Raw genomic sequence first — 72,089 nt, 5'->3', positions numbered from 1 at the left:
GAACTGGGTTGTAAGTAGTTAAAATAGTAAGAAAAAAATAGTGAATGTAGTAAAACATAAAAGATATAAGGTGATCCAAAGTAATTTATATTTGTGAAAAATTGTGTGTATATGTAATTTATTTTGAATGTATGTTGTTATTCCAACTACAGTTCTACAATGAGCTCATTGTACCCAGTGGCCCAAGACATGTGTGGTAGTGTAAATAGACTCCCAAACACGTCCTCAAACTAATCTCCACAGTCTGTGAATGTTATATGGCAAAAGGATTTTGCAGATATGATTAAATTAATGGTAGTGATGATGGGGAGATTTTCCTGGATTGTCCAGGTAGGCCAATGTAACGATAGCAATTTTTATAAGAGTGACATAGAAAAAGTCACGGTCAGAAAAGAAAGAAAAATGCCCACAGAAACAAGAGATTCGAATATTAAGTATAGAAGATGAAGAAAGAGGCCACAGTCAAATAATATATACAGGACTGCCAAAGTCATGATCCCACGGTTCCTGAGTCAAAGCCTCCAGCCGGGCTCTGTGCCGACAGCTTAGAGCCTGGAGCCTGCTTTGGATTCTGTGTCTCCCTCTCTCTTCCCCTCCCCTGCTCATGTTCTGACTCTCTCTCTAAAATAAATAAACATTAAAAAATGTAAAAAAAAGAACATATAGAGGAACACCAGGAGCTGAAAAAGATAAGGAAATGGATTGTCTCCAACGTCTCCAAAAGACGTTTCCAAAAGAAACCAGCCTTACTGGTTGGTTGGACCAACAACCAGTTGGTTGTTTCCAACGTCTCCAACGTTTCCAAAAGAAACCAGCCTTACTGACACTTTGACCTCACTTTGGATGTCTATCTCCCAGTTCTGGAGCAGAATAAATTGGTATTTTTTTAAGTAACTAAGTTTCTGGTGATTTATTACATACAGCAGCAATAGGAACCTAATACAACATATATTAAATATGTTTCTTACTTTATGATATAAATATTTCATACATAATTTTGTTAAAGCTATTTTTGTTAAATGTTTGACTATGCTTATATTAAGTAAGGTGACTTTGTAGTAATTTTTATCATTAATCTCAAACATGATTCAAACTACAACCAGTTTTTAATATATTATCTTCAGATAACTAAGAATATGTCATTTTTTACAAATACTATTTACTCAACAATTACGTTTTTGAAATTGCAGGAAATAAACATTGTCTTATTTAGGATATCAGATAATCGAATACTATAAAATCATAAAATATATAATCTATAACTAAAAAACATTATGACGTAAATTAATATACAACAGAATCATTTAGTAGCATATTAAATATAACAAGGAGAAACTAGGCAATTTGAATAATAAGTCAGAAAAACTTTACAGAGAAATTCACAGAGAAATAAAAGCTTAAAAGTTCCCAAGAGATGAAAGGATATGAAGAGTATAGTAAAATATCAAGCTTATTTTGTTTCCAGAGATTATGATAGTAAATAGATTTCAATCAATATTTTATAACTCCAAAGAATTTTACAAACTGAAAAGATAATGAGCCACATGTATAAATAAAAACAAAACAATGTCCTCCAAAACACTATGAACTCCTAGTGAGAGTTCTGTTCCTATTTAAAACATAACTCTAGAATAAAAGCATTGTACCCGATGCACGATTGCAAATTTTAGAGAAGCTTTCTTATATATGAAGTAAGTACTTAGTAAACTATCTTCTAGAATTATTTAGGTTACCTATCATATTTATATCAACTATTGCATTTTAGGGGTAATTTTTTCCTCAATATCATATGTTGGTTTCTGTATTTACTCTCATATGTGAAATACCAAAAAAACAAAAACAAAAACAAAAACAAAAACAAAAAACAAAACAAACAAAGAAAAAACTTTGCAAATTACGTAAAATAACAGTTTCATGACCATCAAGCAGTGAAAATTAGTGATTCCTAAGAGGCAGGAAACATAACTAAATAAGCTCTACAATTTCCCAAGCTTACACCTGAATTTTCAAGCCAAGTTTCAAGAATAGGAAACAGGCAAAACTAGATGGATTCTCTGAGATGAAAAAATGGAGATGAGAGTCAGAGGAGATCAAGGTCGCTAGAGATCACAGGGCAAACTATAGAGAGGTATTAGAAAGAGTAGAGATGTATAGAGAACTGGCTAACTCTAGATTTCAAAGGAAGAGTCAAGATTATTTGAAAAGATATATGCAACTGAGCAACTGAGCAACTGAGCAACTGAGAGCCTTTCGCCTATGGCTAGGAACAAGACAAGGATGTCTTCTCTCATAATTACTATTTAGCATGGTGCTGGAAATTTAGCCTCAGTAATCAAACAAAACGAAATACCAGGCATCCAAATTGGCAAGGAAGAAGTCAAACTTTTACTATTTTGCAAATGACATGATACTCTATGTAGAACCCCCAAAAGACTCCAGCAAAAAATTGTTGGAACTAACACATGAATTCAGCAAAGTTGGAGGATATATCAACGTGAGGAAGTCTGTTGTAATTCTATACATCAATAATGAAAAAGACATCAAAGTATCCAACACATGTGCAATTTCACCAAAACAAAAAGATACCTAGGAATAAACCTAACTAAAGATGTAAAAGACCTGTACTCTGAAAACTATAGAAAGCTTATGAAAGAAATCAATGACGACACAAAGAAATGAAAAAGCATTCCATGCTCATGGATTGTAAGAAAAAACATTGTTAAAATGTCTACACTATTCAAAGCAATCTACACATTTAATGCAATCCCTATCAAAATAGTACAGCATTTTTCACAGAGCTAGAACAAACACTCCAAAAATTTGTAAGGAACTATAAAAGACTCCAAAAGACAAAGCAATCTTGAAAAAGAAAAACAAAACTGGAGACATCATCATTCTGGATTTCAAGCTATATTCAAAGCTGTAGTGATCAAGACAGCATGGTACTGGCACAAAAACAGACACATTATATCAATGGAACAGAATAGAAAACCCAGAAATGGACCTATGAGTTTAGGGTCAACTCATCTTTGACAAAGCTGGAAAGAATATCCAATGGGAAAAAGACAGTCTCTTCAACAAATAATGTTGGGAAACCTGGACAGCGACATCAGAAAAATGAAACTGGACCACTTCCTTACACCATACACAAAACTAAATTCAAAATGGATTGAAGACCTAAATATGAGAGAGGAAACCATCAAAATAATAGAGAGGAACACAACATCTTTGACTGGGGCCACAGCAACTTCTTACTAGGCATGTCACTGAAGACAAGGGATACAAAAGCAAACAGGAATTATTGGGACTTCATCAAGATAAAAAGTCTTTGCAAAGCAAAGGAAACAGTTCACAAAACTAAAAGGCAGCCTATGGAATGCAAGAAGATATTTGCAAATGACATATCTGATAAAGGGTTGGTATCCAAAATCTGTAAAGAACTTATCAAACTCAACACCCGAAAAACAAATAACGCAGTTAAGAAATGGGCAGAGGACATGAATAGACACTTTGCCAAAGAAGACATCCAGATGGTTAACAGACACATGAAAAAATGCCCAACTTCACTCACCATCAGGGAAATACAAATCAAAACCGTGATAAGATACCACCTCACACAAGTCAGGAAGGTTAAAATTAACAACACTAGAAACAATAGGGGTTGGCAAGGATGCAGAAAAATGGGAATCCTCTTTCAGTTTTGGTGGAAATGCAAACTAATGGAGCCACTTTGGAGAACAGTATGGAGATTCCTTAAAAAACTAAAAAAAGAACTACCCTACAATCCAACAATTGCACTATTAACTATTTACCCAAAGGATACTAAATTGACTCCAATTTTTATAGCAGCATTATCAACAATAGCCAAACTATGGAGAGAGCCCAAATGTCCATCTACTGATGATTGCCTAAGTGGTATATATGCATACACATATACATACATCTATATCTATATCTATATCTATATCTATATCTATATCTATATCTATATATGACAATGGAATATTACTGTTTGTACTTGGTCTGTCTTTCTGTCTCTCAAAAATAAACAGAAAAAATATGTTAAATACAGACAGAGAAGATATTAAAAACATCTCATGATCAAACTTTTAGCAATGAAAATTGCAATGTCTCTACACTGGATGGAAATAACAATCAGACATTGCTTAAAAAAACAAACAAGGGGCGCCTGGGTGGCGCAGTCGGTTAAGCGTCCGACTTCAGCCAGGTCATGATCTCGCGGTCCGTGAGTTCGAGCCCCGCGTCAGGCTCTGGGCTGACGGCTCGGAGCCTGGAGCCTGTTTCCGATTCTGTGTCTCCCTCTCTCTCTGCCCCTCCCCCGTTCATGCTCTGTCTCTCTCTGTCCCAAAAATAAAAAAATAAAAAAAAAAAAAAAAAAACAAACAAACTGGTAAACTTGAAGATATAGCAATGTAACAATCCAAATATAAAGAGAGAACCCCCTCACCAAAAAATTAATTTTAACTGAGTTTCAATTAACTTGAGTGGAGTGAAATGACTCCAAGAAAATTATGTATATATGTCACTTGAGTACCTAAGAGAGAATAAAGGGCAAAAATATGAAAAGAAATAGTGCTTAAGATTTTTCCAAATTTGATTAAAACTATAATCCAAGAATCTCAACAATCTTAAGCACTAAAACACACACAAAAAACCTACATCAAGCCATAGCATGATCATAGACAAATTGCACAAAATTTGTGATAAAAAAAAAATCCTAAAAGCAGCTACAGAATAAAAATAATTAGGTATTCAAGAATAAATGTAAAGATGACAGTGTGTTTCTTGTCAGGTCCAATACAAGTGAAAAGACAAAGGCATAACATCTTTAAAATACTGAAATAAAAATATTAAACTATAATTCTATATATAGGAAAAATCTTTCAAAAATGATAAAATAAAAAATCCATTTCTAATAAACATTGAGTAACTAAAAAAAATATTTTATTCTGATACCATGCTATATGTGTGGACTTCTCTATATAACCTACAATTTTTTCAAGTTATGTCCCAAAAATGTGCACTTCTCATTGACTATAGTAAAATCCACAAATCTTTAGTGTACTTATTGATGAATTTTTACATGCACATACATTCATGTAATGGATCAAAATATAGAATATTTACATTCCCCTGGAAGGCTCCTTCACATATATTAGTGTTAGCCCTAAGTAAACAATCCTCTGGTTATCATCATACATTAGTGTTGCCTATTTATTCTTTTTTTATTTTTTTTAAATGTTCATTTATTTTTGAGAGAGAGAGAGACAGAGAGAGAGTGTGAGGAGGAGAGGAGCAGAGAGAGAGGAAAACACAGAATCTGAAGCTGGCTCCAGGCTCTGAGCTGTCAGCACAGAGCCCTCTGCAGGGCTCCAACTCACAAACCAGGAGATAATGACCTGAGCTGAAGTCGGATGCTCAACCTACTGAGTCACCCAGGCACCCATAGTGTTGCCTATTTCTGACTCCATATAGGTAGACTCATACAGAATTCATTCTCATGTGTTTGATTTCTGTAACTAAAATATTATGAAGTGACTTTCCTCTTTGCTTTATGTATACTTGTATGTCTGTGTATTCCTTTATTAAGAGAGGAAAGGGAGGGAAAAGAAGGGAAGGGAAGGGAGGGGAAGAGAATGGAAGGGAAAGGAAGGAAAATGAGAGGGAGAGGGAGAGGGAGAGGGAGAGGAAGAGGAAAAGGAAGAGGAAAAGGACAAAAGAAAGAAAAGGAAAGGAAAAAAGATTATCCATTCTAATTTTGATGGATCTTGGGTTGTTTGTAGGTGTTGTCTATTAAAATTATCATCTGTGAACATTTTATATGTTGTTTTGGTAGACATAAGCACTTCCTTTTGTTTTTAGTTGCATTCCTTTTTTTTAAAAGTTATATATCTAGAAGCAGGTCAGTTAGTTCATAAAATATAGCTATCTTTAATTTTCTAAGTGGTGCCAAACATTTGTTCCAAAGTGATTATGTCAAAATATGTTGTTACCAGCAATGTGACAGAGCCTTCGTTGTTCCACATGGCTGACATAACAGCGCATTAGGTTATTTTAAACTTTTCAGAGAGATGGAGACATTGAGAGACACAAAGAGAGACAGAAAGAGAGTGAGAGATTTAAAAAAAAAATGATTAACACCAAATTACAATCTATGTAAGACACAGAATTCTGAAAAGCTTGGACTAAGATAAGAGAACATCTTTTGGAGCTTACACATGTTGTTTCAAGTATGGTGAAAAGCACAGATTTCTTACAAAACAAGACAAGAATTCCACACACCAACCTCCGTGTTTCTTACATGCATTTATCATTTTTCCTCCACTTTGACTACCATCCAATACACTTTAACTCAGATTTTTGCATTTGTTTTTTTCTCACTTTTTTAGCTTATCCCAAGAACAATCAGATGGGAGATTATTGGTGACATATTCCTTATCCTAATGCTTTCCTTATAGCCAATAAAAATTACCTTTAATGATAAAAAAACTCTTTTATGCTATCAAAAACATTGGCTTCCTCTGGCAGCACAGCACTTTGTATACTGAAGAAAGCAGATCTTGGTGTAACAAATGAAAACAGACATGCGCACACAAAACCTTAAGAAAAGTAATTTCCAAAATAATACTTTGAGAAATATAGGAGTGGAAAGGTGCATATATAGATCCAGATAATAGCTGAGTGTTAAAGAATCTGCACAAATAATCAAAGGGTGAATAAATCAAACTCTTGTCCCAAATCTATTAAATGATATATTTTTCAGAAAATGTTTAATTTCATTTAATCACCCCATATTTTTCTCACATTATATAGCAAAAGTAAATAAGCAATTACCAACTACTATTGCAAGCAAAACAATTGAAAGTAAACACGATCTCATCAACTCTAATCTTTGTTTAGCCAAGAATAACTGTATGTCGTCTATTTTTCCATCTGCATTTGTCCTATGAAAAGATTAAAAGGGATTCATCATGTGTCATTTCTAAGCAATAGTCTTTTAAAATTACTGGAGATAACTAAAATGCACTTCTGTATACTTATAATAATTTTGAGAATTGTAAATAGTAAATTGAATTCTATGTCTCCCTCTCTCTCTGCCCCTCCCCCACTCACGCTCTGTCTCTGTCTCTCAACAATGAATAAATGTTATAAAAAATGTTTTAAATAGCAAACTGGGAGATAAGCAAACTTAATATTAAGTAAGTCTTTTCAGTATGTAGTGTTATAATCTAGCAAGTAATTCTCCTAAGCATGTGGCTTAATAGCAAGAGATAGTGAAGAAAGAGAAAATTATGGCTAAAATGTATCACATCCAGTGTTGTACTTTCTAAGAAAATATTTCTCTATTTGCCATCTTAATTTTATTGTTTCCATAGTTTGTAACAAGGTGTGTTTTATCATGTTTCCATAAAACATGTATAATTTTTTACCAACTAGAAATTATAAATTAAAATCCATATTGCCACAAATATGTGTACATCACGAGTTATTTTTAAAGCTCTTACTTTTTTTCTCTTCAAACAAGATACGTTATCTCTTCCTATTCTGGAACGGGAAACGATGAGCAATGAATGAAAATATTAGTTTTAAATAAATTGAGATTTATAACTTTTGAAATGCATTAAACAATTGCTATCTATTGATGCTATATAGTGCATATAATTTCTGACATATAATTTCTGTATGACATGTAAGTGTGATGACGGCCAAAAAAAAATTTAACTAAAAAAAAAACATACTATTTTAATGTTTAAATTATCATTCTCTTTATTTTTGAAACTATAAAATTTTCTGTGATTTACTTTCCGTCTAGTAAATATGAAGATGATATGAAAAACCCGGTTCAGAAACCTTATAAATGAGAAATTATTCCTAAATAAGTAAGTCAGCTACTAATTTTCAGTTTGCACCTGATCCTATCCTGTTTTCACAAAAAGGACAATAAATATGAGAACGAGGGGCGCCTGGGTGGCTCAGTCGGTTAAGCATCCGACTTCGGCTCAGGTCATGATCTTGTGGTCAGTGAGTTCGAGCCCCGCGTCAGGCTCTGTGCTGACAGCTCAGAGCCTGGAGCCTGTTTCAGATTCTGTGTCTCCCTCTCTCTGACCCTCTCCCGTTCATGCTCTGTCTCTCTCTGTCTCAAAAATAAATAAATGTTAAAAATAAATAAATAAATAAATAAATAAATAAATAAATAAATATGAGAACGATTAGTAGAAATAGTAAATTTGCAAATTAAATAAAATGAAATTATACAAATTCCTCTTATGTAAAGGTTTATCTAGTAGATTGGCGATTTATTAATTTCAGCACAATTGAGATACTATCTCTAAAACAACATTTTACAATATTTCTATATTGATCTCTCCACCATCTTTTCAACCTAGGGGAAATTAATGAAATTATTTTAAGTTATAAATGTATTAATACATGGGATATCAATTCTTGTACTTTTCACTTTGCACGGTTTTGTTTTGTTTTGTTTTACTATCACCTTAGTTGTTTTTGTCTTCCCAACATTACCTGATAAACTACTCTAATCTCACTAGATTTTCAGGACTCCATGCTTTGTGAACACCTGAGTAGGTTCATTCCTTGGCCCTCTGTTGACATTTCTTTATAATAAGTCCCTGAGAGAATTTGTACACTCTGACTGCTCACCTACCAGGAGACAGTTCCAAAACCTGCCTCCAGCCCAGATAGCCTCCTGTCACAATTTTACATTCAGTTCTATCTGTGAATATCTAAAAAGTAAAATCGTCATTTTCACCCCAAAATATGCTTCTTTCTCTTTTCTCGCCTACCACATTAATACCTCAAATATGCCAAGAACTTTTGTCCTCCAAAATTTCTTTTCAATTGATAGCTTCCACTTCTACAGCCAATTATCCTCGGCAGAGAGTAATTGGGTCATGCCTGGACAATCACAATAGAGTTCTTCCTAGTGTTTCTGTTGCTCGCATTTCTAGTATAGTCCCTACCGATCAGAATTTCTCAACTATGATTTATAAAGATATCACTAAATCCTACATTCCATAAAATATAAAACATACAAATTGGATTTCATACATTCAAGTTTTCCTGTTGTTCTCTTTCATCATCTGGATCCCTACGCGTTTGTCTTGTTTTTCCACATTCATATCTTGGTTTTGTTTAATAGACCAGTCATTTCGTGCAATCCATTATATTTGCTATTCTTTCAAGCAGTTATGTTCATTCAGTTTTCCCATATGCAAATCTCTCCGAGTTTTTGCCCTTTTACTTAGTATTTCCATTACAATTTGTGCTGGTTGGTTTGACCTTTGGAAAGATTCTGTGACCATCTCTGCAGTACTCTGAACCTACAGTGGCTTTAAGTGGACCATCTCGCTCTCAGGTAGAATGAAGCCTTGGCAGAAAATCAGCTGTCAACATGAGAAGAGGCCAGGATTTTGGTCTCCTCCACTTTCTATCTGCCAAGCTGCAGAGTGGACAATAAGGTGTTCTTTTGCTCACAGACTCTACTCTTGTCAGAGGTCCTTTCTGACACAAATACGGGTGTTGCCAGTTTCTAATGGTACCACTCCCTCTGTCAGCATGTAGAGTGGGGGTAATGATCCTCACTGGGCCCTGCCTCACTACTTGTTCCCGTCTTTTTTCCTGAGGAGTCATGGTGTGAATCAAAATTTACCTTCTTATTGTAACTTTTTACTTCTTTTCATAATAGTCGTTTTCTTTTTCCTGTCTGTGTTTATGAATTTTGTGACAGCTTAGATTTCTGTTATTTAAAATTGATACTATCTCACATCACATACCAAAACCAATGTCAGGCGAACATTATAATTAAGTAATAATCATATAGAAGAATAAAGATCTCCATCACTCTGGATAGGGGAGAATTCCTAAACAGACCTTAAGAAGCAGAATGAAAAGAAAAGCAACTATAACAAGAGAATATGTGTTATATGTAACATTTATTTAAAAGCTATCAACAGGTGAGACTACACTGGAGTGATCAGGGTTTAGGAAAGCAATTGCCTTCAGGGGAAGAGGAGTGCACAGTGATCAGGGTCTGACCTGCTGGCAGTATTCTATCTCATTACCTGGTGGCTATGCAACTGTTACATTTGTGACAATCCCAACCATTTACAAATATCTATCATATTCTTTTCTATGTTTCCTATACTTCATTTGAAATTTTAAAAATCTCTCTGTTATAATCACTGATAGGACAGAGCAGATCATAAAACCAGACCCCTGGACATGTAAAAGAGAATGCATTCAAAGCCAAGATAAAGAAAGAGAAAACAAAAACAAAAACAAAACTGGGTATAAATGCAGGTGGATTTATTTTTTGGAGGCAGAAGGAGTAGAGTAAGATCTTTAAAGAATTCCTATGTGGTAACTTTAGTTTTTGTGTTTGTGTTTTTTCTCCTAAATTAAGAGTAAGTTGGAAGTTCAGATGAAGGATAGTGAAATTTGTAAAGAACAGGAAAGATCTGACCATTGTGGGAGATAGAAAATTAAACATATACTAGCAAGTTACAATAGTAGTATAACAAAGAATCTGACTCATTTTTGATGTTTGACTATTGACAGCTTTTAAGCCACACTCCTCCCTCCTTCCCTTCTGCTTTCCATCTGCCAAGCTAATAAGGAATTCAGGGTACTCTCTTCTTTGACTTTGTGGGGAAGTCTAATCATCAGGTGCGGTCTAAACCTCAAACCAGATTCCTCTCCCTGACCCCCTGTGATATTTTCAGACCAGTTTCAGAGTCCTGCTCTGTTCTCTCCCAGAGAGCACAATTTTGTAAGTAATAAAACATCCATACTCTCTCAGTCCCTGTCTGGTATCATCCACTTCAACAACCAAACCAAATTTTGGATGTGGGAGTGGGAATTGGTCCCATCTCTGTGGGGTGATCATTATAATAGGATTGATGGGTAACACTGACAGCCTATGTAACTAGCTATGTAACACTGGTATACATGAAGCAACCATACAATGACAGTGGTCCCCATGGTCCCAATCTACGGTTTGGAATAAGAGTCACCTGTTTATGTATAGCTTAGAGGGCAGTTGAATTTGCCTAAAGTTAAGAATTTATAAGACAGATGGGCCAAAAGGACAAGCAGGCAGACAATGGAAGTTTAACCTAAACTTATATTTAATACCATCTAAAGACTGAGTAAAGTGAGTATAGAAATTGACTGATGAATACAGAAAAAGTAGAGCATCAGTGGAAAGAAGACACCACAAGGCAGAAGGCTGAACATTAGAGTATGTGCTATAGATAACAACTTCAAACAATGTACTATAGCTACCATCATCCTGAACTATTCCACCTCTAAAATATTACATTTAGACATCTGAATGCATAATAGGAGGACCGTATGATTTAATTTGATATTCTATAGATGAAATATGTCTAGATATTGGTAGCTACAGCAGCAAAGATGAGGTCATAGGAGATGAGAGATTAGAATATGAGACATGGGGATATTGGTAGATCAGTACTTTGAACTTTGACGTCATATGGCATAACATATTTAGAATAGATCCTCAAGTCTTTCAGTGTATGAAATGAGCAACCAAAACTTGGGCACATGAGAGTGGCCCACTTGAAGAGCAAAGGTCTCAGAGCAGATTACGTTAAAAGGGGAGTGAGATGGGGGGGGGGGTGGTCAAGGGAGTGAGGGAAGAAGGGACCTTTCAGTGAACTGATTCAATGTAGCATGGAAGATGAAAAATCTTCCTTTGGAAAGATACATGTGAAGGCAAAATTTGAAGAAAATAGTTTTCATTTGTGTTTAAGAATATTACAGAAGACTCTAAAAAGTTTGAGAAAATATGAGGGTTATTAGTTGATGAATGGTAGTTGTAGACAGCATTATGAAGGGTCTTGGAAGTTAAAAGTGATTTTGAGGATGGGGCACTAGTGTGAGAGGCCCAAAGCAGTGTGGAAATGGTTTGTGACTAATTATAGATGTTTATCTGTGAAAGCAAATTGAAGAATCCAGTCATGTAAACCATGAAAAGTTTAAATGGTAAGTTGCAATATGATTTAAATAAATAATTCTTGGCACACCGGGGTGGCTCAGAGCCTGGGCTCTGTGCTGAGAGCTCAGAGCCTGGACCTTGCTTCGGATTCTGTGTCTCCCTCTCTCTCTGCCCCTTCCCCACTCATGTTCTCTCTCTCTGTCTCTCTCTCTCTCTCTCAAAAATAAATAAACATTAAAATAAACAAATAAATAAAGAATATAAATAAATAGTCGTGAAAATAAAATAAATAAGTAATCCTGTTTCTTAGTGGATAGCAACTTGAGTGCTTTTGAGAATTCTAGAATAGCCACAAAATGTGTTCCACAATATGACAGTGGTGACATGAAATGGCATTCCTAATATTCAACAGAATGTATGTCCTCAGACAGTCAGGGTCTATGTCATTATTTCCTGGATTGTACAAGGAAAAAATTCACCGAATTTGAAGGGATTATCAGTAGCACATACAGAACTTCAGCCGGAGGGTTCGTTGTGAAGCTAAGACTCAGTATTTTAGTTTGCAGGATGGGCTCCTTGCCATGTGACATTAAGACAGTCTGGGAGAACAGCAGATACAGTGGAGGTAGTGATAAGGCTTAATATGATCTTTGTACTGCCAGAACCTAGCACAGACCCATTAGGTACATAAATGATTTGAGAATTCTAAGACGATTACAGATTAAAGAAATAAAGAAAAAAAAATATATATATATATGCAGGCTTGCTTTTATTATAACAGAAAAGCTTTATTTGTATTTCATGTTTGAAAAAACAAACCTGTCAGAATATTTTTGAAAATTTTTAAGCTTCAGTAGAAAGAAGAAAAATGAGTGGACTATAGTCTCAAACAGCAAATATTATGCTGAAATTTATTTTTATTTTATATATTCACACACACATGAGTGTGTATATGTATGTGTGTGTGTATGCACACACGTATATAAGTGTATGGTTCAGAAAATAATAAAACAACACTCTCTTTAAACAGTTTAAGATATATTTTATAACCAATGTTTAAAACTCCAAACTACGACCCAATCAAATCTTATTCCTCTCTCTTTTCTTTTTTTTTTTTTCCTTTTTTATTAAAGTTTATTTATTTATTTTGAGAGAGAGCATGCACACATGAGCAGGGAAGAGGCAGAGAGACTGGAAGAGAGAGAATCCCAAGCAAGCTCTGCACTGTTAGCACAGAGAGAGCGGAGAAATTCAGAGAGAGAGAGAAACAGAGAGACAGAATCTCAAACAGACTCCTCACTGTCAGAACAGACCCTGACATGGGGCTCGAACTCACAAACCATGAGATCATGACCTGAGCTGAAATCGAGAGTCAGAGGCTTAATCAACTGAGCCACTCAGGCACTCCTCCTCTCACTTTTCTATTCTGACTGACGCGTGAATGGTTCCAGCCTGGCTCTAGCTGACATCTCAGTTTTACATGAAAAAGTAGCAGTTGTCCCTTTGGAAGAAACTTGTCCCCCACTCAAGTACCTGAAGCATAGCTCATGCCTCAAGATTTCTCCTAAATGCCTGTTCCTGGTTATCTGGAAAACTTAATTTTGAAGGTGTCCTCTAGGCTGTTATGGCCAGCTATGCAGGTCTGAAAGCAGTTGCTCTATTGTTGGTGGGTAGAATTCAAGGATATTCCCATAGCACTGACCTGTGTTGCCCTTGATAAATCTGGTGATAGTTTTATTGAATCTTGAAATGTTGTCAATAGCCTATTTAGCTATTTGATCTGCTATTTGGAAAACTAAAGAGTAATTATTAAAGACATCTTTTATTGGATTCCATGAGCTGTGGGGGGAAAAATAATCACAGATACTGAATGAATCGCTTGAGTCTCTCATGTAGATACTCATGATATGGACCTTTTCTATGAAGGCACCTACAGAGTCAAGCTGTTGACAGAAACCACATGACTCACAAGGCCACCAGGGCAGCCTAAAGCCATCTTTGTACCAGACATGGCAACGCATTTACTATCAGAGACTGGGCACATCTAAAGGATTCCAGCTTTTAAGCGTATAGGCTACCACTGCCTGCCAGGCTTAGTTAGGATAGCTGCCAAAGTTGACCTGGGAGTCCTGCAAGGTGAGAGGTTGCGTGGCACAGTGCTTTATCTTTGCCGGCTCCTGGAAGATTGACCTTCGATCATTTCTTAGAACTATCAGTGGTGTGTCTGCTGTTGACAGCTTTTCTGATTAGTTTCTGTTCTAGTCTGATTAATCAAATTGATAGGGAATACTTAAAGGAATGATGTTTGGATAAATTCTATCAAAATAATGAATTCTCTTCTAGTCCAGGTACCATAAGGGTCAAAGGACTCCTTCATATTGGTGTGTTAGCAGTTATACTATTCGTCGGTCTGTAGAAGGTAAGATATGAACCAGAACTCTCTGTATAACCAAGAAACATGTCCTATAGTTTACTCTATGTATGCTAAAAAACTGCATTAACTTTCACATGTAATTTTATTTTTGCTTTTATTCTATCCCAATAGGCATCTGGCCATATTTCAGGTGCTTTCCCTTTCTATTTGGAAAAGAGCTCTGTTGGATAGAAGTGCTCATGCAGTTTCATTTCAGTGCCAGCCTCTGAAAGTGCTCCTTGGTGCTAAGGTAACCCAGAAAATAACTGGTAACACCCTACTCTCTGACTTTAGAAGGCATGAAATTCAGACTCAAAATCTGATTTTGAACTGCCACTACCCTGTGGTCATAAAAGTGTCTCCAAGTAGAATTATCTTCGGTAATACCTATCTATTACTAAAATAATGATGCAAATCAAGTAGCCATTAAGTCTTGTTGATATAAAACAACAAAAGTTTATTCAGCTCATGAGTCAATAAGATTGAGTATTTCTGGGCTATGCTTGTCTAATCTGATCTGTGCTCTCCCATATTTCTATAATCAGCAATAGTCCATTAAGACAGATATGCTGATAAATACTGGCTCTACTCACATATATAAGACCAGTCAGCTCTTGTTTGACGTAAGATAGCTTTAAATGTAACAACTGGGGCAATTGACTTCTATTCTACATGTTTTCATCCTTCACCAAAGTAGTCCACACATGTTATCATAGAAAAGGCAGAAAGCTCTAGTGAAAGCAAATGCAATCATTGAAGTGCTTTGTAAATCTTGCTATGTAAATATTTACTAATTCTTATTGACCAAAGCAAACTGCATTCCTAAAACTGGAGTCAGAATTGTATTACTACAAAATTATACTGCAAAGGATGTAAATACATATAGTGGTAAAGTATTGGAGCCACTTCTAAACTCCATTAAACCACCGTTCAGACATAACTATGTACTTATGAGTAGTTGTGTTTTAAATTTATTTACTAAATATATCTGCATTTATTCATTCCATCAGTGAGCATTTATTGAACTACTAGTATCTGCTAGATATTATTGCAGGAAATCTATATGTAGCAATGAAAAAGGATTTTCAAAAAATAAAAACATCTTACTACATAAATGTATTAGAGTTGTCACAGAAAAGAAATATATGATGAGAAAAATAAAATAGAATAAAAAGTTTGTATGGTATAATTACATTTAAAATAATGCCAGATTGGGGCACCTGGGTGGCTCAGTCGGTTAAGTGTCCGGCTTCGGCTCAGGTCGTGATCTCGCGGTTTGTGAGTTCGAGCCCCTCTTTGGGCTCTGTGGTGACAGCTCAGAGCCTGGAGCCTGCTTCGGATTCTGTGTCTCCCTCTCTCTCTGCCCCTCCCCGCTCATGCTCTGTCTCTCTGTCTCTCAAAAATAAATAAACATTAAAAAAATTTTAAAATAATGGCAGATTTTCTTACCTAAGTAAAGCAATACAGAACATGAGGAGAAGAATGAAAATATCATTTACAGAAATGTGACAAACTTGAAACGGAGGAGGTTGTCCATTCTTCTAATGGTCATGGCATTCTGATTTCAAAGTCTGATAATAACCAAGAGTTAGTGACAGCAAATTTTATACGTTGCACGTACGTGTGCATATTTGTATAATAGCTTTGGAAAATATTTTGGCATTATCTGTCAAAGCTGAAATTGTTCATAATCAACAATACACTAGTCCATTCCTAGGTTAATCCAATGAGATATCTTTTTTTATATTCCTTTTAATGTTTATTTATTTTTGAGACAGAGAGAGAGTGAGTGGGGGAGGGGCAGAGAGAGAGGGAGAGATTGAGAATCCCAAGCAGACTCCATGCTGTCAGCACAGAGCCCAATGAGAGCTTGAACTCAAGAGTTGTTGAGACCATGACCTGAGCCAAAACCAAGAGTCAGACGCTTAACCGACTGAGCCACCCAGACACCCCCAATGATACATCTTGCATATGTGTCCTAGGAGCAGGGCCAGCTTCTAGGGTGTCTTGATTTCATAACCTGAGGAGTTCTCCAAGCTAAATATGAAATTGGAACCATAGATAGAGGGCAAGAAAAGAATGAAGAAAGAGGCAGATCACTATGGATAAGGCAGGGAAGGGAAGAGATGAGAAAGGGAAGGGAAGGATAAAAGAAAAGGAAAAGACCTTAAGCCATCGTGGAAAATAGAGCATCTCCTAGAACCAGCTTCTATCCCTCTTCAGTCCAATTTGCATTTCTACCTTCATTCTTAATCTACTCACTGCCCCTTTCCTATCTGCTGGATCAAGTTCCATCACCTGTGAACTGCATTTTGTACTGATATACCAGCGTTAAGAGTAAAATCATATAGCACTCTGCCTTGGAATTTACAACAAGCTCCAGCATCCGAAGCTTTCATGAGTAGGTTCCTCAATCAAACGGTTGCTAAATGACTTAAAAATCAGAGCTCTGCTATTTGATATGAATATTATTCTGTAAATTTAGATTTCTATAAACCATAGTTTTCATTTCTCTGAACTGAGTACAGTAAAACTCTTTTCACACGTTTGTTCTAAGGACTAAACAAGACAATGAGCCTTTATTTCTTTGAAAACTCTTAAGGTGATATGCAAATACAGTGAGTATCTGAGTGACTTTTGTGGATGCGGATATACATGTAGGTTACATGTAGGTGATGTAAGCATGTGGAGTACCTGAGAATGATAGGGGATGAGAATTGTACTGTGAATTGATGCATATATAAACATATATATTTCATGACAGCTTAAAGATATAAACATAGAAATTTTGGGTGATGTGAATTTTTTTTTTTAGTCACCATTTTGGAAATCCTTTCGAGAAATACAGGGTTAGAGAAGTTAGTTAAAAATCAATATGCAAGTGAGAAAACTGAGACAAGATTTAGATGTAATAGTATTTGGGCAATATGAAAATAACCATTTTGTCTTATGAAAATATCTTATGGAGAGTCAGATCCTAGACTCAGTGCAGAGTATCTGTTCTGAAACTAATTAGTAAAAGTGTTGTCATTTCAACCAAACCTTTAGGCAGAAAATTTGCTTCTTTGTTTTTAATGTTTCCTTTCTCTCAGGAACATCTATTTCCTAGAAAGCAGTTTTAGAAGATTTCGATACCTTAATAATCTGTGTTATTTTGGGGGGAAAGTCAGTAATCCAGCACATTAAATACTAAAAATGTAACTCATAATCCTAAAGAAAAGGTCAAGAAAAAGAGAACAAACAAAGATACAAAACCTACTTCTCTAACTTTTTGTGTAAGGTGACATATTATTAATTTGTACTTAGTATCATAATTTGTTTTTTCCCCCTGATTATCCCAACTTATACACAGTCTAGTCTGCTTTACTGATATTGGCCTTCAGCAGAAAAATCTTGCTAATGCATTCTCATCTGTAGGTACGTATGCTTTCAGACTTATTTCTTTCAGGCAACAGAAGGTTAATATATACTGCTAGAAAAAAAAATGCCTTCATTTTCTTTCATTTTCAATGAAGGCAGACAGATAAACACCTATAGGCAGATCTCTACCTGCAGGCATGAATATGTTTTAAGAGAAAATCTCTTAAGTTTTGCAAGATGCTTTCAGAAGGAATTCTTTAGTGTGTTAGCTAATTACAACCCTGTTCTGAAAAAATGTTTACTTTTAATATTCTTGGAGTTTTTCCAATTCCTTTACTGTATGGCAGTCTGTTTGCTCACATTTTCAGGAGATAAAAGAAATAAATGCAGCATATTTTTTAAAAACATTATTTTAAGGATTTATTAAAAACAGTATCTTTACTCTTGGCTTTAAATTTCAATTGATAGTTAGAATAAATACGAGTTTTTCAAATCTCAGTGCAATCTGTTCAAAATAATGATTGAATAAAAAGTAACTGCATGGCATTTATTTCAGAATTTAAAAAAAATTGTTATTGAGGAAGTAAATATTTATAGTAAAAATAGAGTAGTTTATTTTGACTCCTATGGAAAATCACAGAAATCATAAGAAAAAAACTGAGTCTTACCATTAGTTCAAAATATTGTTGTTATCAAGATACAACTGCTTTTAAACAATTCAAAGTAATAAACAAAATGCTAGAAAAATGAGAGGTAGGCCAAAACATATTTACATTTAAAAAGTATAATTGTGTATTCCTTCCTCAATTATGTGAACATTTAAATTTAGAGAAAAAATAATTTTATTCTACAAGTAATTCATTTCCATTAAATATTATAATTCCATTCAACATTAAAACATAACTCTGATCCATATTCTCTGAATCTTAATCTCAGATTTATTTACAATGGATTAAATACACAAGTATTTTGCTTATGTTTTCATTGAAATGTGACTCCTATTTTGATAACTTAAATTGGCTGGATTTCTCTTTTGTAATGTAACATTCCAAAAAACAAAAACAAAAAGAAAACAAGTTATGCGTATCAAGAATCAGAATGTTCTAATACTCTAAATACATTTGTGGTAGAATGTGGTTACAATCTTCAAGAGTAATGCTTTCAAGTATTTTTATAACTAATTAACATATTTAGTGGTGTTGTCAGTGTCTGAGTCAGGAAACTTAACTACCTCAGAAAGTATACCTGATTATGGAGGTGCCTGGTTAGCTCAGTTGGTGGAGCATGTGACTTTTGATCTCAGGATTGTGAGTTCAAACCCTATGATGGGCATAAAGCTTAAAAAAAAAGAAAAAAAAAAGCACACACTCCTGGTCACTACTGTATGCCCTTGGGAAAACTATTTCCTCTTATTAAACAAACCATTAATATATATTGCACCTTTATTCATCTATAGTATCCCAGTGACATTAGGAGCATTTTCACTATGGCTGGGACACACAAAACATGATATGTCTTAGTACATTCAGGTTTCTATAACAAAATAGCACGACAGCATAACATATTGTTTATGTTTCTATTTTATTGCTCACAGGTAGGAGGCTGAAAGTCTGAGATCAGGATATCAGTGTCATTGAGTAAGGACCTTCTTTTTGGTCACAGACTTCTCATTGTATCTTTACATGACAGAGGGGTTAGGAATCTCCCTGGAGCCTCTTTCATAAGGTACTAACAAATCACATTCATGTGCGTTCCATCCTCATGACTTAAGAATGTCCCAAAAGTCCCACATCCTAATACCATAACTTTTGAAAGTGAGGATCTCACCATCTGAATTCTGAGGAGACACGAACATTCAGACATAACAGTGATATGAACTGCAGGGTTAAGAGGTTGCAAAAATGCAACTGTTGAAGGACTCCTTAAGATCTCTAGCCAACTTTGTACTAAATGACTTTAAAAGAGCCCTCAGTAAGTCAGAGTACTAACTGCTAAATTCTAAGCATTGTTGAATTTTGTTTTTTTAAGTAGAGATTGGGTGAGAGGTACTAGATAACTTCATATGTACTCACCTATTTACATTCGGAAATAGGAGACCCCAGACAAGAAAGCCTTGACTGTATGCTACCAAGATGGAGAAATGAGATTAGTACTACTGGGGCCATTAATAGATGGAAGTAGCTCAAATTAAAACGACTGTTCTAAAAATAATTGAATATAACTCAGTAACCTCTTCCTAACTTCTTATTTGTTTATTTGGTTTGTTTTTCATGTACTAATTCTGCTAAAGTTTCAATTATAGAACTACAACAAAATGCACTTTGGGGGCATAATGACGAGTTGGCTAAGATCTCAGAAGTACTTCAAGTGAGATGATAGCAAACGAGCTAGAAGTAGTTGTCACTGAAGGAGATATCAGTGCAGCGAAAATGTGGCTTCAGTGGGAACTATTATCATCATTCCAGTGCATTTGCAGGAAGATTATGCTATGAAAGAATATTTAAGATCAGCATCTAGAGGACTTTGGGCACTATTAAGATAAAAGAATGAAGAAATGAAGAAAGAGAGAGATTGAAAGAAAAAGAGAAGAGAAACTCAACATAGAATACCCCAACATAGACCTTCCCTCAGAAGGTATGAAAGAAACAAATAAAAAGAAATATGGATCTTGGGGCGTCTAGGTGGTTCAGTTGGGGAAGGGCCCAACTTCAGCTCTGGTCATTATCTCACAGTTTGTGAGCTCAAGCCCTACATTGGGCTCTCTGTTATCAACACATGCCTGCTTTGGATCCTCTGCCCACTCCTGCTCTGCCCCTCCCCAGCTTCACTCTCTCTTTCTCAAAAATAAATAAACATTTAAAAATATATATGGTTCTTGGTAATCCTTAGGTGATGGGTAATAAGAGACTGTTTTGAGGTCAATCTCTGGTGAATAAATAATGCAATGACATTTGAAAAAAATTACAGGATAGAGCTGTAGTGACTTAAGATACAGAATTCAGGGAACCTTGAAAATTCATTGGAATTTTAGGGTCAAGAAAAAGCCAGATGTATGTACAGAGCTTGGCAGTATTCCCGTAATGTCAGCGTTGATAAGAACAAATTCTAGTCTTTTAAAAGATCTAGGCCACTGCTTTCTACCACTATAATGCAACAAATACCTAGCTATCCAAGAATACCAGTAAAGAGTTGTAATGAGCAGTATAAAACAAGAGGAAGATTTAGTGTGTGTGTGTACATGTCTGTGTGTGTCTTTGCGTCTGTGTTGAATTAGAACATGGAAGATAAATGGTAAGCTGGTAAATACACGACTTCTGATGACTGACATAGTCAAGTGGAAAAGGATTCAGAGGATTCAAAACACAGAATGATATCTTTGACAAAAAAAAAGAAAGCCAATAGTTTCCTATTTTGCAGGATCTCCTCTCTACCTCAGTGATAGAGGGAACTGAATGAAAGGTAATGTAATTAGTTTGACATTCTTACACTTCCTATTCCATTTACCTCCTTTAGCCAGAAAATTATAGAAATTCTTTATATTTCACTGGCCTTTCTGGATAAATATCATTTCTTGTTCTACTTCAGGACAACTCTCATACATTCACTGAGCTTCCAAATACCAAATTCCTAGATTTTTAACTGGACAACAGACAAAAAGCTTCTGATTATCATTATGTTAACTTATGAGTATTCTCAAAATTTATTTTATATATTGAAGAAATAAAAAATCTACATGCTGAAGAAAGACAGATACCATTTTTTAAAAACATTTATTTATTTTAAGAGAAAAAGAGAGACAGAGAGTGCACTCATGAGTGGGGGAAGGGCAGAGAGAAAGGGCGAGAGAGAATTTGAAGCAGGATCACGCTGTCAGTGTGGAGCCCAACTTGGGGCTCAATTTCAGGACTGTGAGTTCATGACCTGAGTCAAAATCAAGAGTTGGATGCCTAACTGATTGAGCCACCAAGGTGCCATGAGGAATAACGTTTTTAATATTCCCCAAAAAAGTGTATTAGGGAGGATGGAGAAAATAAATATGTAAATGATGTTCTCAACACAGGTGGTATAGAAAATAACTACTCATCAGAATCACCAGGAAAGTCCCATTAAAATCATAGATACATAAGCACAAATATACCACATAAAGTTCAATAGATGTGGGCTCACATATTTTTTTAAACACATTCCCCAGGTAGTTCTTTTCCAGTTATCATCTTCATAATCTCTCAAAAAACATTTAGGAATTAATATGTCTACATGGTTTTAAAAGTAATTTTATAAAAAGGGCATTTGAATTTTGTCACTACACTGCTAAAGACTCTTCAGTGGTTTCCCATTGCCTTCAGAATAATAGAAATGTACACGTGGTTAAATGAAAGTCCTAGGGGCACCTGGATGGCTCAGTCAGTTGAGTGTCTGACTTTAGTTCAAGTTATGATCTCATGGTTTGTGGGTTTGAGCCCCGCGTCAGGCTCTGTGCTGACAGCTCAGAGCCCGGTGCCTGCTTCAGAATCTGTGTCTCCCTCTTTCTCTGCCCCTCCCCTGTTCATGCTCTGTCTCTCTTTGTGTCAAAAATAAATAAACATTAAAAAAAAAAAAAAACAGGGGTGCCTGGGTGGCTCAGTCGGTTAAGCATCTGACTTCAGGTCAGATCATGATCTCACAGCTTATGAGTTCAAGCCCCGCATCAAGCTCTGTGCTGACAGCTCAAAGCCTGGAGCTTGCTTTGGATTCTGTGTCTCCCAATTTCTCTGCCCCTCCCCTGCTCATGCTCTGTCACTTTCTGTCTCAAAAATAAATAAAATATTGAAAAAAAATTAAAATCGAATAAAACAAAACAAAACAAAAAACCTAACTGACATAGGAAAAGGAAAATACCCAACTCAAACTCACTAAGAGACTAAACACTATTCACAGCATTAGAGAATGCCTCCGTCCCCTCCCCTCCCCTCCCCTCCCCCACACCTCACTATCATCATAAATAAGCCTCTAGTATGATAAAAGGAAAGACAGTTAAAAGAACTTCAAGCCCCAAATCCTATTTAAAGAGTGTCCAAGGTGGGGGTGGGGGGGGGGTGGCGCCTGAGTGGCTCAGTCGGTTAAGGGACCAACTTCAGCTCAGGTCATGATCTCGCCTTTTGTGAGTTTGAGCCCCAAGTCTGCCTCTGTGCAGATAGCTCAGAGCCTTGAGCCTGCTTCGGATTCTGTGTCTCTCTCTCTCTCTGCCCCTCCCCTGCTTACTCTCTGTCTCTCAATAACAAATAAACGTTAAAAAGAAAAATTTTAAAGAGTATCCAAGGACAACGAAAACCAATGATAGGGGTATGGGACACAAAGACACTAGAGGAAATTTTAGCCTTTGACACCATAGCAATAAAAAACAGTAACCACAGCTAAATTCCTACAGCTAAATTCCTAGCCAAATAAACATAAAAACATCACACTAAAGTCTTATCTACCTAATATATGTCTGGCTCTTAACAAAAATTTGCAAACCATGATAAAAGCCAATAATCACAGTCTGAGGAGACAAGTCAATGTCAAAACCAGACTCAGATATGACAAAATTTTGGAATTGTCATTCCTGGAATTTAAAATAACTTTGATTAATATTCTATGGGTTCTAAGGGATAAAGTGTAAAATAAGCAGAGACAGGTAAGCAGAGGATGGAAAAATTTAAAAAAAAAAAGGAAATACTAAAAAAAAAATATTGTAGTAGAAATGAAGAATGGCTTTGACAGGTTGATCAACACACTAAACATGACAGAAGAAAGAATTAGTGAGCTTTAAGACATGTTAATTTAAACTCCTAAAACAAAAATGCAGGGAAAAATAATGAAAAAAACATAATATTCAAGAACTATGGGAAAATTATAAAAACTTTATAAATATTGGTTGTAAATATAAAAATGTTATAAATAAATAGGCAAATATATTTAAATTGCAAAAAAAATCAAAGAGAAAATTTTGAAAGAAATAGAACAACTTTTCCATAAAGGAACAAGGATAAGAATTACATCTGATTTCTCTTTAAAAAGCATGCAAAAAATGAGCACAATGAAATATTTAGAGTTTACAGAAGAACAACAACAACAAAAAGAACAAAACCACCAACCTAGAATTTTATATTCAGTGGAGTTATCTTTGAAAAGCAAAGAAATAAAAACGTTCAGACAAGCAAAAATTGAGGGAATTTGTTACCATTAAACCTACCTGCCAAGAGATGTTTTAAAAAGCTTTATGGGCACCTGGGTGGCTCACTTGGCTTAGTGTCCGACTTCAGCTCAAGTCATGATCTTACAGTTCATGAGTTAGAGCCCCAAAACAGACTGCTGTCAGTGCAGGGCCTACTCTGGATCCTCTGTCTGCCCCTATCTCTACCCCTCACCTACACTCTCTATTTCTCTCCTAAATAAATAAATAAATAAATAAATAAATGTAATAAAATAAAATAAAATAAAATAAAATAAAATAAAATAAAATAAATAAAATAAAATAAAATAAAATAAGAAACTAAAAAGTTCTACAGAGAAAAGGAAAATGATAAAGGTTGGAAACTCAGATCTACATTGAGAAAAGGAGAGTTATAGGCAGGATAAATAAAGGTAAAATGAAATCCTTTCTTTTCCTTTTCTTTTTTTTAAATATTTATTTATTTTTGAGACAGAAACAGAGACAGAGTGCAAGCAGAGGAGAGGCAGAGAGAGAGGGAGACACATAATCTGAAGCAGGCTCCAGGCTCTGAGCTGTCAGCACAGAGCCCATCGTGGGGCTCAAACTCATGAACCACGAGATCATGACCTGAGCCAAAGTCGGACGCTTAACTGACTGAGCCACTCAGGTGCCCCACCTTTATTTTTCTGATAATTAATCTAAGAGCAGTTTGTTGAAAAAAAAAAAAAAACATTAGCAATGTATTTGGTGATTTATAGCTTATGGACAAATGTATAACAGCAAGGTTGTAAGAGATGAGGGAGAAATTTAAAGTATTCTGTTATAAACCATTTGCACTACTTGTGAAGTGGTATGGTGTTATTTGAAAGTAGAATTGAGGGACACCTTGGTGGCTCAGTCCATTGGGCATCGGACTTCGTCTCAGGTCATGATCTTGCTGTTCATGAGTTTGAGCCCTACCTTGGGCTCTGTGCTGACAGCTCAGACCCTGGAGCCTGCTTCTGATCCTGTGTCTCCCTCTCTCTCTACTTCTCTCCTGCTCATGTGCTGTTTCTGTCTCTTTCTCTCAAGAAAAAATAAACATAAAAAAAAAAATTTTTAAGTAAAAGTATACTTGGATTACTCAAAAATGTGTATTGCAAATTTAGGGCAACCATTATTACTATTTTTTTAAAGAAGTATACTAGATGTGTTAAGAAGAAAATGGAATTATAAAAAATGCTCAATTAAAAGTGAATGGAAAGGGAGCACCTGGGTCGTTCAGTCAGTTAAACTTTGACTCTTGGTTTGGCTCAGGTCATGATCTCACGGTTCCTGAATTTGAGCCCTGCATTGAGCTTGGTGCTCACAGCACGGACCCTGCTTGGGGTTCTTTCTCTTGCTCTCTATCTTTCTCTCTCAAAATAAATAAATAAACTTAAATATATATATTTAAAATATATGGAGGATATTTAAATATATATTTAAAATATATGTTGTTGATGGAGGAACAACAACAAAAAAAAAACAAAAATAGAAACAATGAATATTTTTTAAAAATATGGAGAACCCTTGGGTGCCTCAGTTGGTTAAGCAAGGATTCTTTTTTTTTTTTTTTTTTTTATTTTATTTATTTATTTTTTTTAATATATGAAATTTACTGTCAAATTGGTTTCCATACAACACCCAGTGCTCATCCCAAAAGGTGCCCTCCTCAATACCCATCACCCACCCTGCCCTCCCTCCCACCCCCCATCAACCCTCAGTTTGTTCTCAGTTTTTAACAGTCTCTAATTAAGCAAGGATTCTTGATTTCATCTCAGGTCATGACTTCACGGTTTGTGAGTTTGAGCCCCACATCAGGCTCCATGCTGACAGTGAGGCGCCTGCTTGAGTTCTCTCCTTCTCGCTCAGCCTCTGTTTCTGCCCCTCCCCAAGTCGTGTCCTCTCTCTCTCTCTCAAAATAATAAATTCAAACTTAAAAAAAAAGGAAAAAAAAGGTATTGAAAGGGTAAAAGGATCAGTTTTCAGCAGTTGTGGGAAGGGGAGAGGGATGAAAAGGTGGAGCACAGGGTTTTTCAGGCCAGTGAAACTCTTCTGTGTGAATCTCTAATGGTGGATATACCACATTATGAATTTGGTGAACCTATAGAACTGTACAACACAGAGAGAATCCTAATACAATCTATAAATTTATTTAATAATAGTGTATCAGTATTAGTTCATCAGTCATAACAAATGTAACATACTTCTGCGTAATGTTAGTAATAGGGAAAATGAGTAGGGAAGAAGGTAGTGATTATATGGGGACGTTGTACTTTATGCTCAATTTTTCTATAAAGCTGAAACTTTGCTAAAAACAAAGTATAATAATTTTTACATGTGAAGAAAATGTATAGCAGAATATGGATATATCTTTAGAACTTGTTTTTTAATTTCTCAGTTTCTCTTGCTAAAGAGATAGTCATAAAACTATTATAACCTAACAGTTTACTTGTATTATCCTGAATTTTGCTTATTTTGGATTGTTTTTTCTGAAGAAAAAAATGTTCTTTACCATGTTTCTATTTAACATAAGTTACTTTTATTTTGGAATATAATTACTGGCATGTTTTTCTGTAAATGCATTTAATATAAACTAGTAAAAAACTCAAAATAAGTCCACCAGTTCTAATAATTTACATGAGACTAGTCAAATTCATAAATACATCAGTTTTTTTCCTCAAGTAATTTTTGTTTAATTCTACTTAACACCTTCAAAACTATAAAAGTAGTTCTTAGTTGTTCACTTATCTTTAATGAGTTTAACTAAAATTTTAATAATCACCTATAAAAATGAGATAAATATGTCATTTTTTTCTGGTTTAGTAATACATTTCTAAATCAAATCCTAGCTTTCAACAATTGTGTGGTTTTTAGAAACTGGTAAGTGAATGTCTTTATTTTATTAAAGGTTTACTTGAAGTGGTCCCACACGATTGGAGTTGGAATCTTAAAATTTAATTGTCCATTGCATGATGAATAGTTGCTTAAGCGATTTCTGAGGTTATGTGTCTTCATCTTAATACATTCAAAATCACATTCAGCTCTAAAGTTCTATTAAGTAGTAATAAACTTGTTTTTTCAAAAAATGACTAGGAATAGCATTAGTAGAAGTAATATGTGTTATACAAAAATCATACTATTTTTAGCTAGTGAATTTTAAGAGTCAGTTTAACATTGTAAACTGCCCACTAGAAGTCCATAAATTTGAATTCTATTCATAACTTTGACATTGAAATTTGGTGTTACAACCATCAGTAAATAATTTGTTGATTGGGTCTCAGATAGTTTGCCTATAATAAAAAAGATTACATGTTGGTCAAATATCACACAAAACTATTTTTTAAAAGCCAGTTTATTTATGGAAGCTGAATGCTTCGCCTTAATGCTTTTGAAGGTGTCTGTCTTAGTCCATTCAGACTACTATACAAAAATACCATACATAAAGTAATTCATAAGAAATATATTTCTTACAGTTCTGGAGGCTGGGGAATCCAAGACTGAGCATCAACTGATTAGGTGTGTGATGAGAGCCTGTCTCCGGGCTCATAAATGACCTTCTTCTCACTGTGTCCTCACATGCCTAAATGGGTGAGAAAACTCTCTGGAATCTCTTTTTATAACAGCACTAATCTCATTCTTGAGGGCTCTATTATCAACCTAATTACATCCTAAAGGCCCATCTCCTAATACTATCACACTGAAGGTTAGAATTTCAACATACAAATTTGATGGGGGTGGGTGCACAAACATTCATTCCACACCATGCCATAAGTTTTTAAAAAATAGTTTTGATTTTATGAATGAAAAAGGGAATGTCCCTTTTTCTCCTGTACTCATTATATTTTCCTTATACTGAGAAATGCCAAGAGACATATGGGCATTGAATGTCATGTTTCACCTAAGAATGGGTTATTGTTTCAGCTTCCAATCTGATGTGATTGTCAATAGTTTTCCTAGTAACTATAAACTTGCTCTTTTTCAAAAGAAGGGAGAAACTGAGGATAATAAAGAATTTGGAAGAAAAATCACATAAATACCTAAAAGTGTTTTCTTTACATAGGATGTAACAAAGGGTAGAGTCAGCAAGGACACAGGTTCAGGAAAAAATATTAGCTATATAGAATTAGAAATAATTAATTTTGATTAAACATGATTAATACTGATTAATAAAATAGATTAAGAAATGACAAGATAAGCAATGCTTATTCTACTTAGTCTATTGGTGTGTCAATATTCACTCCTTACCCCATCTTTTTTTTTTTTTTTTAATTTTTTTTAAATTTTTTTTTCCAACGTTTTTTATTTATTTTTGGGACAGAGAGAGACAGAGCATGAACGGGGGAGGGGCAGAGAGAGAGGGAGACACAGAATCGGAAACAGGCTCCAGGCTCCGAGCCATCACCCCAGAGCCCGACGCGGGCTCGAACTCACGGACCGCGAGATCGTGACCTGGCTGAAGTCGGACGCTTAACCGACTGCGCCACCCAGGCACCCCCATCTTTTATTTTTTTTAATTTTTTTTAATGTTTATTTACTTTTGAGAGAGAGAGAGAAAGAGCGTGAGCAGGGGAGAAGCAGAGAGAGAGGCAGACACAGAATCGGAAGCAGCTCCAGGCTCTGAGCTATCAGCACAGAGCCTGACACGGGGCTCAAACCCATGAACCACAAGATCGTGACCTGAGCGGAAGTCGGATGCTTAACCGACTGAGACACCCAGGCGCCCCAACCCCATCTTTTAAACATGACTTTTTCCTCAATTATTTTTTTAAACCATGCATAAATCCTCAACATTCCCATGATAAACACTGATTTTTAGTATCACTCAATATGAGAAAAAAAATCTATATCTTTTAACACATTTCCTTCTTTTGAGGTATAATTGACATATTATATTAGTTTAGGCATATAATATAATGATTTAATATTTGTATATACTGCAAAATGATCATCACAGTGAGTCTCATTACCATCTGTCACCACACAGCGGTATAATTTTTTTTTTTTTTTTTTTTTTGATGAGAACTTTTAAGATTTGCTCTCTTGGCAACTTTCAAATATGAACTACAATATTATTGACTAGAGTCACCATAATGTATATTGCAGAGGGAGGCAGAGGGAGAGAGCAAGAGAGAGAATCCCAAGCAGGCTTAGCACATATCAGTGCAGAGCCCAACACGGGGCTCGAACCCACAAAATATGAGATCATAAGCTGACCTGAAACCAAGAGTCAGATGCTTAACCAACTGAGCTGCCCATGTGCCCTGAGTTGTATGAGTTATTTACAAATTTTTTATACTAAGCACTTATCAGATATATGATTTGCAAATATTTTCTCCCATTCAGTAGACTGTCCTTTCATTTGTTGGCAATTTCCTTTGGCATGCAGAAGCCTTTGGTTTGTTGTAGTCCCACTTGATTATTTTTGCTTCTGTTATTTTTGTTTTTGGAGTCAGATCCCAAAAAGTCATCGCTGAGACAAATGTCAAGGAGTTTACTGCCTGTTTTTTCTTAGGCATATATATTATGGTTTCAGGTCTTACATTCCAGCATTTAATCCATTTTGAGTTAATTTTTGCATGGAATCTGAGTGATCTAGTGTCATTCTTTTGCATATGTGTGTCCAGTTTTTACAGTATCATTTCTTAAAATGACTATCTTTTTTCATTGTATATCCTTGCTTCTTTTGTCATAAATTAATTAACCATACGTGCATTTGCTTATCTCTGGGCTCTTTATTCTGTTCCATCTATCTATGTGTCTATTTTTATTCTAATACCATATTGTTTTCATTACTACAACTTTATAATACACTTTAAAATGAGACAGTGTGATGTGATGCCTCCAGTTTTGTTCTTTCACAAGATTGCTTTGGTTATTTGGAGTCTTTTGTATTTCCATACCAATGTTAGAATTATTTGTTATTTTGCTATGAAAAGCACCATTGGGATTTTGATAGGGTTACACTGAATCTCTAGTATGAAATTGCAACAATATTAATTCTTCTAATCAATGAAAATGGAATGTCTTTCCATTTATTGATGTCTAATTTCTTTCATCACTATCTTACAGTTTTCAGTGTTCAGGTCTTTCTCTCCCTTGGTTAAATTTATTCCTAGGTGTTTTATTCTTTTTGAGGCAAATATAAATTATTTTTTTTCTTAGTTTGTCTTTCTGATAGTTCATTATTAGTGTTAGAAATGCAACAGATTTTTGTATGTTAACTTTGTACCTTGAAGCCTTACTGAATTTATTTATTAGTTTTAACAGTTTTTTGACAGAATCTTTGGGCCTTCTACATGTATAAACATGTCTTAAACTTTGCTGGCCTCCAGACCAGACAATCTGAAGGTGTTGCCCGGATGACAGTTGCAGTTACTGGGGCTTTCAGATGACTGTGTAAGCTCCATTCTGGAAGATACCAACAAACTGTAGTGATACTGAGGGATGGAGCAAAGGTGGTGTCTCTCTGGGCTATGTTCCCTGAGAGCACCTCTGTGGCTTCAGGATGTATGGCAAACGTGATTTCTGCCCCTCAGGCTAATGCTTCAGTGCAAGTAAATAGGCTTTTTTTCACAGAAAGACGGGGGGGGGGGGGGGGGGTGTTTCAGCCTCTGTAGTGCCCTGGAGTTGGCAGTCTTCCAAAAACTATTTCTCTGATAGTTACAGTCCTGTGGGATCCAGGAATGCAAGTCCCATGGCTACTGGAGCCACGCAATCAAGAAATGCCCCATGTGTGGACTGCTCTCTCCTATATGCTTTAATGAGACAGTGGAGAGCACAGAGCTGGAGTATGCCCACTGGCTGTTGTAGTGTCATGGGAGAGTTCAGGGCCAGGGCTTGCCGGAAAGCACTCCCAGGGTAGAGGAAAAGTTCATAAATGTCCCCTGCCGGTACCTCCATTGCTGGGGCCACCCAACAGGCCCCATGCCTCCAGCAGATGCTTTAGGATTAGCAAACAAATCTCCACCTCATATGGTCTAGGAGCTTTTCTAATGGCTGCTTTTGTGCTGGTCTCCGGGAAGAGTGAATCTGCAAGTGAGCCCCCCAAAAGAAGTATTTCGGTTCCCACCAGCCAGGTTTCATGGTCATGAGGCTCATTAGTCTTCTAAGCCAGACATTTTGGGGGCTCATCTGTTTATTGCAGGTCTCAAGTGCTGGAGTGCCTGATGAGGAAAACAACCTCTCACTCTTTAGGGAGAAACTGCCTTTGTGAGATCCCTCCTGATGGTGGGTTGCCATCCCAAGGGTGAGGTTTTTGGTAAAGTCGTATCTTTGCCTCTCCATTGTGGCCCTTTTACCATTCATTGCCATGGAGCTGTTCAACTAGTTTTCAGGTATTCTTCAAAGGAATTGTTCTACATGTAGCTGCAGATTTGGTGTGTCTGTGAATGGAGATAACTTCAGGATCTTCCTACACCATCATCGAGGAACACCCTCAAGATATAGGTTTGTACTAAGCAGAAATTCACATAAGCAGATATACTCACATTATTTTTCCTATTTGAGGATCAGGACTCTGTCAAGGTCCAACAATATTCTACTTAATAAGGTATTCAATGGGGTATGTAAACTAGAATGAGTTAAAAACAAATTCTTTCCCAATTGTATTCATTCATCATTTAATCAGCAATACATTCAATCGTGTCAAGCTCCATTCTAGCCCTTGTGATACACAATTGAGCAAAACAGACAAAATAAAGCTTGCCCTTGTGAAGCTCACATTCTATTGCAGAATGTCAGACAGAGATCCACAAACATAATAAATTAACAAATTACGTTCATTAAGTGGTAGTGCCAGGAAAATTAGATCAGGTTTATGAGCATGGTGCATTTTAGGAAGAGACTGAACCTTGAAAAAAAGTGAGATAGAAAAAAAAAAAAAAAACTTCACTGAGAAGGTAACATTTAGGAAAAGGTTTAAAGGAGCACTGGGAGTGATCCATCAGGAATGTGTGACAGAAGAGCACTTCAGGGAGAGAAAGGAGCCTCAGAGTTGGGAGCATGCCGGCCATGTCACAGCAACAACAAAAAGAAGGTGACTATCGCTGGAATAGAGTGAGCTAGACAAATAGATCAGCAATAAGATCAGAGAGGGAATGGGAGTCAGATCACATTGGGCCTTGGATGTCAAAGTAAGAGATCTTTTATTTGGAAAGAAATGAGGAGTCATAGATGGGTTTGGACAGAGGAGTGGCAAAACTTAATTTCCATTAAGTCAGGATTGCTCTGGCTGCATTTTTAAGAGTGGACCTGGGAGAGGCATGGGTTCCAGTTAGGAGTTCAGACTGGTTACGATAGACTAGGTCATACTGATATATCAAACAATCCCATAACCTCATTAAATCACCCCAATAAATTTTACTTCTCATGCATCCGTGCCCAACACAAATTTACAGGTGTTCTCTGCTCCTCATGGCCATTAGGAGCTGAAACTGGAAGAAGCTCTGCCTTGGAGGTTTCTACAGCATGTGACGTAGAAAAGGGTATGCAGCAAAACATGCATCAGTTCTCAATGCTTCTTGTGTCACCACCATTTGCATTTTATTTGGCAAGGCAAGTCACACTGTCATGTCTAACTGCAAAGGACTACAAAAGAGCAATCCTATCATGGGCATAGAAGGAGAAAAATATCACAGAGAATATTACAAAAACTCCAGCAAGAGGTGATGGTGTCCTGGACTGGGGTGACAGTGGCTGAAGTGCTGAGAGGCCACTGGAGTTTGGACATTCTTGGAATATACAGCCAGCCACTTTTCTTGACAAATGGAACATTAAATGTAAGAGAAAGAGAACAGATGGTGAGGCGCCTGGGAGGCTCAGTCAGTGAAGTGCCCGACTTCGGCTCAGATCATGAACTCACAGTTCACGAGATTGGCTCCCACGTTAGACTGTGCTGACAGCTCAGAGCCTGGATCCTGCTTTGGATTCTGTGTCTCCTTCCCTCTCTGCTCCTCCCCCACTCTCTTTCTCTGTCTCTCTCTCTCTCAAATATAAATAAATATTTTAAAAAATTAAAAAAAAAAACAGAAAAGAGATGGTGATGGCTTTGGAGATAAAAACTAGAGAGAAGGAGTGGCATAACTGAGATCAAGCAGACTGAGCATTATGCAGAATTTGGAGGGACTTAGGTATTACATTTTAGACATTCAAGTTCAGATCTCAAATAAGTTGCTGAACACACAAGCCCAGGAATGCAAGGAAGATGTCTGAACTGGAGACAAAAAAGGAGGAAATGTACATGACATTTACAGCTAGAAGATTGGATAAGAACCCCAAGAGAGTTGATACAGATTCAATGACAGGGCTATTTCACCAGATGCTATAAAGTTGTAGATTTTAATATCTGAATTCAGAACTTACTAGTGTTTCTTTAGATACACCTGATATAGACAAGTTTACACCTCTATCCATGTGCCACGTTTATTATATCTAAGTGTATTTGGAAATATCTACCCATTCCCTGTTGAGATTATACATTTGAGGTATAAAACAACTATTACTGTGTGGACACTGCTCAAACACAAAGAATGTTCGTTAGTGGACAGCCAGCCTTGCCTGTAACATTAACTCCTAACATATATTCAAGAGCCCCACTTTCTAATATGTGAAACTCAATTTCACTTCCATAGGTAGCATTTAGTTATTTTCCTTCTTATTTTATATCGTATTGTGCCAAAAATGCATTCTAGAATTTGTTAATTTATGCATATGTTCTAAATGTCTTTTTTCTTCATAAAACACTAAGTTCAGGACATCTTTACAATATATTTTTTATAAGAGCATGAAGTAGAGGTCTTGAAAGAGAAAAGAAACTTAGGAATATTGGGAAAATAAATAAAAACAGTTATAATAACTACATAAGTTAGGACCTTTAGCAATTGTCTTAATCCTACTTGACTTAATTCATTTACCAAATAAGTCTTTAACATTTTTAAAGAAAAACTAAAACAGCTTAACAGTGTTTTACTAGGCTAAACTTTTAAGTACAATAATAAGAGGAAACCAGACAATTCATTTTTTTGCATCAGGATACCCAGCTGGGTGTGAGCTCCTTCAGGGACCATATGCCATTCACTTAAAACATAAGCAAATAGCACAGCACATGTGACTTTGGAAGCATATGATTATTTTATTCAACAAATAGTTTTGGGAATCTATTTTGTGACAGGTATTGTCCAAAGACAAGGGAATAGAGAAATAAACTGGCAGATTAACTGCTGCTGTTTTTTTTTTTTTTTAACAATTTTTATCAATGTTCATTTACTTTTGAGAGAGAGACAGGGACAGAGTGTGAGTGAGGAGGGACAGAGAGAAAGGGAGACACAGAATCTGAAGCAGGCTCTAGGCTCTGAGATGCCAGCACAGAGCCAGATGAGCTGGAACTCACGAAACGTGAGATCATGACCTGAGCTGAAGTTGGACACTTAACTGACTGAGCCACCCAGGCAACCCTCTGCTGCTGTTTATAGTTCATATTCTAGTGGAAAATACCAGAAATAAACACATACCTGAATTATAGTTTCAGGTTAATGATAAGTGGCTGATCGGTATAGAACTTGTTTGTGTGACTATGCATTTCTGCTCAGAACTGCATGCATGCAGTCATGGGGCCTTAGTTGGCTTGTACTCCCTATCTGGCCTCCTGATCAGAACTGGCCCTTCTGTTCCTGACGCCAAGAGGGATTGATGTACCTCACTTCCTCGAATCAGACCAGGCTGGCCCCCTGGAATGGATCAGGGAGGGAAGAGAAATACGTAGCCACTCTGGCTCCTGAAATTATGAGATGTGATAAGAAAAGCAGATAAAAACCAGCTTGCTTGGGACTGCACTTAGGCAAACTTAATGACTAACCATAAATCACACACAGGTAATATATATATATATATATATATATATATATATATATATATATATTGCCCTGGTGGAAATAATTGGAAGTCTCACCTGAGAGGAGAACACTCTGCCTTGTACCCTTAATCGGACCCCGATTAGGCTATTCACAGTGGGGCTTTCCCAGCCAGAAGGTTGGATGTTGTGAATACTGAGTTGATGTATTGAGCCTTTTTTGTTCTTTTCTGTACTTCTCTCTCTTTATGTTTACTATAATTGTTTAATTCCTTATATTCCCTTTCCCTTATAATTAATGAAGTTTTCCTCTGCAAAACCAAAACTGTGGCTGTCATCAATTCTTCTTATTATTCAGAACAAAGGCATACACAAAATTAAAGCTGGATGTGGGAATGCGAGTGAGGGAAGAAGGGAGAGATTGGAAAGCAGGGGTGCTGGGGAAAGGTCTCTTTTCTGGAATGACAACAGAGGAGAAGAAACAAGAATAACATAAAGGAACCAGGCAAACAGAGATCAGGGGAAAGACATTCCTGTTTTAAAAAATGGCCACAACAATTACAAAGGTCTGTGAAAGGAGTGACCTGCATACATTCAACAGTAAGGCCAGAGGGACTGAATCAGAATCAGAATCCAATTACTTGGGATTGTATGTAGAATATAAGTAATAAATCAGGTGAAATTTCAAAGACCAGTTTATTCATAGGTTTTTAAAAGTAATTTGGAAAAGAAACGATGATGGTTTAATGGGCTAGTAGCAGTAGAAGGTTAGAACTCATATTTGAAAGCTTACGGCTGAGCTTACTAAGAGTAAGCAACCAACTCTCAGATGGCTCAGCAACCAGTTGATTGATAGACTGCATGTGCAGTTTCAGAGACTGAGAGAGCAAGGATAAATCTTGGGGTTTGGGTATCACCCACTGACACAAAGAATATTGGAGGAGCAGGCTTATGAATCAGGAAGCCAATTTTGACTGTGCTAAGTTTTGCATGCCAAATTCATATTTAAATGAAGATGTTTAGAAGTGGAAATATCAAATTATGAGCTCAGTAGATACATTTGAGGGTTGTCCGCATATAAAATGAATTCAAGTGCATGGGAATGAGTGTAGTCAACTCAAAAGAGAAGAAAAGGTCTGAGAGTGAGCACACAGACTTTGGGAATTGGAGAATAAGTCATTAATTAGACTGAATAGGATTCATTAAGAAGGGAGAAATCCAGTAGAGGTTTTTATTTGGGAATCTACAAAAGAAAAGTTTTCATGAAAGAAGGAAGGGTGTATTGTATAAAATGATTAACATCTATATGATGTTGGTTAAAATTAATCACTGGGGTTGGCCAGTAAAGGTTTTGGTAACATTCGCCATAGTGATTTCTTAACTAGTATTACTCAGTCAAAATTAGTGTTTGTGTTAAAAAAAAGAACAGGCAGATGTGAAGGCGGTAGCAACTAGTTATATGAGAGCACAGTGTATCAAAGAGGTTTTTTGTTGTTTTAAGTTGGAAACATTGTTACAGGTTTGATTGTTGGTAACAGGTGGAAAAGCAGGATGTATGAGTTCAGGTACATTGATAGATTTGTTCATGGAAAGATGAGTGGGCTGTTTTTATTTCTTCTGTTTTCTCAACGAAAAAAAAAATCAAAGTCACCAGCATTAAGAAGTAGGGGAAGGTGTGAGGAGAAAGAAAATGTGCAATAGTCTTTAGAGGAATGATGAGCAATGTACCGGTGTAAATGTGAACTTCTATACAAACTAATCTACATTATTAGGGAATAAAATCTGTAGAGGACTGATTGTGACAACTGTACTGGATTTTGATGGGGTCTCCAAATCAAATACAATGATTTAGAAAAAAAGAAGCAACAAACGTCATTAAAAAAACACTGATTTTTTAAAAAATAAATCCAGAGTGTGAAGCTAACAGCCCTGTGCAGCTTTCCCCAAACAAATGCTCAAAACAATATTTTGTTTGATGAAAAATAAGTTTCCATAAAGAGGTGTCAGTAGTCACATAAGTTTGAGGCCCTTTGACTTAACCAAACTGACCCAACGTATGGTTGATGGTTTGTTTTGTTCTATTTTCTATTTTAATGCAGGGCCTATCAGAGCATATAATAACCATTAGACCTTGTGAATCTCCGAGAAGGTGATTTTGAATGTTGTATTTGAGGATATTCCTTTTTGTGGAGGAAGGGGAACACTGGAAAAAATGGATTATTTTCCTTTTTCAAATGCACAGTTGCTCTGGTAAATACCTACAGATCCCTTTGCAGATGGCTAAGAAAATTACATTCTAGTATAATTTTGAGAATACAGTTTGGGAGGATCTGCCCTGGTATTTCTGAATTACAAATATTTTAACACATTCCCTTTTCATTTTACTTCCCCTCTTATGACTGCTTTATATAATACTTTACATCTTCCTTTTTTTTGTGTTAGATTAGTGAGGTGTTACAAATCTATATTGTGAGATATGCACAGCTAAGACATCACTTTTCCTGTGATAATCAGGCACTAACCACCTGTGGTTTTATTGATTGCAATATTATACTTAACTATGGAAAAAGTAGAAACAGCTTATTATTTGAATATGATCTTAGATTTCAAAGAATGCTTTCCTCTGAAGAGTGTTACATCTTAAGTAAACACAAATTTAAAAAAAAAAAAAAAAAAGCAAAACGGCCAAAATTTCCAGTTGCTTCAAGGTGTTGCTAAAGACAAACTTGAGTAAAATGTGCCACATTGTTCATGGTAGCTGAAGAGATGCACAAAATTGAGAATGCTATTTTCATAACTCAGAGGTAGGGGAAAAAAAAAGAATATCTAATTGCATCACTTTTGAGAGATGGCTAAACAAAAACCCTCCTGTCCGTTCTTAAGATTTTTCTCCTATTGTATTCCATACAATTGGGGTTGCTGGCATTTCCATATACTACTAACTTAATTAGAAATTCAGTGTACTTGGGTCTACGGCCTGATGCCAGTGCTGGAACTGACTATGGGAATGAAGGCAGCCTCATTTTGTTGAGGGATTCTCATCTTTACCAACTGGCCTGTGAAATGTAGAAGCATCACCTGGGTTTCCCCTTTGTAACTGAAAGCATAACGCAAGACTCAGATTGATGTCTAGGGCCCCTTTGCTCTTTGCTCACTGCTCACACAGCGGCTTTAATCACATTCTGAGCAGAGGGAGTTTGTTTTTATCTAAATGCTCCAAATCCACTGCCTCAAAAAGGGATGCCGCAGGACAGAAATGTCTCTTATTGAAATGAGCTGAAAGCATTTACATCCATGAGAAAAGCTGTGCTTTCCTAAGGATACTCAGAAATGACTAATTGTGTCTGATGCCAGGTGCACAAAGCAAATCATTTGGTTTTGCTTTCACAGTTTTTAAAGGAAAAAAGGTACATCGTAGTATACAAAGAATTAGCATATTGCTTTTCAAGATGTATTTATTGTTTCTGAGGATGATACCTGCTTTCTTTCTATTTGTTATCCTAGTTCAATTTCCTTATACTCTTTTCTTTTTCTCTTTTTATTTCCACATTGAATTATGATCAGAAAAGCAAGTGGAATTGCATTTTGCAAAATCCTTCTTGATTCATATATAAATTCCAAAAAATGTACAGATCGACTGTCAGGAGATTAGTATTTCTTTCTTGAGATGTTCTTGATGTGATATCCTTCAAACTGAGTGAGATTGATGAGCATCAATAGATTGGAGCTCATGAACCTACATATTTTAGCCCATAAGTTCCTTTGTTAATGCAAGTTCTCTAGATACTTGCAATGTTGTTTGTGTTATTCTTCTTTTCAGTTTTAATTTGTATTCTCCTGTGATGCCTTTTTTAATCTCAGAGGTGGTTTGACATAATTATCATTCTTAATGTTGCAGTGTGGTGTGGACTTCACATAAGTGGTTCATTTTTCCAAATCCCTAAAGATTAAGAGTGACTTATCTTGCATGGCACTTTTCCAAATATTCCTCAGTTGCCATAATTTGGTTCAATGAGATGCCTTTCTAGAAATATTCTTTAAGTTAATTAACTATGTCAGCTTTATTTCATTTGTTTCAATCTATGATCAGGAGTTACATACATGATTGTGAGGGCTGCGTAGTCAAGCTCAAACTGTACAGGGTAGGTTGTTAGGAAGGGAAGAGTGGAATCTCAGGCATTAAGTTGCAGTACACAGATAGAATTTCTTTTTCTTCCCGGAAACATTAGTCCTGTTCTAAGGGCTTTGAACTAATTGAATGAGGCTTATACAGAGTGAGGGAAGCTAAGATTGTGGCATAGTGAAGAACCCTAAGCTTGCCTCATCCCTCAAAAACAGCTAGATAAATAACAAATCATTCTGAATACTCAAGAAATCCACCTGAGGACTGACAGAAAAATCTGAACAACAAGAGGGAGAGAAGGGGCAATATGAAGGAAGTTAGGAAGTGTGGAGACAGAGTTTGGGGAAGAAATAAATAGTGGGTGCTGCAGGAGGAGGGAGCCATAGTCATAGAGAAAGGTGTGTGAGAGAGAGAGGAGTACACAAAGAAATGAACAAAGAGAACAATTCCCCAAAGGCACTGGCTGGGAAAACAAGAAGGGTTGATTTTCAGGATTATTTTTACAACCAGTGGGGCATAATGACTAGAGTTTGGGAGCATACGATAGAGGCTACTCCAGGAGAGAAGGCAGTTGAAGCAACCCTGGGCAGACAGAACAATCTGAGGATCACCTAAGGTGCATGGAGAGAATGTTAGCTCTTGGAGCACATATGTGAGAGGTGGCATTCCGGAATTGCCTATATGGCGACCAAATAGCCAGCGGGCATCTTTTCCCTCCCCTGCCCCTCAGCAAAGGTGCAGAGACACCTGCTGACAGTGACTAACCCAGACACTGGCTTTGGAGCCTGCTGGCTCCAAATCCTTTGTGGTCTCATCTTTGTGTTCTCGCACAACTTGCCTTCTTGGTGAAACCTGCCTCTGTCCCAATGTGGCAAGACCCTCCTCCAGAATACCAACATAGGCCCCCATCACAGCACGTTCCTAAAGTTTGGAGTTATAGAAGTCAGCAGGCTTTGGTGGGATAGTGGCTAAATTGCACCGAGCTGCTCCTGACAGGCCAGCAACCCAGAGACAGACAGTGTGAAAATAACAATCTGAAAAATGCCTGGGACGTAAAAGGGGATATTATTCACTCTTCTGTGAGTGATTCACGGAGAGCAAAAAGCACAGATTCCCCTCTCTGGGGGCAAAGGAGCTAGCTGATGCCATTCCCCTCCACCGCCCCTCAGCATAAATGAACATCAGTAAACAATACAGTGCCAACAATGGCTTCCTAATATGCTGAAACCAAGTTCTGCCTACTGCACTCTGCTGATGCTGTTTTTTTTCCAGCATATGTGCCTAAGGACCACCACAGCAGGCCCTTTCCCCGGAAGGCTAGCAGAAACCTCTGCACTCACCACATCTATCGGCCATAGAGTTCTACAAGGCTTCAGTCCTAGTGGAAACATCATTAGGTGTCATTTAACAAGCAGACCAGAGCAAACCTAGTTAAACTCACCATAATCTGGGTAAGGTCCCAACACTAACCACTATAGGCAGGAAGAGCCTCTGCAGAGGATTGGCCTGAGGGATACAGCAGCTAAAACACAGAAGCAGAGTTCATGTAGCCCACACCAGAGACAACCTGAAGCACCAAGTCCTGGACACTATATGACAACTTTTTCATAAAGCCATTACCTGCAAGAACAGAAAACATAACAGGCTTTTATAACACAAAGAAGACAGAGACCCAGACAAAATTCAAGATGGAAGAATTCATTCCAAAAGAAAAAACAAGAAAAGGTCATGGCCAGAGATTTAATCAAAACAGATATAAATAATATGCCAGGTGGATAATTTAAAGCAACAATCATAAGGATACTTGCTGAGTTTGAGTAAAGCATGGAAGACATCAGGGAGACCCTTACCACAGAGATAAAAGAGTTGAAAAATAAGCAGGTAGAAATGAAAAATACAACTGAGATTCAAAACCATTTGGATGTAATGACACCAAGGATGGAAGAATCAAAGGAGCAAATAGTGACATAAAAGATAGAATATTGGTAAATAAGGAAGCAAGGCCAAAAAGAAAGAACTATAGATCATGAGAATAGACTTAGGGAACTCAGTGACTCCATCAAATTTAATGACCTTTGTATCATAGAAGTCCCAGAAGAAGAGAGAGAAAAGGTGGTATAAGGTTTATTTGAGGAAATAGTAGCTGAAAACGTCCCTAATCTGGGGAAGGAAACAGATATCCAAATCCAGGAGGCATAGACAGCTCCCATCAAAATCAACAAAAACAGGCAAACACCAAGACACCTTGTAATTAAATTTGCGAAATACAGCGATAAAAAATCCTAAAAGCAGCAAGACAAAAGAAGTGCCTAACTTATTACAAGGGAAGACCAGTAAGGTTAGCAGCAGACCTCTCCACAGAAATTTGGCAAGCCAGAAGGAAGTGGCATGATATCAGGAAAAATCTGCAGCCAAGAATACTATATCTAGCAAGGCTATCATTCAGAACAGAAGGAGAGAAAGAGTTTCCCAGACAAATAAAAACTAAAGGAGTTCATGACCATCAAACTAGTCCTGCAAGAAATATGAAAGGGTACTCTTTGAATGGGAAGGAAACACTAAAAGTGATGAAGACTAGAAAGGAACAGAGAAAATCTCCAAAAACAATGACATGACAAAATGAGTAATAAAATGGCATGAAATTCATGACTATCAATAATGACTCTGAATATAAATGAACTAAGCACTCCAATCAAAAGACATAGCATGTCAGAACGGACAAAAAAGCAAGACACCTTGATATGCTTCCTGGAAAGACCCATTTTAGACCTAAAGACCCTGCAGATTGGAAGTGAGGAGATGGATGGGGCGCCTGGGTGACTTCATTGGTTAAGCATCCGACTTCAGCTCAGGTCGTGATATCATGGCTTGTGTGTTTGAGCCCGGCATCAGGCTCTGTGCTGACAGCTTAGAGACTGGAGCCTGCTTTGGATTCTGTGTCTCCCTCTCTTGCTGCCTCTCTCTCTCTCTCTCTCTCTCTCTCTCAAAATAACAATAATAATTGATAATAATAATAAAAAAACATTAAAAAATTAACAAGGGAGGAGATGGAGAAATATTTATTATGAAAATGGAAGTCAAAAGAAAGCCAAAGTAACAATACTTACATCAGACAAACTAGATTTTAAGCCAAAGATGGAACAAGAGATGAAGAAGGGCACTATATCACTAAAGAGGACCATCCAACAAGAAGATCTAACAATTGTAAATATGTATGCCTCCAACTTGGAACACCCAAATACATAAAACAATTAATAACAAACATGAGGGAACTCATTGATAATAATACAAAAGTACTAGGGGACGTTATCACCCCATTTACATCAATGGACAGATCATCTAAGCAGAAAATCAAAAAAGAAAACAATGGCTTTAAATGACACTCTGAAGCAAAGGGACATAATGGTCATATTCAGAACACTTCTTCCTAAAGCAGCAGAATACAATTTTTTTTTCAGATGCACATGAGATATTCAGAATAGATCACATACTAAGTCACAAATCAGGTTTCAATAAGTACAAAATGATCATGCCACTCATATTTTCTGACCACACTATGAAACTTGAAGTCAACCATAAGAAAAAATTAGGAAAGAGCACAAATACATGTAAATTAAACAACATGATACTACATACATGATAAACAATAAATAGGTCAGCCAGAAAATCAAAGAATACTTAAAAAAGTACCTGGAAGCAAAAGAAAAATGAAAACACGACAGTCCAAACCTTTGGAATGTAAGAAAAAAGATCCTAAGAGAGAAGTATATAGCAAAAAGGCCTACCTCAAGAAGCAAGAAAAATCTCAAAAAGACAACCTAACTTTAAACCTAAAGGAACTAGAAAAAGAACAACAAATGAAGCCAAAAGCCAACAGAAGAAGGGAAATAAGATTAGAGCAGAAATAAATGATATAGAAACTAAAAATACATTGGAACAGATCAATGAAACCAGGAGATGGTTCTCTGAAAAACTAAAAATAAAAATAAACTGATAACCCCCTAGCCAGACTTATGAGAAAGAAAAGAGAAAGGACCCAAATAAATAAAATCACGAATGAAAGAGGAGAGATCACAGCCAACACTGCAGAAATAAAAACAATTACAAGAGAATAATATGAGGTATTATATGCCAACAAATTGGACAACTTGGAAGAAATGGATAAATTCCTAGAAACAGATAATCTGCCAAAACTGAAACAGGAAAAAATAGAAAACTTGAACAGATCAACTGAAATTGAATCAGTAATAAAAAATCTCCTAGTGTCCAGGACCAGATTACTTCCCAGGAGAATTCTGCCAAACATTTAAATGAGAGTTAATACCTATTCTTCTCAAATTATTCCAAAAAATTAGAAATGGAAGACAAACTTCCAAATTCTTTCTATGAGGCTAGCGCTACCTTGATTTCACAACCAGACACAGATTTCACTAATAAAGATAATTACAGGCCAATATTCCTGCTGAAAATGGATGGAATATTGTCAACAAAATAGTAGCAAATTGAATCCAACAGAACATTAAAAGAATTACTCACCACAATCAATGGGATTTATCCTGTGCTCAACGATTGTTCAATATTCACAAAACAGCCAATGTGATATATCACATTAATAGAAAAAAGGATAGAAACTATATGATCCTTTCAATAAATGCAGAAAAAGCATTTGACAAAGTAAAACATCCATTCATGATAAAAGCCCTCAACAAAGTAGGGTTAGAGGGAACATACCTTAACATAATAGAGGTCATATATCAAAACCCCACAGCTAATATCCTCTGGGAAAACTAAGAGCTTTCCTCTACAGTAAGGAACAAGCCAGGGATTCTCACTCTCACCATTGTTATTTAACATAGCACTGGAAGTCCTAGCTTCAGCAATGAGATATCAAAAAGAAATAAAAGGCATCTGAATTGGCAATGAAGAAGTAAAACTATTACTATTTTCAGATGATATGTTACTCTATATAGAAAACCCAAAAGACTCCACCAAAACATTGTTAGAACATTGTTAGAATCAATCCCATTTGAGATTGTACCAAAAACAATAAGATAAACCTAACTAAAAGGGTAAAAGATCTATACTCTGAAAACTATAGAACACTTATGAAAGAAATGGAAGATGATACAAAGAAATGGAAAAGCATTCCTTGTTCACAGCTTGCAAGAACAAACATTGCTAAAATGTCTAAACTACCCAATCAATCTACACATTTAATGAAATCCCTATCAAAATACCGACAGCATTTTTTGTAGAGCTAGAACAAACAATCCTGAAATTTGTATGGAACCACAAAAGCAATAACCAAAGCAATCCAGAAAAAGAAAAACAAAACTGGAGGCATCATGATTTCAGATTTTAAGCTATATTACAAAGTTGTAGTCATCAAGACAGTATGGTACTGGCAAAAAACAGACAAATAGATCAATGGAACAGAATAGAAAACCTAGAAATGGACCCACAACTATAGGTTCAACTCATCTTCGACAAAGCAGAAAAGAATATCCAATGGGAAAAAGACAGTCTCTTCAACAAATGGTGTTGAGAAAATGGGACAACAACATGCAAAGAATGAATCTGGACCACTTTCTTACAGCATACACAAAAATAAATTCAAAATGGATGAAATACCCAAATGTGAGACAAGAAACCATCAAAATCCTAGAGAAGAACACAGACGTGAATCTCTTTGACATAGACATCATAGACATTAGCAACTTCTTACTAGATGTGTCTCCTGAAGCCAGGGAAACAAAAGCAAAAATAAATTATTGGGATTTCATCAAGACAAAAATTTGTCCACAGTGAAGGAAACAATCAACGGAACTAAAAAGCAACCTACAGAATGGAAGAAGATATTTGCAAATGATATATCTGATAAAGGGATGGTATCCAAAATTTATAAATAAATTACCGGACTCATTACCTCAAAAACAAATAATCAAGTCAAAAAATGGGCAGAAGACATGAATAGACATTTTTCAAAGAAGACATACAGATGGTTAACAGGCAAATGAAAAGATACTCAACAACACTCATTACAAATCAAAATTAGAATGATATATCACCTCACACTAGTCAGAATGGCTAAAATTAACAATACATGAAGCAAGTTTTAATGGAGATTTGGAAAAAGGAGAACGCTCTTACACTATTGGTGGAATGCAAACTGGTGCAGCCACTCTGGAAAACAGTAAGGAATTTCCTCAAAAAGTTAAAAATACAACTACCTTACAACCCAGCAATTGCAGTACTAAGTATTTACCCGAAGGATACAAAAACACTGATTCAAAGGAGTATGTGATCCCCAATGATTATAGCAGCATTATAAATAGCCAAATAATGGAAAGATCCCAAGTGTCCATGGACTGATGAATGGATACAGGTATTAGATAGATAGATAGATAGATATCATAGATATATCATTTTATATATATATCATATATATTATAATAATGGAATATTATAAAGGTGTCACACACGTATATGTATATGTATATGTATGTGTATATGTATATGTATACGTATATGTATATGTATATGTATTTACAGTGGAATATTTCTCAGCCATCAAAAAGAATGAAATCTTGCCATTTGCAATGACTCAGGTGGAGCTAGAATGTATTATGCTAAGTGAAATAAGTTAGTCAGAGAAAGACAAGTACCATATGATTTTGCTCAAATGTGGAATTTAAGAAAGAAAACATATAAACATATGGGGAAAAAAAGCAAACCAAGAAACAGTGTCTTAACTATAGAGCATACACTAAGGCTTGATGGAAGGGAGGTGGGCACTTGTAGTGATGAACACTGAGTGTTATATGTAAGTGATGAACACTAAATTCTACACCTAAAACTAATATTACATTGTAGGTTAACTAATTGGCATTTAAATAGAAACTTGAGAAACAAGAATCAGGCCCGCACAGATTATCTAAAATACTCCCCTCTTTTAAAGTCAACTGATTATGATTATGATCACAACTATAAATATCTTCACAGCAACATCTAGATTAGTATTTTATTGAATAATTTAATTGGCTATAGCCTGGCCAAACTGCCCATTAAGGTCCAACAACTTGTCAACTGGGCATCCATACACATCTCCTTAAACTATGTTTACTCATAAAAAAAACAAAACAAGAAAAAAACAAACAAACAAAAAAACTATGTTTACTCTTTAGATAAAAACAGTAACAAAGTTATACTTTCCTCTAATGTGATATGACTATCCTGTGCACAATCAAAATGCACCAGTTATTTCCTTGGAGGACAATGCACAATTTTGTGTGATGTTTGCTATTCCCTTTAATATCCTGTAACTTAAATACAGTAGTATAAATTTAAGATTTATTAATATTTCTTATGTTAGATGATAAAGGAATGAATGAGAAGAAAATGAAAAAAGACTTAATCCATCTATCTATAAACATATCCATAACAAAATAAGAAATAAATTCTCAAAGATATTACAGTCCTCATTTTGGCAACTGGTCATGAGTTCATATTTACTATTAATAACCACATTTCCACTATCATTCAAGCACCTCAGCTGGTCACATTTCCTTGCCTGGTGAAGTGACCTAAATCTTAATTCCTGTTGGATCTGGTTCATTAGCACTCCTACCTTAGTTGGGTTATTGGTGCTTTTTATGACATTAATCACAAGACATGGCAATACCAGGAAACGAGTTAAGGAATTGCCTGTATTCCAGCAATATTCTTCCTTACTTTTACTGCATAGTGGAAATCGTGCAAACCATTTTGCCCTTGATGGTCAGGATCAATCATCCTAGTCAGTATAGGAACTCATTTGTCTGCTGATTCAGAGATATGAGACCAACATAGCGGTGACATTGCCAACTTCTAATTCAATTGTTGTTGTGCTTAGTGTGGAAGTATCCCTCCCTTTGGACTAAGACTTCTAAACCAACAGAGCATAAAATCACAGGGACAGAAGTAAAATTCTTGCTAGTGGCAGTAGTAGCTCCCCTTCCATTTCCACCTCTTCATGCCTGGACATGAATACTGGCTATGGGGCAAACAGCACTATTTTTCGTCACCTGTTTAGAACATACAGAGCTTCATGGAGGAGACTACAACAGCCCCACACAGTATTGCCACCAAGCTGACACTGTAAGGGAGTCTTCAAAAGGCCATAGCTCTGTTCTGTGAAGGCAACCAATACTGAATGATGGGAAACATGGTATAACATGTAATTCAATAGGCATTGGCCCACTGTTAAGCTAAATATGCTTTTAAGAAGTGATCATAGCTTCACTGATCAGAGACAATGCTCTCTGGAATACCATGATGGTGGATAGGCATTCTCTAAGTCCATGGATGGTAATTCTGATAGAAGCATTATGTGAAGAACAGACAAATCCATATTCAGAATAAGTGTCACACAGAACACAGCGCTGCCCCTTCCACTATAGAGATGGCTCAGGTAATCAATCTGCCAATAGGTGGCTGACTGATCACTCTGGGGAACGGCACCACACTAGGGAACCACTGCTGGTCCGTGTTGCTGGCAGAGAAGGCACTCAGCAGTGGCTGTAACCAGCTGTCTATGGTGACCTGAAGTCCCTGTTGCTGAGCCCATGAATTACCTCCATCCATGCCACTATACCCACTTTGTTCATGAACCCATTGAGCAATGACAGGAGTGACTAAGAAAAGAAGCTAATATCCACTGATATGTCATACTATCCACTTGATTATTAAAATTCTCTGAGATCACCCTTTGATGAACATTCACATGGAACATGTATTCCGAGTCTTTCCCTATTCAGCAAGTCCTTCTACATACCTTTCCCAAGATCTCTCTGCCACCAAATTTCCTATTAAGTTCCTTCCAAGTCCCTGACCATTTGCCAAACCACCGACCACAGCCCATAAGTCAATATATACTCATATGCCTGGCAGTTGTTCTTCCAAGAAAAATGTACAACGAGGCTCACTGTTTGAAGTTCTACCAACTGAGAGGATTTCCCTTCCCTTCTGTCCTTCAGAGATGTCTTGGGAGGGCGTTGAGTGCTATAGCTGTCCACTTTCAGACGATGCCTACATGTTATGCAATACCCTCTGTAAACCATGCCTGAGTTTTCTCTTGTTCAGTTAGCTAATCACAGAAGGCCCTATGTGTGGAATGAGAAAGAGAAGCTAATAAAGCAGGGGTGGGGGCTCTGTGGATTTGGGCCACTTCCTCATAGAGCTTGCTTGTGTCTTTAGGGCTTGCTCTAGTCTGATATCATAAAAGGATCACTTCCACTTGAAAACAGAGTGCTGCTGCTGATGCCCAACTTTATTGTTTTTTGGGTCAGACAATACCCAGTTCATGATGGGCAGCTCAGGTTGCACTGTAATTTGGTGGCTGAAGGCTAAATTTTCAGTCTTTACTAAAGCTCAATAATAAGTCAAGAGCTGTTTCTCAAAAGGACAGTAGTTATAGGAGAGTAGCTATCTGTGGAGGATGACAGTGTTTTCCTACAAAATCCTCAGGATCTTCTCTGTGACTCACTTGTAAGCGCCTGTCAAAGTCTTAAATCAGCACCTCTACCACTGACATTTAAAGCAACACCGCATCTAGTGGCTCATATGGCCCAAGTGGCAAGTCAGCACACATGGAAGCTTGCCACTGTCACAGAGCCTTGTCTTCTGGACTCTAGTCTAAAGTAGCATCTCTTCAGGCCACTTTTTAACGGGCCAGAATAGCATACTTCGTGAAGAATATGCCTCTAAAGAGGCATATTCAACACTTTGTCTCTTTTTTGGTTGGGCCAAATGAACAATAGCTCATATTTTAATGTTACAAGGATATCTTAACATGCTTCACAGCACTGAACCCCTAGAAATTTCACTAAGGTGAAGGTCTTTTTTTTTTTTTCTTTTTTCTCACCTGTTGCATACAAAGTGAGTTATTGAAGGAAATTGGCTTATATGATTGTGGATACCAAGTCCAAAATCAAAGGGGTGGGCCAATTAGGAAGGACAAGATGAAATTCTTAGTGTGAGTTGAAGTGGCCATTCTGTTCCTTAACCCTTTCAATTGGTTGAACAAAGAAAACTCACATTGTCTAGGATAATCCTCTTCACTTACAGTTAACTGATCATGAACTTGAATGACATCTGCATAACCACACCTGGATTAGTGTTTAATTGAATAACCAGGACTTTAGCCTATCCAAGTTGATAGGCTCAACTGATATTCACTGTCATTTTTGCACAAAAACTTATGTATCTCTGGAAATTTTTCCAAATTTTTAAAATAAGACAGTGTGTACATGGTCTCTAAACCATCCCTAGCTCCTCATCACTTGAGAACTTCCACCTGATACTCCACTGAGTTCCAATAGGTTAGAAATTATACAAAACAGCAAGTGTAATCACCAACTATATGAAGTAACATTTATAAGCCCAGTTTCTCCTAAATTTCATCCTTTTATTTCCAGGCTGCATTTAACGACCATTCTAGTCTCACCATATTTACAAAATGCTTCTTTTGATGCACCAAAAAACGTGTATTACATCCAGATACTAGAAAGGGGAGAAGGAATTTAAGCTTGTCAGGCATAGTGGCATGGAGTCCTAGACAGTTTAGGGGCATAAGAATCTTGCTGGAAAAGTGGGTTACTTGAATTAATAGAAAAAAAGTATAGTCCTGGTAAAAATATATAAGTGAAAAATAAAAGAAAATTGTAAAAGGAAAGAAAATGCGTAATTTAGCACTTCACAATTTTGATTTTGAGGGGAACTTCTTTATAAGCATACAGGAATTATGCTATAATCACTGGATCTTTTGGATATAATTGGACTTGAAATATCACAGAGGTGAAGGGCATTGCTGTTAACCCTCAGGTTAGCTGTGTCTGATGCTAGTAGTGTGAGATTCAGCGTGCTGCATAAATGTGGAGTCTTAAAACTGAGATTTTTCTCAGATTATGTTTCTTCCTTGCCTGTGGTATGAATATAAAAGATTTCTTCTTAGCATTTTTTTTTTCACCACAGGAAGAAATGGAACTCTCAATTGAAGTTAGTGTACCTTAATCTCACCCAAATTACCCCCAAAGGACTAAACATCCCTACTAGCCAATAGTATATCTTTTTGATGTCTCCTGAAAGAGCTGTTTAGACTTGGAAAATAAGAATAGAGGAAAGAGTTCCTCTGGGTTTAGTGTCAAAGGGAGATTTGCTCTGTTAAGCCCCATGAATGCAAAAGCTATTCCTACCTTTTGTAATAATTTTCCCCCTCTATGACATGATACACAATGTAATTCTCTACATTCATTTTATTATAGGAACTGATTCCCAGAAATATAAATTCAGTTTTGAGCTCAAACCATACACAGAAATGGATTTACATGCAAACAAAACCAGAGCATTGTAAGAGTTAAATATAAGTCACTGCTACTCAATATCAAAACAAGAATTATGACTTTAAAAATGTAGAAAAATTTTTCTTCCAATTTGTATAGTAATCATATGATCTATTATGGGACGTAAAATATGTTATAGAATTTTGCTATTTGGTTTTTGATAGTTTAAATTTAGCTATTTTTCCTAAAATCATATAAAAAAAAAAAAAACAAACACTAAAGAATGCCTTGTACTATTTTTATTGCTATAGTAGTTAATATCCAGGCAAATGAAGCAAAGAGATTTTAGAAAGAAATCCTCTCTGTGTACTTTACTCCTAAAGATCCTTTTTAATGCAATATTTTTCAAACAAGCAATATTTTTCAATTATTTCCCCCCCAAGAAACATTTGGCAACATCAGGAGACATGTCTGGTTGTCACAACAGCGATGGGAGTAGGGGCGAGGGAAAGAAGCTGTTGGCATCTTGTGGGTAGAGGACATGAAGGGCACACACCATTCTACAGAGCACAGGAAAGTCCCCTACCAACAAGGAATTATCCACCCAGAATATCAATATTTCTGAGATAATTTCTTTAAAGGAATGAAATGAAGGTAATTGATGTGCATTTGGATGCCTGAGAATTGGTATCACACAAATGGCAGAGTGCTGTATACAAAACTGCCTCATAAGGTCTAAATGGAAAACTGTTACATGCGTAAAAGTTTCTTCCAAATAGTTTCTGTTTATTGTAATAATTCTGTTCTGTGACATCTGGGTGGCTCAGTCAGTCAAGCTTCTGACTCTTGATTTCAACTCAGGTCACCAGCTCATAATTCATGAGTTTGAGCCCCACGTTGGGCTCTGTGCTGGCAGTGCAGGGTCTGCTTTGGAGTCTCTCCCTCTCTTTCTGCCCCTCCTCTACTCATGTGTTGTCTCTGTCTCCAAATATATAAATAAATATTTTACAAAATGATTCTGTCCTCTTATTACTCTTCTCCCCTCTTTGATTTACTAAGAAGGACTTCATAAGCCATTGCTTCCTACGTATTTATTGACACAAGAACCAAAATATCTCTACACCCTCCCTTTGCTTATATTTTTCCTTGACTTTTACTTCAGTCATTTTATGGGTGGAGCTTAATTTTATATCTTTAAAGTCTTGTACACATTCATTCAACAACTATTTATTAGATATATTTTATCATCTTGAAGTTATCTTTATTTGCACGTAAATTATGAAAAAATAGGAAGAGACTATCATAAAGAAGTAACTTGGGAAGATTTCAAAGGGAATCACTTATGAATTAGAACTTGAAGTTGAGAATATAAAAAGGAAATTCAAAGGAAGGCAAATGTCAAGCGAGAAGGAAGGTATAGGCAAATGAGAGTGGTAAATGAGCATGATACATTTGAAGAATAGGAATCAATCCGCCTGTATGAAAAAATACATTTTTGCAAATCATATGGAGAAAAATATGCATATACTAATACTGGCCACATTGAAAATGATTTTGAGTGTCAAGCTAAGAATGCTTTGTTTGTGTTTTTTGATTTTTAAATGAGTGAAAGGTGCAGAAATCATTTGATCTGGAGAGATGTCATGGTCAAGAAATTTTCTAGAATGACATATCTGTTTATAATATGTCAAATGGATTTTGTGTGGGAAAAGAGGTCAGGAACGAATTAGATAGTGGAGTATGAATTTTAAGAAGAATAACAACTCTGGAGATAAATATGGTAAGTCAGGACATTAGCTTTTAACTGTGAAGAAAATATAGATCAACCAAGGAAAAACCTCTAATGACTGCATATTGATGTATGCTACACTTAGGAAATAGAAGGAAAAATAGAATAGTGAAGAATTGATCCAAGTGTTTAAAAATAATACAGAGAAAAGAAAATACAGTTAGAATCAGAATATTATATCTAAGATAATGCTGTATTCATTATTGCAATGGCACACTGTCATGATTCACAATTATTTTACTTAGAATTGTGATTTCCATGCTGGTAAGCCAGATTTGTTCAGTATTTTCCATTGGATACATACTATCTGTTTATATAATAATAAGATAGAATGGATGGGAAAATCTGTAACTTTTATCTCTGCATTGGAAGTTTCTAGGGGCAAAGAAATAGTTTTGTCCTTCATGTTACTTCAATTTTTACAGAAAATCTTCATGCAGATGCCTTTGTGGGTTAAAACAGTAAGAGAGCTTGGACATTTTAGTTCTTCTGTTTGTTTAACTGTTTTTGCTATTACACATATATTGATCAATTTAGTCTTGCTAAGACAATTTTACACATATTTGCATAATTCATTTATTCCCTCAAAACTCCATTTCATCTAGATTTCAAAATTAATAAGTATGTAATTGAACATAATATCTTCAAACTGAGTCAGATTAATGGGCACTGATATATTGGAGTTCATGAGTATGCATTTTATAGTCTGTCAGTTCTTTTGTTAATATAAGTATTGTAGATAAGAACATAATAGTTTCATTAATATAACTATCTCCATTGTACTTCTTGTTACGGTCACTTTGCTAAAAAAGCATATTCAAGTAGCTGTTTTTATGTATCTATGCATCACTTTTTTCCTTCTCCTTGAATATTCTTACATGACACTCAATGGAACTATTTGATCCCAAAACTTAAGATTTTCTTCAGCTCAGAGAACCTTTCTTTGTTTCTATAATGGCCCGTTTCCCTCTTGTTTCTATGTTGTATTTTTTCTAAAATTTCTATTAAATGTTTTCTCAATTTTATTTTATAATTTATGTTTTTATATGTTTTAGCGCTGGAGCTAAGGGTGAGCAGAAGCAAGCATCCGAATTAAGATTGTCAGCATATCTTTGCGCTTCTCCCTTCTGTCTATGGAATTTGCCTGAATATGGTCTTGTCCTCAAGCTGATTGTGTAAGACTTAAATTATATTGTCAAGGTGGAATAATTTAGGATTATCGACTCTACCCAGCATTTAGAATCTATTTTCCTGCTTCTGACTATTACGGTGAAATGGAGCTCCTTGAGGTCCTGTCTGGCTTTTCTATCACCAAAATACCTGGGTTGGGCACTTACATGGCAGATGGCAAAGCCCAGAGGGAACTCCACTTTACAGTTTGGAGTAAAAACTACAGCCACATCTTCCAAGTACATGAATTAGACACTGGCAATGTTTATCCCACTTTAATGACTCCACAAAGTACTCTGTTAACTTGCTGATACTTACGTTGGTTTTGGTTTGTTTTTTCTTTTATTTCTGGTGTTCTGAAGAATAAATCATGAACAACAGCCTACTTCTCTCTTGTCTTTGTACCTTTGCTCTATTTTGACGATCTTATTCCAACTGCTTTAAAGCTTACAAATTTTTATTTTATTTTATTTTTTTATATTTATTTATTTTTGAGAGACAGAGTGAGATAGAGCATGAGTGGGGGAGGGGCAAAGAGAGAAGGAGACATAGAATCTGAAGGAGGCTCCAGGTTCTGGGCAAGAGTTCAGCACAGAGCCCGACATGAGGCTTGAACTCACGAACCGTGAGATCAAGACCTGAGCCAAAGTTGGATACTTAACCGACTGAGTCACCGAGGCACCCCTAAAGCTTACAAATTTGCTTAAAATTTTTTTAATCATCTTTGGCACAATTACTTCTTTCATTGGATCCTATGGATTAATTTATATTTGTATATTTCTTCAATTATGCCATAGATTATATTTGTGGGGAGGATACCATATGAGTTAAAACTCTCTTCTTGACAGGTAGTCTTAATTTTTTTAGCTTCAATATGACACTAAAATATTATGTACCTTAGATTCAATGTACCTTAAAATATTACACATTCAGATATTTCTTTCTTACGCTATCTAGGTGGTGTCTTAATTAACACCACCAATAAGATAAATATTTTAATCATTATCTGAGATATATACCTAGAATATTATGTATCTATATATATAGATAGCCTGGATTTTACTGACACAGTCTTATTTTCTAATATTTGGCACTAAATCCAACTGATACACAGTTCTATACCTCTAATGTGATTACTGATTGGGGAAACATACTCACAATTAAGTCAGATCATCCAGGTCAGACCCTTAAGATTTAGGACACAATTCACAGGAAGGGAACTAATGTCTTACACCAGCAGAATTTGCATGGGGACATTCTCCACAAACCTCTACAGCAGCCAAAATTTTATTTTAGGACAAGAAGAAAGGAACAGAGAAGAACTATATAAACAAGCATGAAACAATGAACAAAATGGCAATAAATACATACCTATCAATAATTACTTTAAATGAAAATGAGCTAAATCCACCAATCAAAAGACATTAGTGTGACAGAATGGATAAAAAGGCAAGACCCATCCATATGCTGTCTCAAGACACTCACTTCATACCTAAAGACACATGCAGAGTGAAATGGAGGGATGGAAATCATTTACCATGCAAATGACAGCAAAAGGAAAGCTGAGGTAGCAATACTTCTATTGGACAAAATAGACTTGAAAACAAAAAATTATAACAAGGGACAAAGAAGGACACTGCATAACCATAAAGGGAGCAATCCAACAAGAGGATATAACAATTGTAAATATTTATGCTCCCAACATGAAAACACCTAAATACATAAAGCAACCATTGACAAACATAAAAAAATTAACCATAATGCAATAATAGTATGATACTTTAACATCCCACTTCCATCCATGGAAAGATAATCCAGACCCAAAGTCATCAAGGAAACAGTGGCTTTGAATGGCACATTGGACTAGACAGATGTAATGGAAACACTCAGAACATTCCATCCCAAAACAGCAGAATATGCGTTCTTTTTGACTGTATGTGTAGCACTGTCCAGAATGGAACACCTGTTAGGCCACAAAACAAGTCTCAACAAATTCAGCAAGATTGAAATCATATCATACATATTTTCTGACCACAACAGTTTCAAACTAGAGCTCAATCACCCATAAAAAATCTGGAAGGAACACAAATGGAGGCTAAATAACCTGCTACTGAGCAAGGAAGGTTTCAACCAAGAAATCAAAAAGGAAATTAAAAAAAAAAAATACATGAGGAGGAAAATAAAAACACAACATTTGAAAATTAATAAAACTTTAGAGGTTTTTTTTTTTTTTTGCTTGTGTTAAACATCTGCTAGGAATCGAAACCAACCGAGTGCACACACCAATTATTTCATCAAAAAGGTGTTCATGTAGCAGTTATTATCTCAAAAAAAATAATAGTTCTTTTTATCCTGAGGCGTAGCTACAGCCCTGCTAGTTAATAAATGATAGCTCTGTGATAAACAGCTTGATCTCTCAAAGTCTCAGCCTCTTCTAAAACGGTAGTGACAGAGTCTGTAGTTCCTGTATAGGATCGTTAGGAAGATCAAAAAAATTATATGAATCATTTTTCAATATGTCAAAGTATTGTGCACAAGTGTATATTATTTATTGAATAAATATATTTTTATCTGACTGAACCCTTTCTGATTCTGAGCCAGTCTTGCATTGGAGGGCGTCTGACAACTGAGGGGGGAATTTGCATCACCAGTGTGAACACCTAAGAGAGTGCAGAGTATGATCTTGTTACTGAGAGGCAGAGAGGCAGACGTAAGTTACCACATTAATAGTACCAAGCCCATGATCATGCAAGCATTCTTTTGTTTCCCTTATTAATAAGCCTGACATTCTGATATGTGTCTGCCTGAGATGGTGGGTATGCTGCTTCCAAGCTCTCTCTCCCCTTTTGTATGACTCAGGGAAGCAAAGAGATGACATTGAGGTAGTGATCTCTTCGATCTTACCTTTACATCCCAAGTAGCAGATGCAAGTTGGGAAAGTACGGACAAAAATATTGAAAAGTGATTGCCTGCTTACTTCTCAAAAGACAAGTTCTTTTCCCAAAACCATCTGCCATGTAATCAGATTCTCTGGTCATCACAGACAAACTCAGTCAAATCAAAGTACAGATGGTCGTTTATTACAAAACAACACAGGAGGCTTAGAATAGATGATACATTTGGTCATTTTTGCACATAAAGTCTCTGATTAAGTATGAAAAATGTGAACATTTGTTTATCTTGGAAAAACTGCTATTACTTGTCAGGCATGACCAATTAGTTATTCCTAAACTGTTATCCATATAATTAAGAAAAACAGCCATCTGTAAAGTCAGAAGTTTGTGTCTCTTTTCTGATCCACACGTAAATGTAATTTCTATAAACTGCTTTACTTAAAAAAGAATTATCAAGTAGTATACAAGAGATGCCAGTAACTGATGAATTGTATAATTTCTTTCTCTGTTTATTTTCCCACGTATATGATAGGAAAGCTATTGTAGCTGAAGTAAGGAAAACTGAAAGAACATTATAAGAAATTTTACTAGGATATTTGTTTTTTTTAAATATAAAGTCTGGTTGCTATAAGGAAATGTGAAAATATTGCAAAAGAAAGTCTTGATTTTTTAAATCACACTGAAGCATTTTACATTCTTACAATAGGAAAAAAGGAAATATGATCAAGTCCTTAAAAATGACCTCATTGGAATTCAATTTTAATAAGCATCTATATGTTAGTAGGTATATGCATGAGCTTGATAGTAATCAATATAAGTAAATATAATAAAATATTAATAAATATTATGACATGTTAAACATAACATATATTTAGCTAATTGATAAAATACTTATAAAATGCTTATTTATATTCCATTTGTATTAATCAACATTCTTTATCTCAAGCAATATTCCAACAATGTAGCATTTAAAATCAAATTGTGAGTGAATGAACTCGTCATATAAGATGAAATTTTCATGTGTTTTTTCCCCCCAATCAAATTCAACACTGTTCCTGAATTCCCAGAATGGCAATGGAGGATGTCACAAAAAAAAAAAAATAATTCATGCATCACTTACCAACTCCAGATGTCCCCGACACCTACTGTTCTTACTATTTCATCATATGCCCAGCTGTCTTTTCTTCGTTTCACCTAGGCTTTTTTAATGTTAAACATTTTAAATGACTATAAACTTGATTTTAATTGAACTTATTAATGCATTAAGAAAAAGTACTTAGATTATATCTCTCATAACCAATTACTTTGAATTTTACTATTCTAATTTGAAAGGGTCAGTAAAAAATGAAATTCCACAGGACGTTGTCAGCAAAATCAATTGCTTATTTAATGACTTCCAATTACTTTTAATTAGTCACAAAATAAGGAAATTCAAAATCCTGGTAACATGTCATTTATAGTATAAGTGTGAGTAGCAAGTATTTCTGCTATGTATGAATAATCAGTAGTGAATATTTCACATTTTAAACTTGTAAAATATAATCAGAATGTTTAGTCAGGTTACTTGCTGCATCATCTACTGTCATATAGTATATTTGAAGTTTGCTAATTAAATAGAAGCACTTTTTAAAACTTGAAGCCATCTTTTATTCTTTAAAAAGAAAATATGTAACAGTGGAAATTTTAATATGACAGAAGAGACTGATAAATACAGGTGCTGTGGAAACAGATTGTTAGACGTTTGTCACAAACTAGATTTCCCGTTTTCACAACACTTGTCAAATGGTTTCCATAGCAGACCTCAAATCCATGAGGCAGCACTCTACGTGCTTCCTCATGAAATCAAATCCTGGGATAAGCTAGAGAAAACTATGTGTGAACTGCTATGGAATCATATGCAAAAGCTGTAAGATAGGGGTTTCTCAATACAAAAGTTACTATGTGAAAGAAAAATTTAATGAGGTAAAATAAATAAGTGTTTGACTAAAACGAACAGAAAAGAGCAGGTTGTTGTTGTTGGTAGTATTGGTATAGTATTTTAGTTCTTATAAGAAAATTGAGGGGCACCTGGGTGGCTCAGTCGGTGAAGCATCCAACTTCAGTTCAGGTCATGATCTCACTGCTCATGGGTTCAAGCCCCGTGTCTGGCTCTGTGCTGACAGCTCAGAGCCTGGAGCCTGTTTCAGATTCTGTGTCTCCCCCTCGCTCTACCCCTCCCCCGCTCACACTTGGTCTCTCTCTCTCTCTCTCAAAAATACATAAATGTTAAAAAAATATTTTTTAATTGAAACTTTAAAATAATCAATTTCCATTGCTACCTTCTAGATCAGCTTTTTAAAAATATTTTGGTCCCAAGAGCTCTTTTCTCTCTTAAAACATTATAGTTTTAATGGTACCAAGGAGCTTTCTTTATGTAGCTAATATTTCCTACACTGAAAACTAAAACTGAGAGATTTAAAATGACTTATTTAATAATAGCATTAACAACAACAGTAATAAACCCATTACGAGTTAGTGAAAAATAACTATAATATTCTAGACAATGAAAGGTAAGAAGTAAGACATGGTCTTTTGGTTTTGCATAGTTTTAATGACTGGCTTAAGAGAAGTCAACTGAATACCGTTCTTCACTTTTACATTCAAACCACTGTGATATTAGATATGATGTAGCATCTGGAAAAAAGTTGTAAGAGAATGAGAATGAAAAAGGCATATAATATCACCGTATTACTATGACAATAATGGTTTTAGCAGCACTGAGATACAAAAGGTTTGAGAACTATGGGGCCCTAGAAAACACTGTGAGAACCATGTGCTATAAAACACATATAGTATACAAATGCCTTCGAATCCAACAGAACGTGTTCCATACTTGACAACCCTTTTCAGTCTGTGTAATACATGTGTTATTCATGCCTGATTTTTATGTGTGAGATAACAGCTATACTCATGAACATATCAGTATCCATTATATCCATTAGCTATGTAACCATTTACAACTAATTAGACAAAGATATACTGCCTAAAATATTTTAAGTTGAACAATGAGGAAACTAATATTTTAACTGTATGATATTATTGCAAATTAAGAAGATACCAAGTTGAGCATTATAATATTTATCTAAATTAGAAAATAGAGCATTGTATTTTTGGCCTTGCAAATTGATACAGAGGTTTGCATGATATCATCTGGATCACAAAGCAAACCTTCTAGTTACTGCCTTAACTTAAAACACAAATCCTGTTGCTTAATTTTTTTTTGTAACACCAAAAAATATTGATGCATCTTATACTATTGATATTGATGCATTTTATACTCATTCCTTGGTGTAACATTGAAGACAAGTTTGTAAAACTCTCAGATGTAATCAGCTATGGTAAGAGAGCATCATAGAGCGTTTAGAATCCTACCTCTTACAATGCTAAATTCTAATGAACCATGGGCACCACATAAATGTTGATTCACGTTATTTTCGCTGCCTGCTAGCTTGCCAAAAAGCAAAGGAAATTTGCCATCAGGTTTTAAATGGGATGAATTAATTCTTCAGTGAGGAATGCAGCTAGAAAATAGCATGCATTATTAAATGATTTGCATGGAAATCCCATAGGATAATCCTTATATTAAAACTGTGCAATAATGCCATGCTCATCAGATCAGAGTAACGATGTTTCATAAAATAAATAATTAGTGAATAAAGTGATGAACAGAAGAAAGACAAATGCGAATTTGCTGACTAGATCTGGAACAAGTTGATGATTAAGTGAGAACTGAACCAGTGTCAGGAACAAATAGGAAGCAGTTTTCGTGATGACATCTGGAAGAGAATAAAATGTGCTAAACTAAGACTAACTTGGTGAGAGCTATTCTAGCCAGCCAAGCCAAGTAAAGACTCCCAAATGGAAGGTCCACGTAAGAGAGGAGATCTTGCTCTTAAGTGTAACCAAAACTCACAGGTAGCATCAGTTAATGTTTAAATATTAAATTTCTTGGGGCACCTGGGTAGCTCAGTCAGTTAAGCATCCGACTTCGGCTCAGGTCATGATCTCACAGTCTGTGAGTTCGAGCCCCGCATCGGGCTGTGTGCTGACAGCCACAGAGCCTAGAGCCTGCTTCAGATTCTGTCTCCCTCTCTCTCTGCCCCTCTCCTGCTCACGCTGTCTCTCTCTCTCTCTCAAAAATAAACATTAAAAATTAAATGTAAATTTCTTTTGCATTTTACCAATCTTTAACTATAAATATGTTCCCTTGGGACGGACATCACAGGTTAATAGAGCAAAATATCACAGTGATAAGTGAATTTTCCCATATAAATACAAGATTGCCTAATGAATGCACTCATTCCCTATAAATTTTCAAAAGTTAAGTTTTAAAATAGACAAAGTGATTGGACTTATTATCTTTAAAAATGACAAGGGCACCTGGGGGGCTCAGTTGGTTGAGCGTCCAACTCTTGATTTCGGCTCAGGTCATGATCTCAAGGGGCATGGGTTCAAGTCCCACATTGGGCTCTGCGCTGACAGTGCTAAGCCTGCTTGGGATTCTCTCTCCCCCCTTCCCCCCTGCCTCACCCCAACTCATGATCTCTCTCTCTTAAACTTAAAAAAAATTTAAAAAAATCAGTAAAAATGAGAAAGAAGGGCTATTAATCCTATATATGTTATAACATTTCTTTTAGTCTGCATATTATTTACTTACTTTATGCTCATCATTGTTATCAGAACTTAAAAGGGAAGAACAAAAGACTTTAAATATAAGTGTTACTATGCCAATATATCATTTGTTATGATTTAATATTATTAGCCATACTTTTATTGTTAAAACACACACATATACACTTACATAAATGGTGAGTTAAAAAGATGAAAATTAAAATACTGCCTAAAAAAGTATCTGACTGAAATGATCAACAAAAGACCAGAGTCAGTAAGCATCTGGCTGCAGTGATTTCTAGATACAATCACAGGTAAGGGTCAGGCTTGTATATTCAGAGAAATTTATTATAAAGGGATGAAATTTCAGATGAGCCTATTGACAACAGGCTTTCCTCATTACGTCGTCTTACTAAGATTCCAATTGACACTTTTCCTTTGCTATATAGGCACTGAGGAAGCCAGCAATTAGGTAATCTGCTACCCTCTATCTCTGGAACAAAGATATCAGAAGGGCTGAGAACTGCAGAACTCTGGGCACATAACAACTTTGCCCAGACTCTGCACTAAGAGATGTAACCAAAGTCTAGCACGGCTTCTAACATCATAAGGCTTTGTCCCTTGGATGACACACACCCCAACCCCCCAAAAATGCCTGCCTAAGAAAGATTAACGCTACAGGAGAATTTACTATTTGTTCTGGCAACACCTATGACAGGCCCTTGACCTCCCTTTCTTAGAGCATTTTCAAAAAGAGCTTACAGTTGTGAATATGTGTCTCATGCAACTCCGAAGCATCTCTCTCAAGGACCTGAGACCAATTCCTTTGAAATGTAGTCATTAAGAAGGATGAGGCCTCTCTCTCCCAGGCTGTGTGGGAGGATAGAATCCTAACTTGGATAAGTGCCAGCTACAGACACAGCTTGCCTCATCACATTTACAGTGGCCAACACTTTGTACTTTTACACTTCTCTGACTCTACACAGCTCACACTCCCTTGCCCTTATTCTCCCTTTAAAACAGCCAGTCACCATTGCACAAGTCAGAATGGATCTCAACTCTTTCCCCTACTGTCAGTATTTACTGAATATAATCTGCTGTCGCCACTTTGACAAACGTCTGGCTGTGTTTACCACTGAAAGCATCACAGGGCGTGGGCCAGCGTAGAGAGGAACACATACGTAGAGAGGATACACAGAAAAAGAAAAAAGGAGAAAGCACACGTGAATCATTTAGGAAAGAGACGAAGCCTGGTTTCTGTTTCCTCTCTAAAGCATGTAGACCTTGACTTTATAGTCAGTCAAATATCAGGGAAATGTTCCTGTCTGTGTACTGGATGTCACATCTTCTCACCATCTAACCAATCCTGGGACCCAGTCTTTCTCCACTTGTGTTTCTCCCATACCAACCTTCCTTCTTTCATTTTCAGTGTCACAATGAAGTGTGATGCTCCCGCCTCCCAGTCCTTTCACAAAGCCTGCCAACAGCCCACAGTGGTCATTTTTGTCGACTTCTATTATGGGGTAGCAGAGCTCCCTGAATTAAAACAAAAAGGTAGTGATTTGGATCCGGTAGTTGGAAACATTGGATTTGTAGGCATATCTGACATGTGAAAATTCATAGTATGTCAGAAAAAGGTCATGACCGATGGCTCTAAGATTAAATTTTAAAAGGCTGTATGCCTTTGGGTGAAATCTTACCTAGACGTTCGACTCCGTAAGGGAGATAGATATCATCCAATATCCCAGAATAATAGAGGAACAATAGATGTAACTGGGTTGAAATACCTTCAAATTTTTATTTCACGTAGTACATAAGAAGTAGAAAGTAGTAACATAAAGTAGGTTTTTATTTTAACAAGTATTGTTATTAACTGAAGAGTTAAGTAGGTTTTTATTTTAATAAGTGTTCTTATTAGACAAAGAGTTAAATGAAATAAAAAAATAAATCAGATGAGAGGGTTTTCTCAATTTCTATAAAATACACTAATTCAGCCCTTATGATAATGGTCAATATTAATGGCGAACTTATTTCCACTTTATTTCTCTATGCATATCTTTGTTTTAGACTAGTTAGGCAACTGGATACTACAAATATCAAAATCCACAGAAAGCACAAAATTTATTAACATTTAAGAATTCATTTCTCCTTTGACTATTACATATTTCAAAGGAGTATTGTAAAAAGATTCACTTTGCCAAAAAGGAGATACGAAAATTCCAAATATGGTTACCTAGAAAATATTTTATACTGACCTAAAAGACAAATATTAATATTGAATGTATTTCTCTCTGCCAATTCCATTAGGAAAGCGCTTGTTCCATTCTAGACACTGTCAGTATTATGAATAGATAAGTGTGTGCATAATGTGATTTCAAAGGCCCCCAAAAGACTCCTATTCACAATCTGCAAAAAAAGCATCATAAATCTATTCACCCTATTCATCAATGCCTCATGTTCTATGAACAACTTTTGGAAAAAAATCTGGGCTTATTAAATATAGTTATCCTAGGTGATAGCAAAAAAAAAAAATATACTGATTAGTCATTCATACCTTCATGTAAATGAATTGATAAACACTGGAAAGAGCAGATTTGCATCTAGGTACTGTAAAAATGGAGAGTACTAATAGTCTTTATCTGTTTCAGGGTTCTTTTGCTTCTATCATACGTGCTTTCTTGGGTGAAACTGCTAGAGATTGTAAATGCTAATCTCACTTACATCCAAGGCAAGGTAAAGCTAAGACAGAGTGGAAGGTAAAGCTAAGACAGAGTGGATATCACTTTGAAAGGAGATTTAGTTATGTCTACATAAAGTGTAATCTTGTGTGTTACATTTATAATATTTTGTTAAAATTGTACATTATATTGATTAACATTTTAGGTGTACCTGCAAAGGAAAAAAAAAAACACATGTATTTGGGAGGCGAAAAAAGTGGGAGGTATATTTTGTCTTAATGGTTATACATGTTTGTTTCCCTATTATGAAAAGTCATACAATAGCCAAAAAGAAAGGGCAGGAGGTAAGGGAAGAATGAAAAAAAAAAAAAGAGAGAGAAAGAGAACATTTCCTATCATGGCAAGAGTGAAAAGGGAAAAAATTGTTTGATGCAGTCAACTTTTTTCCATGAATCTGATGGGATATTTACATGAACAACTGTTTTTCATGCCTGTCTTATGTCCTTGTATCAACCCTCACAAATGGCGTGTCATGAATTCAGAGTGGCGCTTGGAGGCAGATCGTAGGGCGTGCCATTATGATATTGAAGTTCTTATGCCTGGAGAAGATTGATAATAATAAAGGTCTCTTATCACTTCAATTTAAAATGCTGAAATTCTTCCATAAAAAGTACACTGGCTTCAATATTTAACAGGAAACATAAATACTAGTTTATTATTTTAGCACTAAAAGATGAAAATAGCATTCTCTCACTGATGTATATTTTGGGCATTGAACAACACACAGTCTCTTGCATATGACTTTGAAAAATGTGGGCACCAGCACATAATCATTTGTTGCTTTAATTAGAAGTAGACATGCATATAGTTACCTTCCAATCATATTTCTTGCACATATAAGGATAGGTTTTTAAATATTTCTGATTCATAAATTCATTAACTTGAAATGTTCACTTTTTACGATCCATATCATTTCTTAGGAAAGGAGAATATTCTACTTATTTTGTTATATCTACCCCAAATGAAGTATCCTGAAAATAATTTTGCATTTTAAAATTTCTTTTTTTTAGCTGCTTTGTCTTTGGCTCTAGCAAGCATCAATAATATGTATGATGTGTTCTTTAATGTGTTCTTTGTCTCCCTGTTTTTCCATAGCTTCTAGCATTTAATACTTTATTTAATTACATGTTAATTGCTTATACCCCACCATAAGTAAGGGTAAGCTTTATAAGAGCACTGTATGCTTCATTATCACCTTCCCATCATATTAGGTAGTGACTATTTGTAACATGGACAAAAGTTGGCTAATACAGCCTTTATCACAGACTTTTAGGAATCAGCAGAATTAAAAGGAATAATATTATAAGATTAGTATGATAACAGTCCCTAACTTAGAGTTTATAAAATTTAAATAATATTCACATATGATATTAGTTTGTCTAAGCCGAATGTTAACAGCGATTGATATAGTCCTGAGCGTATCATACAACTTAATGCCTATATCTGGGATTACTTTCCTCCGTCTTTAAAATAAACCGAAAACATGAGTTTCCTTTTCTTTGACTGTAATTGTATAATAAGAAGGCAATAGGAGGACAGCTTTTGACCTTGAAAGAATAGCCAAGATGAGTATGGTGGTGAATTAGAGATGACCAAAATTTCTTTAACAATCATATCATTGAGAGGTTGTCGTAGTTCAGGCTATGATAACAATAATTCTTTCAACTGGGTGGCTTAAACAACAAATATTTATTTCTTGCAGTTCTGGAAGTAGGAAGTCCAAGATCAGGGTGCCAGTACGACTGAGTTCTGATGAGAGCCCAATTCCTGGCTTTTGGATAGCTGTCTTCTTGCTGTATCATTACATGGAGGAAAAAGAGAGAGGAAGCAAGCTCTCTTGTGTCTGTTCTGATGGTGTTACTAATCCCTTCATGAGAGCTCCACTCTCATAACCTAATTACCTTTCAAAGGCCCTTTTCCTAATAACATCACGTTGGGGGTTAGGATTTCAAAAAATGACTCTCAGCTGGAACATAGTCAGTCCATAACAAAGGACTCACCTCTAAGGATCACTTTCTTTTGGATTTGAATCAACTCTCTAATTGCTTTGACCAGTCTGGATCTTTCAGAGATTGGCAGCTCTTGTGTCTTGGACCACTTGCTTATAGAGCCCTTAGCTGCCATGTGGAAAATCTAATGACCTGCTGGTGAGAACAAAGAGACAGAACTTGCAGCTATATAGAGAGGGAGGAAAACGGTCCAGCTAATCTCAGCCTTCCAGCCTTCTAGCCATCCTTGCCAAGGCACAAGTTACATGAGGGAAACCTTTTTGAATCTCCTAGACCAAACCAATCATGAGTTAAATACCATCGTGACATATGGATCAGAAGAATCACGTAACTTAACCTTGTCCAAATTCCTGATTCACATATCATGAGTATAATGACTATTGTTTTAAGCCACTAAGTTTTAGGTGGTTAGTTTTGCAACAGTAACTTGTACACAGACCTAGAGCAGTGTTTTTGGATTACTCAATCAGCCAAATTTCAAACTACCTGTATTGATTATATATTGCTACGTAACAACATTACCATGAACTTAGCACCTTAAGTAACACACATTTATTATACCACAGTTTCTATCTGTCAAGAATCTACACACAGTATAGCTGGATACTCTGTTCCAGGGTCTCCCAACGCTGTGAAAAAGACTGGTCTCATCTGAAGTTCAACTGGGGCAGGCTGTGTTTTTTAAACTCACATGGTTGTTGGAGGAATTCAATTCCTTTTGGGCTGTCAGAATGAGGGCTTCAGTTCCCCACTGCCTATTAACTGGAGACCACCTTCTTTTCTTGCCTGACCAGTTTCTTCCTCCACTCCATTAAAAAGATAATCTTCTAGCTAGGTGATTTACAGTCTTATGTCATGCAATCTAATCACATATATACATCACCTTTGCCTTATTCTATTGATTAGAAGTAAGGCACAGTTTTTGTACATACTCAAGGGAGGGGTTCATGAAGGGTATAAACACCAGGCAGGAAGGATCACAGACATGACTCTAGAGTCTGTCTGCTACACTGTCCTATACCTGAATTCATTTTTATGTGAAAAAATAAATTATTTAATATTTTAGAAAACCATTTCCTTTGGATGCACTGTTACTTGTATCTAGAAGTATCCTAAATGACACAGAAACCATATCTAATATAGATTAACAGAAGACTGGTAAAGTTTTGATATTTGAAATTTAGTTATAGATTTTGAAACTAAGGTGTTGGACTGAGGAATCTCTAATTCATAAATTACAATTTTGTCTTCATCAAAAGAGGAATTGATATATAACGATACATCCTCAAAACGACTGACCTTATTTCCTTTCTAGAATTCTCCTAACTACTGAATCTGTAAAATTTTAGTACAAAAGTAAGAGAGGTATGGAAGAAAGTGGCTGCTTGCTCAACATTGTGAGGACAATCAGAAAACAAAACAAAACAAAACAAAACAAAACAAAACAAAACAAAAAAGCCAGTTTGTTTCACATGGTAGGTCAGGCCATAATGGCAAGGGAAGTAAAAATGTGTTCTAGTAAATTGCAGACACCCTAGTATGCTACTTGCAGACTTCTGAAAAGCTACATGTTAGAACTCGACTCATGGCTCATCAATTGCAGGCTGCCCTGAGGGTATTTTATGTCTGCCACCAATTGTAATCTGTCTTTGGCGTGTTGTTGATGGGGTATCCTCAAGCATCCACAGCAAACAATCTTTGGAGAAAGGGTCTAGGCACTGTATGAGCAGAAGAGTGTGCTGAGACTGTCAAGAAGAGATTGCAGACGCAATGCTCCCTCTTATTAGTGTCTCTTCAGAAACCCAACATTTTAGAAAGAATGCCAACATGAACAGACCCAGGCAGTAGATCAGATCAGTTATTCGGTTTACACATTATACATATACATTTTTATAACGGTGTCTTCTATTACTAGTTGTACATAACTACTGTTTGTTTGGAAATAATATGGATTTTGTATACACCAAACCAATTACATTTCTGTTCCATGTTTCTTTACGTTATCATCAAAATATTTATATTGTGCTGCAAAAGAAATTGTTTTGTTTTCAATTGAGAATATCTTAATTAAATTACAATCACATTCACAATAATTTTAGGTGTTACATACTGATAGAATGAACTTCCAAGTGCTTTTTGAGTCTGTGAGGTAAGTGAAAATCTCAAATCACATTGAAACTGATTTTTATTTGAAGCACCTGATGACGCTGACATAAGTTGGGCATCATTTAACGTTTACGTATTTTGTCTTCTCCTAAAGGAGCTGACATAGCAAAGATATTACTTCACTTTTAGCGTTTGCAGATGAAAACTTGGATTTGAAAATGAGTGATGCTATTTTAGAGGTACATTTTGATCTAAATTAAAAGCCATATTTTATAGAGTAATGGGTAAATGCACTTCTGCAACTGAACATGTTAAATTGTCTTCTGTAGGCACAAAAACTCTAAAATAAAGAGTAAGTAACTTTCAAGTAGTGGTTGATGTGTCTTCTACAGATTTGTTTCTTCAGGTGTCTCTATAGTCAGTGATGAAGCCCCACTTCCCATTAATTTTGCAGAATGTACGTACATCAACAACTTTTATTATTTCTGAGAAATGGAAATTCAGCACTTAAATATTCATTAGGCATTTTTTCTTTTAGGATTAGCATTTTTTATTAAGCTTTTCATTTTAATTCCAGTATAGTTAATATACAGTGTTATATTAGCTTCAGTTGGACAATATAGTGATTCAACGATTCCATGCATCATAATTCAGTGCTCATCGTGATAAATGTACCTTTAATCCCCTTCACCTATTTCACCCACCTCCCTTCTGATATGCTTCATTTTATTTATTTTTTAATGTTTATGTATTTTTGAGAAAGAGGTAGAGAGAACAGGCGAGAGTGGGGGAGGGGCAGAGAGAGAGGGAGACAGAAGATCCAAAGCAAGCTTTGAGCTGACAGCAGTAAACCCAACTTGGGGATCAAGCTCAGGAACTGTGAGATCATGACCTGAGCCGAAGTTGGCTGCTTAACTAACTGAGCCACCCAGGTGCCCCGTGATCTACTTTACTCTAAACAAGTACCTTCAGTTAAAGGGTTTTTTTTTTTTTTTTTCGTTTTCAACAAGAACATTTTTGCTTGAAATATATTTCAGAACACATGGTTCTAAAAGATATACAAAATATTCTACCCATGAGAAATAGGATGCACATTTCCTTCAAGTACACACAGAAGAATCTCCCTGATTAAATCACATAAAAAGAAACAACGAGTATTACAAATTTAAGAAGACTGATATAATACCAAGTGTATTTCCCAACCACAATGGTATAAAATAAACATCAACAATAAAACAAAGCTGGAAAATCTACAATTAAATGTTAAATATGTAATATGTAAATATTAAATGGCACACCACGCACAACCAATGGGCCAAATAAGAAATCAAATGGCAAATCAAAATATGTGTCAAAAAACCCACAAAAAAACACAATATTCCAAAACAGCAGCAAAAACGGTTGTTAGAGTGAAATTTATGCCATAAATGCTTTTATTAGGAAAAAAAAGTTCGAATAAACAAAATTATACTACAAGGAACTAGAAAAAGGAGACACTTAGCTGAAATTTAGTAACAGAAGGAAATAAAGAAAAAACAGAAATAAATAAAACAGTGATTGTAATGAACAATACTATAACACTGAAAGTAATGAAGTAATGACCTGGTTTTCCAAAAATAAATAAATAAATAAATTAATTAATTAATTAAATAACCAACCAAACAAACAAAACTGGCAATGCTTTAACTACATTAACTAAAAAAAAAAAAAAAAAAAAAAAAAAAAAAAAAAATGAGAGAGAGAGAGAGAGACTCAAAAACCAAAATGAGACCTGGAAGAGAAAACAATATTTTTTGAACTAGGATAATAGCTACTACTGCCCTCATAAACTGAAGCTTACATAAAATATTGATGTCATTAACTTTGATACTACACTTAAGTGAAATGCACTCCAATAACTATTTTTTCTAATTTTTTAATGTTTATTTATTTTTTGAGAGGACACAGACAGAGTGCAAGCAGGGTGGGGCAGAGAGAGAGAGGGAGACACAGAATCTGAAGCAGGCTCCAGGCCCAGAGCTGTCAGCACAGAGCCCGACGCAGGGCTCGAACCCACAAACCTGAGCTGAAGTTGGTCGCTTAACTGACTGAGCCATCCAGGTGCTCCAAGAATTTCTCTTTAAAACAAATGTAATGCCCAGAAGCCTGGAATGTAAGGATCCTTTTTATTTCAGCTGGCTTCTTATCAATAGAAGAATTTGGGCCACTAAGAAAATATACAGGAAATACCTCAAACTCCAAAAGAAATATCAGCAATCAACTTACTAATGTTGTACTTAATAATTTGGTAGTTGAAAATTTACTGATAAAACCTACAGATTTTATACCTCTAGTTAAATTTGCTAAGTAAAAACAGAGCAGACCAGTCTTGGTGATTAAATCTGTGTTTTTACAGGAGTCATCACAATCCCAGACTTTAGCCTCTACTACAAAGCTACAATCATCAAGACAGCATGGTATTGGCACAAAAACAGACACATAGACCAATGGAATAAAATAGAAACCCCAGAACTAGACCCGCAAAAGTATGGCCAACTAATCTTTGACAAAGCAAGAAAGAATATCCAATGGAAAAAAGACAGTCTCTTTAACAAATGGTGCTGGGAGAACTGGACAGTAACATGCAGAAGGATGAAACTAGACCACTTTCTTACATCATTCACAAAAATAAACTCAACATGGATGAGGGACCTGAATGTGAGACAGGAAACCATCAAAACCCTAGAGGAGAAAGCAGAAAAAACCCCTCTGACCTCAGCCACAGCAATTTTTTTTCTTGAGACATCTCCAAATGCAAGGATATTAAAAGCAAAATGAACTATGGGACCTCATGAAGATAAAAAGCTTCTGCACAGCAAAGGAAACAATCAACAATACTAAAAGGCAACCAACAGAATGGGAAAAGATATTTGCAAATGACATATCGGACAAAGGGCTAGTATCCAAAATCTATAAAGAGCTCACCAAACTCCACACCCAAAAAACAATAATCCAGTAAAGAAATGGGCAGAAAACATGAATAGACACTTCTCTAAAGAAGACATCCGGATGGCCAACGGGCACATGAAAAGATGCTCAATGTCGCTTCTCATCAGGGAAATACAAATCAAAACCACACTCAGATATCACCTCACGCCAGTCAGAGTGGCCAAAATGAACAAATCAGGAGACTATAGATGCTGGAGAGGATGTGGAGAAACAGGAACCCTCTTGCACTGTTGGTGGGAATGCAAACTGGTGCAGCCACTCTGGAAAACAGTGTGGAGGTTCCTCAAAAAATTAAAAATAGACCTACCCTATGACCCAGCAGTAGCACTGCTAGGAATTTACCCAAGGAATACAGGAGTGCTGATGCATAGGGGCTCTTGTACCCCACTGTTTATAGCAGCACTCTCAACAATAGCCAAATTATGGAGAGAGCCTAAATGTCCATCAACTGATGAATGGATACAGAAATTGTAGTTTATATACACAATGGAATACTACGTGGCAATGAGAAAGAATGAAATATGGCCTTTTGTAGCAACATGGATGGAACTGGAGAGTGTTATGCTAAGTGAAATAAGTCATACAGAGAAAAACAGATACCTATGTTTTCACTCTTATGTGGATCCTGAGAAATTTAACAGAAGTCCATGGGGGAGGGGAAGAAAAAAAAAAGAGGTTAGAGAGGGAGAGAGCCAGAGCATAAGAGACTCTTAAAAAACAGAACAAACTGAGGGTTGATGGGGGGTGGAGGGAGAGGAGGGTGGGTGATGGGTATTGAGGAGGGCGCCTTTTGAGATGAGCACTGGGTATTGTATGGAAACCAGTTTGACAATAAATTTCATATTAAAAAAAATCTGTGTTTTTAGTTTCTTAGAAGTATCCAACTGATGAACAGGCATAGTAGTACATAAGCAAATACTCTATACATAATAGTGTGAAAAGGGATAAAACATATATTTATAAAAAAGGTTTCCATTCAAAGTAATGCTTAAATTGACATTATACAAACTAAGTAAACATTTGAGTTATACAATAGCTCTCATTAGCAAATGGTTCATATTTGTACCTAGGTTATCATCTTAACGAATACATTAGATCAATGCTTTATCTATTGCTAGACATATTATATGTGCTCAAGAAGAGTTTCTGTATAAAAGTTTTTATTATAAGTGAAATATATTTATTCTATATATTTCTCATTCTTTAATTAAAAAAGTCATATAATTAAGTTCAAAATAATAATCTTTGGTAGCTTAATTTCCCTGAAGAGCTTAATGAGGTAAACTTGTGAATTTCATCCTTGCTAAAACAGGCCCTGTGTTCCAATACCAAAGTCCCACATGAGTACACAGGTAAAGTATTATGGTTTACAGCTTTTCTTTTAATCATTCAAAAACTGGGCAAGCCACCTAAGACATCTGGCAGTAATAGTACTTAATTTTCAGTTCAGGGGCTATTTTTCTTTCCTCTGCTATGTGCTATTTC

Source organism: Panthera leo, chromosome B1 (genome assembly GCF_018350215.1).
Source record: "Panthera leo isolate Ple1 chromosome B1, P.leo_Ple1_pat1.1, whole genome shotgun sequence".
Classification (NCBI taxonomy): Eukaryota; Metazoa; Chordata; class Mammalia; order Carnivora; family Felidae; genus Panthera; species Panthera leo.
The sequence above is the reverse complement of the archived record's forward strand: the minus strand, read 5'-3'. Positions refer to the sequence as shown.